The sequence below is a fragment of the Carya illinoinensis genome, chromosome 13 (assembly GCF_018687715.1).
Source record: "Carya illinoinensis cultivar Pawnee chromosome 13, C.illinoinensisPawnee_v1, whole genome shotgun sequence".
In the NCBI taxonomy this organism is placed as follows: domain Eukaryota; kingdom Viridiplantae; phylum Streptophyta; class Magnoliopsida; order Fagales; family Juglandaceae; genus Carya; species Carya illinoinensis.
Window position 1 is genome coordinate 24,047,733 of NC_056764.1, and position 72,089 is coordinate 24,119,821.

Below are 72,089 nucleotides of genomic sequence, written 5' to 3' on the forward strand. Positions count from 1 at the left end.
AATTAATATCTAGCTAGTTGATATTTATTCATAATAATAATAAATTATATGCATGCATATATTATTAATACATACACATAATATGATAATATATATCTATTTCATGTATGGTTCCTATATAATAGTATATAAAATTATTAAATCTTATCGACTAATTATTGTATAAATTATAATATGTAGTTATGAAGTATATTCAATATATAAACATAAGAAATTAGGTTCTATATTATATATTTAATTATAAAAATGTCATGCTTATATTATTAGCTAATACATATATATATGTATATATATACGTAGGTGTATGTATATATTTATTAATATATGAATGAATTTTAATTAATTCGCGCTAACAAGTTGACTCGAGCATAAATGAGAGAGTCTTTACGAGCTTTAACCAAGTCGAGTCGAGTTTTGTCGGACATATATTATTTACTAATAGAGTGGGTATCTACTTGCACGAGTAAGTTTTTTTTTTTTCACGAGTCGAGTTTGGTTCAAGTTTAACCGGAAGAGTATCGAGCAGGTTATCAAATAGACTAATTTATTTACAACCTTAGCAGGGGTCAAGTCATTGCTCTTTTTTATTTTTTTTTTGCTTTTTTCTTTTTTCTTGTGTTGTACGTACGTTAACTGGCTTGGGATGAATGTTGGGGCCTCCCTACTATTTCTTTTTTTTTTGAAATGAAAACGAAATTTCATTAATAACACTCAACAGAAACTTGCTTGTCTGAAACAATAGCAGGGAGGACCTCAGGTGGTACCTCCTCTACCCAAATACATTCAGAACTCAAAGATAAGGCTAGTTTTGCAGTATCATGCGCTGCTTTGTTGCTGCTTCTACCCGAGAACGATACTGACCACCCTGGCTGGGCTTTCAAAATAGATTTGATGTCCTCTATCACTTGTCCGTCCCATGAAGAATCCTGTGTATTTGAATTGATTGCATCCGCCACCAACTTCGCATCTCCTTCCAGTTGTACCTGCCTGAAGCCTAGTTCCCTGCACAACTGAATGGCTCGAAGCATGGCCCAGCACTCAGCTACATAAGTAGACCTTGTTATTTGGATGGGAGAGGCCAGCACCACATGTACCTCACCATTATAGTCCCTTACTACAATGCCAATCCCCGTCCTTCCCATTCTTCTATCCATGGCTGCATCAACATTCACTTTCATGTAGTCCATTCTAGGGGGTCTCCATAAGGTTCTCATCACTGCTGTTATACTGGCTTGACTCTCATTCAGCTTTTCTTGGGTCAGCTTGGTTGCTTCTACTTCCTGCAATGCCAACTGAAAGGTGACAGAAGGACTTTTGAACCTTCCTTCAAAAACAGCTTCATTTCTCCTTTTCCACAGGCCATAGAGCACCTCAGTTACTATGTGAAGCTTTCCTTCTTCAAGCTTGGATTGAAAATCAGACCATAGTGTTCTGAAGTCAGCATAGTTCCTTCCCCATTTTTTAACTGGACTGCAGTCCTCTCCCCATACATCTACTGAAGCAGGACAGTCCCATAGCACGTGTAATACTGTTTCCTCTCCCCTGCTGCAAGTTGGACAAGTGGCGTTATCAACTATCATTCTCTTGAAAAGGTTACTCCTTGTTGGTAGAATTTCATTGAGGGCTTTCCATATGAATTGTTTCACCTTACCCGGGCTTGCTAGTTTCCATATTTTCCCCCACCACCTATCATTTTGTTCTCCATTCGATGTCTCTCCTATTTTCTGTCTCATTCTCTCCAGGTCTGTATAATATGCACTCTTGACTGAAAATATCCCTTTGTCTGATAGCCCCCAAATTACTTTGTCATCCATTCCTCTTGTGCTTATTGGTATGCTGCAAATACACTGGGCTTCCTCATGCTTGAAAATGGTTTGTACAAGCACCTTCTTCCAAGATTTGCTTTCTTCTTCAATTAGCTCATCGACAGTTGCATCAGGGTCCAAAATCTTGATAGGGGTCTGAATCTGAAAGGTAGAGGGTATAGGCACCCACTTGTCTTTCCATATTCTTATGCTTTTCCCATTTCCTACCCTCCAAACACTTCCAGCCCTTATCAGGTCCATCACTGACATTAAACTCCTCCAAATTTGGGAAGGACAGTAACCTGCTTGTGCCTCCACCAGTTTGCATGTCTTGAAGTACTTTTCCTTGAAAATTTGAGCCATTAAAGAGGAGGGTTCCTGTAAAATCCTCCACCTTTGCTTGGCAAGAAGGGCTCTATTGAAACAGTTAAGGTCTCGGAACCCCATGCCCCCCCTGCCTTTTGCTGCACCCAGTTTGCTCCAACTCTTCCAATGGATGCCCTTGCCTTCCTTTTTGTGAGTCCACCAGAACTTTGCTGTCATGGCTTCCATTTCTCTGAGGAGCCTTTTTGGCAGTTTAAACACGCTCATTGTGTAGGTGGGTATGGCTTGAAGAACACTCTTAATCATGACTTCCTTCCCTGCAGAAGATAGGAAAGAGGTCTTCCAACTGTTAATCCTTCTCCATAGCTTTTCTTTTAGTCCTCTGAAAGTATTATACTTGGATTTTCCTACCGTAGTGGGCAAACCCAAGTATTTGTTATAGCTATCACAAATAACTCCTTCAGCTTGTTGGGAGATGCTCTCTTTCACTGCTGTATTAGTATTTGAGCTGAAAAGGATGGATGTTTTCTGTCTGTTCAGGGTCTGTCCCGATGCTTCTTCATAGATTTTTAACAGATGAACAGTGATGGACCATTCCTCTATCTTTGACCTGCAAAACATAACACAATCATCAGCAAACAGAAGGTGGCTGATCCTTCTTCCTCCCCTTGTGACTGCAACACCCTTGATGAGGCCTCTAGCTTCAGCTTGATGCAGTAGTGTACTTAGGCCTTCTGCACATAGGAGGAAAAGGTAAGGGGATAGAGGATCCCCTTGTCTTAATCCTCTTGTTGGCCTAATAATGTCCCCCGGTACCCCATTCACCACTGCTGAGTAGGTGACAGAATTCACACACGTCATTATAAGCCTTCTCCATTTGTCACTGAAGCCTAGCTTGGTGAGCATTGTCTGCAAGAAACCCCACTCCACTCTATCATATGCCTTGGACATATCTAGCTTAATTGCCATGCTGCCTTCTCTTCCCTTTTGCCTAGTTTGCATAGTGTGAAGAAGCTCATACGCCACCATGATGTTGTCTGTGATTAGCCTGCCAGGTAGGAAAGCACTTTGGTTCCAGGATATGACCTCTTGCAGCACTGGTTTCAGTCTGTTAGCCAAGACCTTCGAGATTATTTTATACCACACATTACATAGGCTGATTGGCCTATAATCATTAACTGACTTGGGGGAGTTTGTCTTAGGTATAAGGGCTATGAGAGTGTGATTCAATCCTGCTGGCATCTCGCCAGTTCTGAGAAAATCAAGGACTGCCTTGCCCACATCAGGGCCAACTATGTCCCAATGGTCTTGGAAGAAGCCAGCACTGAATCCATCTGGCCCGGGTGACTTGAATGGTGACATTTGTTTGAGAGCAATAGCTACCTCATCAGGAGAAAACTCTTTGTCCAAAAGTTCACTCATGCCCCTTGAGATTCTGTGACCTACACCATTCAGGCAGAGTTGGATGGATCTTTCAGAGGGATTAGAGGAATGATAAACCTTAGTGAAGTGAAGTCTGAACCCCAATGCCAATTCCTCCTTTGAACTTAACACCTTCCCGTCTCCATCTACTATCTTCTTTATAAGGTTCTTTTTTCTTCTTTGATTAACACAGGCGTGATAGAATTTGGTATTCCTATCACCATGTGTTAACCAATGAACTTTGGCCCTTTGTTTCCATCTTGCATCTTCCTGGTCCAGTAGAAAGCCAACCTCATTTTGCAGTCTTTTGAGAGCACCCATATTATCTGCTCTCTCATCCTCTTGCAGCTGTTTGATTTCTTCTGTTTTCTGTTTTATGGCTGCCAATCTGTTTCTTCTCATGTCCCTGCTCCAAGACTGGAGCCTTTTGCTACATCTTTCTAACTTGCTTTGTAACCAGCTGTTTTGCCTTGAAGTGTGAACTCCTCTTTGCCAAACTTCTGCTACTAAATCTTTACATCCTTCCTCCTTATTCCAGTTCATCTCATACTTGAAATGGTGATAGAAAGGTGTCCTCTCCCCTCTTCCTCTTGAACATTCCAGTAGGATAGGCCTATGGTCTGAGCATAAGGCCATCATAGTGCTGACTTTAGCATCTGGAAATGCCTCCAACCATCTTCTATTGGCCAACCCCCTATCCAATCTCTCCTTGGTGAAGGTTTCATTCTCGTGTCTGTTACACCATGTGTATTTGTAACCCTCCCATCCTAGATCAAAAAGATTGCAATTTTCAACCACCTCTCTAAATAACCCCATCTGGTTCTCTGATCTAACCCTTCCTCCCACCTTCTCATCATGAGATAGAACCTCATTGAAATCACCTATTATCCCCCACCCCATGTTACTAGGATTAAATGATTGTAAAAGTTGTCATGCTTCCCTCCTTTTATTTGTTTCGGGATGACCATAAAAACAGGTAAGAACCCAGTTCACACCACTTTCATCAGTCTTAATTAGCACATTAATGTGTCGTTGAGAATAGTTAATCAAATCAAGCTAAACTTCTTGCTTCCACATAAGCATCAATCCACCACTCCTCCCTACTGCATCTACTGCCACGCAACACTCAAACCCGGCCCTCCTTGCTACCTTGATAGCTTTTGCTTGGGACAGCTTGGTTTCCATCAGGAAAACCAAGTCAGGATCTTTCTCCTTTGTTTGGAAACAAAGGCTATGAACTGTCCGGGGGTTCCCAAGCCCCCGGCAGTTCCAACTGAGGATTTTCATGGCCTTCGGTGGGGCTGGTCACCAGCCTCCACCGCTTTAGAAGTGACATTTCCATCACTTTTGTAACAAACATTTTTACCTCGTCTTTTCCTTGCTGGTGCAACTTGGTTCTCTTCATTAGTTTCTGCTGGTCTCTTGGTCCCCGGTCGCAGGCCTCCCTCCATAGGAAATGATCCCTGTCCTCTAGCATGGCGTTTCCACCTGCGATTCCCTTGGTTAAAAGTTGTTACTCCTTCTGTTTGATCCGTTGCTAATAACTGGCTTTTGAACATGTCCATTTCCTTCGTCGGCCCTTCCCCATCATCTTGTTTCCTCTCTTGAGTCTGTTTGGTGGGCCCGTTCTTAGCTTTGGGCTTATCCATGGCCACTTTTGCCAAACCCTTTGCATTTAGGCCCGTCAGTGCATCACTTGTTTCCCGCCCTGCACGATCCTCGTCCCCATGCATGTTTCCTCCACAGTGTAGACTCATGCCTATGCTCTGCATTGCCCCATATTGTGTCCCATCAGTCTCATCCTCTGTGGAAGTCTTCCCTCCTTCTCCCGCCAAAATCTTTCGCCTCTTGTCCACTGTTACTGTTCCTCCTCCGAGACCATGGTTCTCACTGCCACCAGACCACACTCTGTTTTGGTTCAAGACTAAATTTTCGGCTTGTCTCCTACTCGCAGTGCTTCCCATAGAGCCTTCTGCTTCGATGCCTCCGGCTTCCTTTACAGGATCCTGTTTTCCTTTCTCTCGGCCATTTGAGTTATCATTTGAGGGGATAAAGACTGGCCGTCGTTTATAGCTGTCCTCTGCCCTTAACCACGAACCAAACTGAGAGCTGGAACCCTGGTTTCCTTCTTCTTCATTCATGCAACCATTTTCACCGTGTAGGATCCACCCGCAGCTGAAGCATATCTTTGGAAGTTTCTCGTACTTAAAGCTTAGCCATACCTTTTTCCCATTTACCATTACAGTTCTGCCTCTAGCTAAGGCCTTCTGTAGTTTTATTTCAACTCTCACCCTCAGACATTTGCCCCAACCTATCCCGTCCTCATCAACATCGACATCCAACACCTCTCCTACCGATGCTCTGACTCGATGACCCCACTCTTCTGACATTAAGCCTAATGGGAGGTTGTGAACTTGTAACCAGAATGATTCTTTATCAACTTGCATGTTCCTGGGTTGTAAGTCTCCATCATAAGGTAGAATCATAAATAGCATACTTGCAAATAACCAGGGTTTACCATCTGGGATCCTCTGTCTATCAGCATGGTTAGCGAAAGTAATAACAAAGACGTTTTTTTCCACCTCCTGAAACACCGCACGTTTGCTGATTCTCCAAATCTTCCCCATTGCATTAGCTATGACTTCCTTGCTAATAACTCGATCTGAACATATCTTCCCGATAAGGCTTCGGTCACCCTTACGCTGTATCTCCTCTTCTCCTCCACTTGGGAGCTCAATGACCTCTTCCTCTTCCTCTGTAAGCCTCAGATTATTCCACTTGTCTTCGATTTCATCCATCACCTTTCACTTGGGACTCTCCTTGCCGAGGACTGGAAAGTTCCAACAGGGATATCATTCTAATATGCGTGCTGAGAAAAAAGAAAGTTCCAACAGGGATATCATTCTTCATTAATATTATAATCTTATAATTATACAAAACCACTCATTATTATTTTTCTTAATGACATGGTCATTAATTGAAAATCGTATTTATTATTGTTGTGGTCATGGTATATTGTTTTGAATAAATAAATTCTAACACTAGTGTTTCTTCTATGAGGAAATTGCTTTTTCTCATATTGTTCTGAATGATGGAAAACCATGCACACTGTCAAAAATATTTCTAGCACCCACATATTGACTAATAATGAGGAGCAAACATCATAACACAATTTTCTGGTCTTGCCCAACTGGTGTGGGGAAGAATCACATGTTTAAATCTTTTTCAAAATATTCACTGTTTTGTCAATTAAATTGGTATTGATTTTCATTTTAAGAAAAATGACAGCTTTTGTTCTTCTTCTGCCTATATATAATATTATTTCCATATAAATTATATATATATAGGCGGCCTTCACGAGGTCACTACATGAAATTCTAGAAATTCATTTGATCTGAGACCAACGTATTTGAAACCCGACTATTAAACTTTAGACTGAAGGCAGTTGGGACGTACGCCAGATACAGATACATAGTTTCTCCTTTCGAATACAAAGGGCATGGAGTACGTACGTAAGTTCATTTTTCAATAACGTACTATATACTCTTAACACAAGAAACGGAGAAAATGATGATCAACGTACGTATGCATGCAGGCGGAAAACTATCACTAGATCTCATATTAATTCTCATAAAAAGACAAATGCCGTTACTCAAAACGTATGTGTCTGTCAAATTCAGCTGCAATGCAACAGGTCTCACGTAATCTAGTCCCCACTAAATGGTGAGCATCCACATTATGTTTATAATTAAATACCATCGCATGTACTGTTAAACAACGTGTTTCACCCCGTCAATAGTACGGATAATCTACAACGAAATGAGAAGGCGGCATGGGATATCCAGTGGAACTTTGATACCTAAATTAGAGGGAAGTTGTCTCAATATTAGTACGTATATGAATGAACGTATCAAATGTGTTAACTATAGGTATTATTTATCGGAGCGTGATAAGGGTGATAAGGACTTAATCCAGGAGGAAACGAGTCAGATGATATTGAGTTGTCAGATGACACGTTAATCGCATTGAAATACCTTTAGTTAGCATATCAGTGCAAAAGTGACAGGAAACCTTGATTTTTTTCCTTATTGGGACAGTTTTAGATGCTCTTAAGTATTTTGGCCATAACTTTAGCTACGGGTATCAAAACTGCATATATGACCCCAATTTGAAAAGCTCTTTTTGACACACAGGATGTGGTTATCGAGCTATTCTCAATGTGCATGTTTTTAAAGGCCTAAATCCAGTTTTCCCTTCCAAAATCTCATTTTAAGTTTTTTTTTTTTTTTTGTACCTTTTATGGTAATATTTCATTTATCATTTAGAAAATGATTCTGAACTCGATTTGGGTTATATTTTTATCAGATTACTTTTCTTATTACATAATTAATTTTGACATGATTATTAAGATTTTACTATTTTTAGTAAAATTTTGGGATGGACAATTTTCAGCTATTACAGCTTAGCTTGTGTGTCGATTTTGGACACACAATTTTATTAGAGTTGTTTTGTCTGTGTTTTTTGAGAAAATCTCTTGCCTTTCTTCCTTATGAATTATCTGTTGAAACTATCTTACAGAATAATCACAATTTTATTTGGAGTCAAGACTAATCTCCAAAGATTATCTTGAAGACCCTAAGTATTAAGTGAAGTGGTCACCTCCCTGATCAGTCGTAGATGTTATCTATAACACGTATCAAAAAGACCAATCCCTGGCTCGCAATTCAACCCTCGGCATCTCAGATTGCTTGGGCCCTTTCATATATATGGGTCTATTCCTCCAAGCCCCTAAATATCCCTTCCAACATGCATCTAAGAAAAAGTGAGAAGATTGCGCACCTTCAATTATGTTTGTTGAAGTATAACCATAAATCTCGAGCAAAAAAACTCAGTTACAATATAAGTGCTTGTTTTAGCCTATCTATCTACATAAACACTAATATATTGATGGAATATACAGCTAGCTAGGTTTAAAATAATGCATGTGAGGCCAAAGACCCTCTCTATCTCAATCGATTGATGCAACACTTGGTGTATTATAATGAGATACAAACCCTTTAATTATGCAATCATATGGGTCACATTTGACATTAGATCTGTTAAAATAGATGGGTCAACCTCAGAAAATGTTAGGCTGTTTTGTTAATTAAAAGCAAATTAATGACATCTTTTAATTCGAGTTTTCAGTTAGAGCAACCATCTTACGTACATCTTGAATTTTTGAGATTAAAAATGATTGCGGAGACTCTAATAATCTCGTAAGCTCCTAAGCAATGAAAAGAGAAATTCATGTACATTCGAAGTGGGGCGCTCGAATTTGATAAACAAAAGATGCTGACTTACAAAATTTCCGTTTCTCGTGATGTAGATCGATCGAATTCTTAACTTCATATTAAATATATCCAAATTGCACCTCGTTTTCATTTCTTCGTCCTAAAGTACCTGCCAATAAATCGAAGCACAAAGTCAAAAATGGTCAATTGACCTGCCTGCTCTATGTCCAATAATTCTACTTATGTCTCCCTGAAAAGGAAGAAAACTCACGCCACCTTTGTAATCTTCGTACACATTTACCATCCCATCATGCGAGATTGCGGGCTCAGTAGGACCGTACGTCCATATGTGCTTATCATTTGAAGTACTTGACCAACAAATAGATCAAAATATTATCATATTTAGGAAGTCGGTTCTCAGGAAGTGGAAGTAGCTATCAAAGGCATGAACCCCCTCGGATCACCTGGCCCAGATGGCTTCCCAGCAGTTTTTTATCACCAACACTGGACCAGCATTGGAAAGGAAGTTACAGCAGCAGTTCTTGAAGCACTTAACACCAGAAAGGGTTTTAATGAGATCAACCAAACTTTCATTTCTCTGATTCCAAAGAAGAAGTGTCCTCAGATGGTAACAGATTTCAGACCAATTAGTCTCTGCAACGTTTTCTATAAAATCATTTCTAAAGTGATAGCCAATCGACTCAAACTCATACTGCCTAAGCTCATCTCCCCCACTCAGAGTGCATTTGTCCCTGGCAGGCTGATTTCAGACAATGTGATTGTTGCCTATGAGCTATTGCACTCTATGCAAAACAGATTGAAAGGAAAGCATAATGGCTACATGGCTTTAAAGCTTGATATGAGCAAAGCCTATGATCGAGTCGAGTGGGAGTTTCTGCATAAAGTGATGCTTAAAATGGGGTTTGATAGCATATGGGTGGACTTGGTAATGCAGTGTGTTACCACTGTTAGCTATTCCCTTCTAGTCAATGGTGCCCCCCAAGCTTTCTTCTCCCCTTCTAGAGGAATCAGACAGGGGGATCCCCTATCCCCCTACTTGTTCATTATTTGCTCTGAATTCCTTAGTCATAGCCTCAACCAAGCTGAAATGCAGAGTCTAATATCAGGGATCCCAGCTGCTCGAGGGGCTATCCATGTAAACCATCTCTTTTTTGCAGATGACAGCTTAGTCTTTTGCAAATCCAATCCAACAGAATGGAGTATAGTGCAACAAGTCCTAAGCAACTATGAACAAGCATCGGGACAGAGACTTAATCTTGATAAATCATCTATCCTCCTCAGCAGTAACACCAAGGTAGAAACCCAACGTGCCATCTTGCAGCTTGCAGGGATTAAAGCTTCAAGCACCTTTGAGAAATATCTGGGCCTGCCATCTTATGTGGGAAGAAGTAAAGTCAAAGCTTTCAACTCAGTACTGGACAGAATCAAAGCAAAAATGGCCAATTGGAAAATCAATGTACTGTCTCAGGCTGGGAAAGAAACTTTATTAAAAGCAGTCTTGCAGTCCATCCCTTCCTATAGTATGGGTATTTTCAAATTCCCAAAAACCATCCTTATGAAGGTTAACCAGCTTTTACAATCCTTCTGGTGGGGCAGAAAGGGTAATAGATCCAAAACTCACTGGTTGAACTGGCAAACACTGGGGAAATCCAAACAATGTGGAGGTCTAGGATTCAGGGATTTTGAATTCTTCAACTTAGCACTCCTAGCTAAACAGGGTTGGAGGGTGATCCAAAGTCCCTTATCCGTTGCTGCTCAGGTCCTCAAAGCTAAATATTTTCCTAACTCAGATTTCCTATCAGCAAAGTGTAGACCCAGTGACTCCTATCTATGGAAAAGCTTCATTTCTGCTAGACCAGTTCTTGAAGAAGGTCTTTTTTGGAAAGTTGGAGATGGTAGCAAGATTAAAGTTTGGAAGGACAAATGGATTCCATTTCCCTCGTCCTATCAGGTGCAGTCACCAGTCAACATCCTGAGAGCAGAAGCTGTGGTCTCTGAACTTATTAGCCCCGACTCTATGCAGTGGGATCTTCCTCTTATTAATGCAATCTTCTCGAAGTCTGAGGCAGCTCTCATTAGCAAAATCCCCATTAGTCCTTGCAGAAGCAGTGACCTGTTGACCTGGAGATGCTCAGCCAATGGTAAATTTACTGTGAGGAGTGCCTATCACCTACAAGGCTCAATTAGAGAGAATAGAATGGGACAATCCTCAGACCAAACCTCACTTTCAAGCTTTTGGAACAGGCTGTGGGGAATCAAGGCACCTCAAGCTACAAGAAACTTTCTCTGGAGAGCAGCAACCGAGTCCCTTGCCACAAACCTCAACTTGTTTACAAGGAAAATGATTGAGTCCCCCCTCTGCCCAATATGTTCCCTCGAGCCTGAGTCAATCTCCCATGCAATATGGTCCTGTAGTGCAGCTCAAGATGTGTGGTCGATGAGGTCTAAAAGAATTCAAAAACTGAGTATTCATGCAGGTCCAGTCAAGGAAATACTAGGGCCTATCCTAGCCCAGTTTCTTCCATTGGAGATCAGTGAAGTGGCTACTACAGCAAAAGCTATCTGGCAGAGAAGAAATGCTTGGCTATTTGAACAGCAGTTCCACTCCCCTTCCCAGGTCTCTAAGCAGATTGATCACCAGATGTACTCTATAAGGACATGGTTGGAGGCTGAACCTAAACAGTCAAAGACCTCCAGTCGACTCAGCAGCAAGTGGAGTGCACCTCCACCAAATGTGTTCAAGGTCAATTGGGATGCAGCCATTGATAGAGTTAACTCAAAGCTGGGTATTGGAGTGGCTGTTAGGGACTCAGAGGGCTTGTTTGTGGCGACCCTTTGCTCCTCCATGGATCTGGTCCCTGATCCACTCTTGGGTGAGGCAGTAGCAGCCCGGAGAGCTACCTCCTTTTGTATTGAACTGGGACTGACTGACTTCATCCTTGAAGGGGATTCCCAAGCAGTGGTTCAAGCAGTCCAACATAGTGAAGACAGTTGGAGCTCTAGTGGAGTTGTCATCCGAGATGTCAAGCTCATGCTCACCAGGTCTAGCCGCTGGTCAATCCAGTTTATCCCTAGGGAAGCCAATGTTTTAGCTCATCACTTGGCTAAGTATGGCCTGTCTTGCTCAAAAGAATGTATTCTTATTGAGGATTATCCTCCTTGTATTCAGCATTTGCTCTAATGAATGAATACCTTCCTTTCAAAAAAAAAAAAAAAAGGAAGTCGGTTTGTCCTTAACACTTTTACAATTTTTCTACAACCTTCTAATAAAATAATATTTTTTAATTAATAAAATATAATTGAGTTGTAAGGCTATAATTGCTCTTGGCCTTAATTTAAAGCATGAAGTACGTACCATTTAGTACTAGCTAGCTAATTAATACAACATTATGATATATATATATATATAATTAACAAATCTGCATGCATATATGGTTGATAGTCTTACAGTACTAGAAAGTTAATTAATATTTAAGTACTCATGAAGAGAAAATTATCCAAAAAATAAAAAAAAAAACTACAAAAAAATAAAGAATAGAAAAAAAAAAAGGAATGAGAATAATTAAATTCTAATGAACGAGATGGTGGTCGCAAAGTTCAACATTCGACCACTAGTATAACAAGACAAAAATTGTGATAAGTGAAATAAGCATCAAATGTTGAAGCATAGAACAGAGTCATCAAGTACCACGGGAGAAAGAGACGAGACAGATTGTTGGGATCAATAATTCTAACGGCATGCTGTAATGACCTCCATGTCTCGGGATTATTTCACTACAACAAACTTAGCTTTTTGCTGCGATTTTTAATTCTTGCAGGTCTTTTTGGTCGCAACTAGGCAACCATTACCTTTCATGTATCTCTTTTCCGTCCAGTTAGTGTCTCGCCGTCAAACATCCATTTTTTGAGGCGTAATTCATGCGCCGCACAAGTACTCGTAGCTAAAACACTAGTAAAGTGCGTCACTTTGTGGAGATGCCGATAGATCAAATATTTGCCGCGATAACATTTTGCCGCAAAATACGAATTCATTATAACTCAGGATTAAGTTATTCTAGTCGTGGCAAAAAAGGAAGTACCGGATTCAGAGTACACACATCTTTCAATGCATGACGTGTACTCCTTCACAAAAAGCACATGTGAAGACAGCAAGGCTCTGACATTATAATAAAAAATTAATATAATGGTGAAATGATGGCTACTGATAGCTGTCAACTGGATTCAGAGTACATGCTTTCAAACATAGAAGGCGAGGGAGAAGGCTAAATTTAAGCGGGATAGATGTTTGAATGTTTCTAATTACCAAGGCATGAAAAATCTATCAAATGGCGAATTGCTGAAGCTAACCACAGGTCTTGCTCAACCTTTTCTGTTGGCCGGCGTACTTCTCCTTGACAAATTATCCCGGGGTGTTATACTTGAGAAATTAGCACCCAACTGTTGTATCCGAGAAGGTTAACCATTCTGTCCGGCCTCCCAACTTGGTTTTTTCATCCTTCATGGTTTTTAGCTTTTGCACAACTTCAGTAAATATTGCAGAAGACAGTTTAAACTATTGTTCAACCTCCATATGCAGTAGTAGTTTACTGCTTCATTTAACTTGCTTTCTAATGGAAAGTATTATTTTGGTTTGACCATTGTGCAGCAGAAAGGATTCAGTCGAAGAGAGAGGGAGAGGCAGAGGAGCTTTTGGACCAGGTCGAGCTTGCATCCTATGGAACGACACCCGTAGCCAGAAGAAGCAGGTTGGACTTTGAGAGATGAAGCTGCCGTGGACTCCGATGACTCCACTCAAGCCCCAGATGATGTACATTCACCAATATGCATGCGCAGTCTCAATTAGGAGGACCATTTCCTCATATGTACAGATCATAAAGCTTGGAAATTAATTTAGGTCCATTTGACAGTGCCTAAATTACCGGCTGCCCCAGATAATTTTACACCCAAATTTGAGTAATGACTGCAACAATGGATAGATGTTTCTACTACTTAACGAGAAACGAGAAGTACTTCCTTTTTGTTTTGTTTTTCTTTTTCTTTTTCTAAGTCTCATACAGTATAAGTTTAATGAACCCTTTTTTTTTTTATTTTCTTTTTCTTTAAAGGAACGTTGTGGACTAGGCTGGGTTGACGCATGCATGGAAGTCATGGATTGGCTGTATGTTTTTATTGCAGGGTTTCCCACCTAAACATTATTTAAACGTCTGACTTTTAGAAACCAATTGTTGCCTCTCACAAATATACCAGCTGATGATAAGGTAAGATGATTCATAAATAATAATAAAATAATTTATAAATATATAATAGTAAAATATTTGAGTTAATATATTTTATGAAATTTTAAGAATGGAGAGAGAAAAAGTAATATTATAAAGTTAAAATATTATTAAAATATAATTTTTTAATATAATCTTTGTTTTGAAATTTAAAAAAGTTGAATTATTTTTTATATTGTTTAGAAGTTTAGAAAAATTGTAATGATTAAGTAATAATTATATGAAAAAGTTAAAAATTTAAAATTGAAATGAGATGAGATGAAATATGAGGACTTTACTATCCAAACCAGGATTGACTCTTTCTAAAACACACAGTTCACAAATTTGTATTTGATAGCATATTCCTCGAATACACAAATAACCTTCACATTTGGAAACCCAAAGAAACTAATAGTTGGCATGTTTGATCATGTCATTGGTTGGACCTATTTCAAACAAAATGGCTCACTCAGAATCAACAGCCACCCGATTCATGACCTCCACCCTCCTTTGTTTTTTTTGGGCCGTCATGTACATGAAATTTGTGACCTGTTGTATAGTCACAAACAATGTTTCTCACTTATAAATTGGATGTTGCGCCTCTGGCCTGTCCAAAAATTACACAAAACGATAGAGACAATAGTTAAGTGGTTCGACAACTTACCTACGTCCACTGAAGTGGAAACTCAGTATTTTTAATTTGTTCGTACAAAATTACAAACACTCATAAATAACTCTCTATCTCTCAAAATGGCCCCCTGTTTTGGTTTTCTCAGAACCTAAATTTTGCCCTCAACCCTCTGCTTGATCTTTCACCATAGTGAGGATGATTTTAATCTTCAGCAAATGACCTCCTTTTATAAGAGAAGCCATGGGGGACAAAACTCCCACACTTCTTGACCAAGAGGAATCCTTCTTTCGATGCAGCCACTTTGATCAATATTTGCTGCTAGAGACTTTCGGTGGATGGGTGGGTGGCTGCAAATTCAAATAGTATTTCACACTTGGGGGGTTTCCAACAATCACCCCCTCCACCCAAGTGTGTCATACTAGGATGCTACAAACGGTTGCATCCTTCAAATGATTGCACTCCTTCATTGGAATGCTTGTTAGCCATGAGAGATTTACGCTATCAAATGCATCTGCAGGTACATCTTCAAATGGATGTCCAGATGCCTCTCCAAATGCATCTTCAAATGCATTAGTATCGTCTACATCCACAGAGCTTGTAAGGGATTTTCTTCAGAGGAGATTTACAAGTGCTCAACTGCACAATCTCGACTCCCTAGGATTCTTCTTTCGCTCGAGTCCATAAGTCCGCACTCATGTACACCTTGAGCAAACTAAGTTTCGCTCGAGCCACAGCCAAGCAAACAATCTGCCTGGTGCCTTTACAGCTTTCAAAACCAAGCTCCACAATTATACAATCACACCAATCTCCAACTTGGAGACTGTTTCTCAACATGCTAGCCTCTATCTCCAGCATGATCCCTTATCATCTCTACGATTTTACAGCTCATGTCTTTAAGTTAGAAGACTAACTAAAGTGATGCATAACTTTAGCTCATCACATACAGTGCCCTTAATCAACACATCTATATATAGGGCAACACATCTCCCATTACACTGGGAATCAATGGTCTTGCACAGACCTTGATACATATCAGAGAGAACTTGTTGCTGAGGTCTTCATCTCTAATTTGGGTGACTGACTCCTCATCTTGCTGCTAACATATCCTATCTTCAGTCGATGTGCCCATCTTGTGTGCAGTCTCTGCTAACTTCGACCTGCATAATCTCCATTCTTGCAAGATTTTTTTTTCATACTGTAGTTCACTACCTTCATTTAGCAGGATGTAGTTTAAGGTAGTAACCATCATGGAGGTCTGATCGTCTTGGCAATCATGCAATCATCAACTTTAGGTGTAGATATCCCTAGAACATCTGACGTTCTGTTCCCATCTCTCACACATTTGCTTCATGTCGTGGTCTAGAGAGATTTCATTAGGTTTAGATGAGGAAAAGTAAAACTGAGTTCCTTTTACTTCATCATCTAATTCACACGACCATTACCACGAGCCAAGACCAATGAATCATTCGTGACCTTCCATGCCTTTTTGAGAAAACACTACTAAATGACTATTGTCTTCAAACTATCTTTAACAGCATTGTGCATTGCAAGAAATGCAACACCATGTATTTCTTCAGTCACCATATTCACAACATCATTCTTAGTTTTCTCTTGATTTTAGCAGTCTCTCATAGCCTGTCTTGCAATAATTTCTAGTAAGTTATCTGTTGTCCAGATCTTGACTTGCCTCTGCCCTTGCTACCAACATTCAAGACCAACAAACTCGAGATCTTGCCAGAATCTCTTCTACGCACCTCTTCATCTAGGATAAGATCTTTTCCATTAAGAAACTTCAACTTTGTCTTCTTTGCAGAATAATTCATAGCCATTCTCATAACCTGCATTTTTGACCATAACGCCAAATACTATTAGGCAACAATAGTACCTTCTGCATTTTCTGAAGTTGAACTGTTTCTTCATCTGCATTTTGTTATTTGCTACTGGCTTTTCAAAGAAAGCCACAATGAGATCCGTTGCAGTTCTCCTTTTAATAACATTATGCTTCATGAGTTGTATGACTGCCAAAACCTACTGATATAACAAATTAATCAGCATCGTCCAATGATCTGAAGTTTGCTCCTCAAACTTCACGATCCCAACTGGCTTAAATCAAGCCCAAACGAACTGAGTCCGACAATATTGGACTCTAACTGTCTGACATGAAGACCAAAACCAATGAGTCTGGCACGACTCCAACTGGCTGGCTGAGATCAAGTCCAAAACAAATGAGTCCGTCATGACTCCAACTGGTTGAGATCAATCCCAAAACAAATGAGTCCGTCATGACTCAAACTGACTGAGATCAAGCAAAAAAAAAAATGAGTCCGTCATGACTCCAACTGGCTGAGATCAAGCCTAAAACAAATTAGTCCATCATGACACTAACTGGCTAAGATCAAGCCCAAAACAAATGAGTCTGTCATGACTCCAACTGGCTGCGATCAAGCCAAAAACAAATGAGTCCGTCTGGATGCCAACTGGCTAAGATTAAGCCCACAACTGATCTGAAGTATGAACGATGTAGATCATTAGCACCGATGGCGAATCTCAACATTTCCACCATACGGGATGAGTCCGGAATGATCCAAATAGTTTGTCAGTACTATTCGATCATCGCAATTGAACTCCAAATGGCATAGATCAAGCCCAAAATGATCTGCAATTCTGAACAGTTCAGATCGAAGGTACTGATGGTGAATCTCAACATTCTCACCGTATGGATGAGTCCGGAATTATCCAAGCATGTCACCACTATTTGATCATCGCAATTAGACTCCAAATGGCATAGATCAAGCCCAAAATGATCTACAACTCACGGACAATTCAGATCGACAGTACCGATGGCGAGTCTCAACATTCCCATCATACAGATGAGTCTGGAATGATCCAAATAGTTTGACATCACTATTTTATGATCGCAATTGGACTCCAACTGGCGTAGATCAAGCCCAAAATGATCTGCAACTCATGAACGGTTCAGGTCAAAAGTACCAATGGTGAATCTCAACATTTCCACATTACGAATGAGTCTGAAATGATCCAAATAGTTTACCAGCACTATTTGATCATCGCAATTGAACTCCAATTGGCGTAGATCTAGCTCAAAATCATCTGCAACTCTCAACAGTTCAGATCGAAAGTACCGATGGTGAATCTCAACATTCCCACCATACGGATGAGTCTGGAATGATCCAAATATTTTGTCAGCACTATTTGATCACCGCAATTGAACTCCAATTGGCGTAGATCTAGCCCAAAATGATATGTAACTCATGCATGGTTCAGATCAAAAGTACTGATGGTGAATCTTAATATTCCCACCGTATGGATGAGTCCATAACGATCCAAATAGTTAAAAAGCACCATTTGATTGTTGAAATCGGACTCCGAATGACTTAGATCTAGCCTAAAATCGATCTGCGACTTTTGTACGGTTCAGATCAATCTTATGGTATAGTAGCGAGTGGGAGAGTGTGCAGGTGCGTGTGGAAGCGTGGGAGAGTGTCCTCCACATCTCTTCTTCCTCCAACCGCGTGTGGGGGTGCGTGGAAGCGTGTTACCCACTCGTCTTCTTCCTCTGATGCGAGTGAGGCGCGTCTGTGCGGTCTCCGACTTCTAGGGGTGCATATGGGCTCCTCTAGCATCCGTTTTTTATGTCGTTTATAGCAACGGATTCGTCTTGATGCTACGAACATCATTGTGTGGTAAAAATTTGATTTTGATCAACTGGATTTTTTTGGACAGCGCGAACCAAAGCTCTGATACCAATTGTTGCACCTCTGGCCTATCCAAAAATCACACAAGATGATAGAGAAAATATTTAAGTGGTTCGGCAACTTGCCTACATCCTTTGAAGTGGAAACTTAGTATTTTCAATATGTATGTACAAAATTACAAACACTCATAAACAACTCTCTATCTCTCAAAATGGCCCTCTGTTCTGGGTTTCCCCAGAACCTAAATTTCGCCCTCAACCCTCTGTTTGATCTCTCATCGCAGTGAGGATGGTTTTAATCTTTGGCAAATAACCTCCTTTTATATGAGAAGCCATGGGAGACAAAACGTCCACACTTCTTGATCAAGAGGAAGCCTTCTTTCGGTGTAGCCACTTTGGTCAATATTTGCTGCCAGAGAATTTCGGTGGATGGGTGGGTGGCTGGAAGTTCAAATGGCATTTCACACTTGGGGGCTTTCCAACATTAGAGAAGTCCCTCCCTCCCCAAGCACAGTCAGAACCACTTGCCAGCTCTAGGTTCACCTCCGAACCTCTGTCTGTCTCTGTCTCTATCTTTGTCTGTCTGTCTGTCTCTCCCTCTCTCCCTCTCTATATCTTCGTCACCCTCTTTCGTTCAATTACTTAGACAGTTTATAAAAATTGTCATATGCAGTATTGTTCCAAACAAGGTTTCTACATATATACTAGAGAGTTATGGGTTTGGCTTTCAATAAAACACTTGCCACACATCAGATATATAGCTTTTGTTACTCTTGTAGGGATCTTCTTGTTTTGTATAATCTCTCCACTTCTGTAATCTTTCCTTTCAACCCAGAGCAATGGATATTGCTTCTCCAAATTTTGAAAATGTTGGACCTTTCACTCGTGCAAGGGAATGGCTCAAGGCCTTGCCTGTAAAGTTATGGGCTATGCCAGTCGAGTTTGCAAATAAGATGAAGAACCTTGGACAAGATGATCCTCGAAGAATAGTCCATTTGCTCAAAGTAGGAGTGGCTATCACGTTGGTTTCATTGTTCTATTATGTCCGACAGCTCTTCAACCGTTTTGGTGAAAATGGAATATGGGCAGTTTTAACCGTCGTTCTAGTCTTCGAGTTTTCAGTTGGTAAGCATGAGAGTTATATATCTACCAGAATTCTTGTCGCATTTATATGAATTTAAAAACTAAGAGAAACTAATTATTGCACAAAAAATTTCGAATTGGAGGCATGAAATTCTGATGCTGAACTCTTCCTTCCCATCATTTATAGGAGCAACATTGGGAAAAGGCCTAAACAGGATGCTGGCAACGTTGTCCGCTAGTGCGCTTGCTGTCGGAGTTGGAATCTTCGATGGGACGGGACAACCCATAGTACTTGGAATCTTAGTCTTTATAATATGTAAATACATAGTCCATTGCTGTGTTAAAATTATTATTAATATTTCCTTCACAATCATCCAAACTGGTTAATTTCATGTTTGAGACATGTGATGTGCATGCAGCTACAACGATAACATTTATGCGATTCTTTCCTGCACTGAAGGCAAGATATGATTATGGACTGATGATATTCATATTGACTTTCTGCTTGGTATCTGTATCGAGTTACCAAGATGATGATGTTCTAGGGATAGCCTATGAGAGGCTATACACAATCATCATTGGTTGCTATCATTGTATGCATCTGTGTATGCCCTGTTTGGATTGGAGAGACTCTGCAGAACCAAATGGCTAACAATTTGGAAAAGCTTGGGAATTTCTTAGAAGGTATTCTTCCAAAGCACAACTAAACAAAATTTACAGCATGTCATATATATAATACTTATAATTTTTTGTTTTCTTCGTGCTATGAATAGGCTTGGTGCCTTGTTTTACTGTTAGCATCAATTCCTGACCTATTCAAAGTTACAGGATTTGGTAGGAATACTTCAGATTGTCAGAGGAAGGGCATTCCACGGATGACAAATCATTTCTTCACGGGCATAAAAGTGTTCTGACTTCTAAAGACAAGGAAGAAACTATGGTAAGTGTGGGTACAACGTTGTCAACCTAATGTTCTTAAATATTTCACCAGCAAAGAAAAAGAAAAAAGAAAGGAGGTGTTACTTGAATTAATTTCTACCAAATGATTCAATCTTTCTGAGTTTGTATCATTCTTATTTTTTGGATTTTCAGGCCAATTTAGCGAGATGGGAACTTTGGCACTATCGTTTTGGGTTCCATCTGTTGAGTACTATGGAGTCTGGTCCACACTGCTTGAGCAGAGGCATTGGCCGCTCGAGCGAATTCAGACAGATTCGAATGCTCGATATTAGCTCGACAGTGAGCTCGACCAGGAAGCTTTCACTCGAGCGGAGGCATTGGCCGCTCGAGCGAAGTCGGACAGAGTTGAACGCTCGATGTCAGCTCGACAGTGAGCTCGAGCAGATGCGGGAAGGAAGTTTGCTCGACGCGCGCTCGACACGCCGCTCAAGCGAACATGTATTTTTAGGATTTTTCTACCATTTGAGTATATATATGATTATTATATCATATGGCCGTACTGTTGAAACACTGTGGATGTACAGTGAGAGATCCATCATTGTAGTGTGATATTCCTTAATAATAAAATCCTCTGCAACTCCCGTGGATGTAGGCAATTTGCCGAACCACGTAAATCTTGTGTCGTGTGTGATTGTCTATTGTTTTCTCGTTCCATATTTTCTTTTTCAATTCATTGTCATCATTTTTCACAACAATTGGTATCAAGAGCCAAGGTTCGGGTCTGAGAAACAACGATGGCTGGAGATGAATTTAAGTATTTTAGGTCTTTAATTACAAAGTATGTGCTTAATTAGAGATTTACATACAACTAGAAATTTAGTTAAGTTTACGTGCCTTCTTTATAGGTGATGATTGATATACGCTTGGCATTATTGTGAGAAAATTCAAAGAATGTTAAAATGTTCAGGTAAGTGGTGCTCCTATACTAGACTTTTTCTAAAACTGACTGAGATTGATTTTGTGAGAAACTTGCATATTTTGTTATGAAAACAACTTTACTTATTTTTGACACAAGTCATTGTATCTGAACTTTAAAAGCTAATATTTTATCGTAACTAGTGTAGACATGAACAATTTTTTTACACTATTTCTCTAATTCATAAAATGTGAATAGGAAATCTGAAACTTTTATCTAGATTTTTATGATATTAGATGTTGGGAACACTATTCTTTGCATTGTATTTGAAAACCTTGAAATAAGATTTTGTTTTCTATGGTTACAGGGCCTATCAAGGGTTGCTAATGCTAGGATCCTCCTAAGGCAAACTCGAAGGAAGAAAGGGTTGGGTTGCAAGTTGCCTCAATACAGACTTTAAGGGGATTTGGGGTTGCTAAGCTGAGATCGTCCTAAGACGACTCAAGAGAGGATATGGCAAGTCCCACTCTTCCTGAGGTAAACTCAAGGGGGGACTAGGGTTGCTAAGGTTGACATCATCTCGAGGTAGAATCAAGAGAGGATAGGGATGGTTGCAAGTTATCCCAAGGAAAACTTGAGTGAGGATTGGGCTGAGTTGCAAGTCATCCCAAGGCAGCCTTGAGGGAGGATCGAGGTGAGACAGGCGATCATGCTTAGAGTGGCACCTCCTTGAATCAAACATTTGCCAGTATAAATAAGCAAAGCACAAGTGTATGTACCTTGATCTTCAAGTGTTGTTCGCTATATTCTAGTGTCCTATTACTTTGGTAGCATCTTGCCTAGGTCGACTGGTCAGCTCTTAGCCTTCATCTTGACAATCCATCCATGTGTTGCCTGTACCTTAGCAAATAACTGCAACTTATAGGATTGTAAGCAGACACATTTTGTTCTTTAAACTTATCAGCCATCTAGCCAGTCTAGCCTATTGTGGATAAGTGATCTTTAAGGATGTGGGCTTCATGCCCAACAATTGCTCTTCCGTTTGTGTGCCTGATGATATAGGACAGGGCCTCCTCCCTGTCGAATCACTTTATTGCCTTGGATATATGGACTTTGTGTGGGCTAGCATCATGCTCACCTCAATCTTGCTGTGAAACCATGATCCTCATGGTTGCCCACCCTTCTCGTCAAGTAAGATGGGCTAGCTTCCTTTGTGATAGGGTATGGTGCCGGCTGATGGAACCTCAAGGGTGAGTACAAAGTTCACTCCAAGTTCTTCCTCGTTTTAGGATATAAAGTGTGCTGGTATAACATTGGGGGTGTGCATCAAGCTTACATTGAGCTTATCTTTGATAGGGGTATGAGGATTCCCACTAGTGGAACCTCGAGGGAACGCACGATGCTTGCCCTAAGTTGCTCCTAGTTTTGGGCAAGGTAGCTCACTTGAATAGCCTCAAGGGAAGTAATCATCAATCTTGCCAAAGCTTCTCTTCTATGGGGGCAAAAATTCCCTATGGTAAAAGCTCAAGGGCGAGCACAATGTTCACTCAAGCTGTTCCTCGATTTTAGGTGTGGTAGCCTAATTGTATAACCATGGAAGGTAGGGGGCTCTTCATTGATGGGAGAGTTTCTTGCTGATGGAACCTTAGGGAGAGCAAATTGAGCTACTCTTCATTGGGGGACAAACATAGTTCTCGCTCCCAAGTTGTTCCTCACTTTTCAGTGAGGTGGCCCAATGGTGGAACCTTGGGGGCAAGCACGGAATTCACCTTGAACTTCTCCATTGTGGCTAGCGAGGATGCAAGCCCATGTGCTCTTCCATGTGGTGGCCGAGATGGCAAGTATTGTTGATTCCACGATGCTCGTCCCAGCACTTAGTTCTTTGTGTTGCTGGTTGCCATGCCTGGAAACACCCTTTCTAGAGAGGGACCTCAAGAGGTGTGCTCTAAACCTCTGCCCATATATGAGTGGATATGTGGTGGGAAAACATACCCACTAAAGGAACCTCTGGGGCTAGGATGCCTGCGACTGAAACTTCTATGTGATCATGAAGCTTGTCCCATGCTCTTCCTTGTTGTGGGCAAGGATTCCATCCAGGCTATAGAAGAAACTTGTTGAGATGGTGATGTTTTAGGCATGCATGTAAAATGAAAGGGTCCCTGTATGCATATAAGATGGGTCCCTTCCCAACTTGTGTGTGATGTGCAAGGCTTGTGCACGAAAGTACAATGGTGAGCTCCTTGCCTACCCATTACGTTTCCAATATCAGACGATGCTCATCTAATGTGCTCGTCAATTCCAACATTAAATTATGAAATAAATGTGATGAGGAACTTATATTTGTAGTTGGTGGCTTTATTGGAGAGTTTCGTTCGTTGGTCAGAGTCAATTTCTTTCTCTCCCATTGTCATTCTTCTTGTAGGATTACAGTATTGATTCCGAAGGTCCCAAAAATCTAGTTGAGAAATTTCCAGAAAGGAGCTCTACCTACGTGATAATTCATCATTCTAAATTTAATTTATGATTAGTCCAATTTTATTCTGGAATATAAGGGGGCTGGGTACTTCTCATATGCGATTGAAAAAGCTTATTAACAAGTATAAACCTAATATTTTAGCCCTGGCTACGGCTTTTTTGTTGGAGGGTAGAATTCCAAGTTTTTTCAGTAAATTTAAATGTGATATGTTTATTACGAATAAAACTAATGGAGATAAGATTTGGTTGTTGTGGAACTTGGGAGTTACAATGTCTTGGCTGGCTAGTTCTAATCAATTTGTGACTTTGAAAGTGGAGGAGAATGGTCAGGTTTTTGTTCTCACTATTGTGTATGCCAAGTGTAGTCCGCTTGAGATGGAATCCCTCTTGCATGATTTGGAGGCTATTGTAACAGGTAATCTGCCATGGGTCCTTTGTGGTGACTTCAATATTGTCAAAGATGATTCGGAAAGAAGAGGTGGGCATCCTTGTCTATTTGCTGCAATGTTCGACTTTAATTTGTGTACTCAGAATTGCAACTTGCTAGAAATGAGTTTTAAAGGACCAAGAATGACTTGGTGCAATGGACAAGGCAGATTGGCAAGGAGCTCGGCAAGGTTAGATCACTGCTTTCTTGATTCTAACTTTCTTAACTGTTTTCCAAATGTTTTTTTACCAAGTTCTAGCTCACACTATATCGGATCACTCCACTTTGGTTATTTAGATGGGAGAGGACTTGTACAAGTATGATCCTAGTCCTTTTTGTTTTCAGTTTATCTGAACTGATCAAGCTGATTTTCTTAACATTGTGGAGAGAGTATGGAAGCATTGGAACTTCAAACTGAAAAGGGTTAAGGTGGGCATTAAAACAGTGAAACGAGTGGGTTTTTGGGAGAACTAATGTCATCATCCAAGAATTAGAAAAACGTATGAAACTAGTCTTCAAAACTGTTTTAATGTTGAGGGTGACAATGATCTGATGGTCTCTAGATTGGAACTTCATACTTGGTTGGGTAGAGAGGACATGGATTTATCTCATTTGGCTAAGAAGAATTGGTTGAAAGATGGGACCAGAATTCTAAATTCTTCCACGCTATTCTAAATGCTAAAAAGCATAATAGGGTTAGTGAGATGTGTTTGGTCAATGGTACTACTTTAAATGCTTCTGTTGACATTCATAAAGTTGCAGTTGATGTTTTTCAAATCTTTTTGGGGCAGAGTGGTAATCGGGATTTGCCTAACTTAAGTACCTCAATCTCCTATATTATCTCTATGGAAGAGAATTCTTTGATCTATAAAACCCCTACTATTGAGGAAATTAAGGATGCTTTATTCAGTATTCCCATCGATAGTAGTCCTAGTCTGAATGGTTTTGGCTCGTTTTTTTTTTTCGTGTTTGTTGGGATTTTGTTAAGGAATAACTTCTGGATGCTATTTCTGAGTTTTTTCAAATGAAATCCCTTCTTTGATTTTTTACAGCCTGTTATATTGTTATATTCCTAAGCTGGATAAGCATACAAGATTTGATAAATTAAGACCTATCAGTCTATGTTCAGTAGTTTACAAGATTTGTGCAAAGATTATTATTTTTCGTATGACTGGTATGTTATCTAAGATGATTTCTCAAGAGGAGGGGGCCTTTCTTCCTGGTTGTAGCATCTTTGAAAATATTAGTCCTACCCAGGAAATGACTCACTCTACTAATAAAAAGTCTATAGGGGGTAATGTGTTAATTAAACTTGATATGTTGAAGGTCTATGATAGAATTGATTGGAATTTTCTTCTTCATGTCTTGGGTGCTTTTAGTTTTTTGGATCATGTCTGTGCCTTGATGAGGTCTTGCATCTGTATGCCCTAGTACTCTATCATGATGAATGACACTCCAATGGGTTTCTTTAAAGGTGAACATGGGCTGAGGCAAGGTGACCCGCTTTTAAAGCATTATCATGCAATAGGTCCTATCTCATCGCTTAAAGCACTTCTTTCACATTGGAAAAATTGGACCTTTGTTTCCCATCTTATGTATGCTGATGACATTGTTATTTTTGCTAATGGTGGGAAAAGGTCACTGAGAGGTTTGATGCAAGTGTTGAATCTTTATGAAGAATGGTCGGGTCAAGTTCTTAGCAAAGAAAAAAGTGCCATTTATTTTTCTAAACATATTTCAGTTGCAAGAAAGAGATCACTTATTCGAGTTACTGGTTTCTCTCAAGGCTCATTTTCATTTAAGTATTAGGGTGTGCCCATTATGATTGATAGATTGAAGGCTTCAGATTTTGGTAATTTGCTTGGAAAAGTCAAAAAGAAAATTGCCGGATGGAAGATGAAAATGCTTTCTGTAGGTGGTAGAACTATTCCTCTCTGCCATGTTCTTTTGAGTATGGAAACTCATCTCCTCACGGTCTTACATGTCCCCAAATTAGTGCTTAAAGAGTTGAACAAACTCCTTAGCTCTTTCTTTTGGGGTGATTTTGAGGGGAAAGGCAAAAGCAAATGGGTGGGTTGGAATAAGATTTGCAAATTGAAGAAGATGGATTAGGTATCTGGGTTTTGAAGGCACTTAAAGGGCTTTACATTTAAAACTTGCTTGGCGATTGAGTTCGAGTAACTCTTTGTTGGCGAACTTCTTCAGAAGTAAGTATGTGTGGGATAATCATTTATCTTTATTGGAACTGAATAAGGGTACCCGGTTTTGGAAGATGATTGTCCAAAGTATTCCAGATGTTTTAAATAATTCTAAATAGATTGTTTGTGAGGTTAACCTCTCTTTTTGGTATGATAAGTGGGAGGATGGGGGTCCTCTTAATATGTAATTCCCAATGATTCACCAACCTTTGCTTAAAATTAAAGAGTTACGCATGGATAATGGTTGGAATACTTGTTGTTTAGAATGGCTTGTTGGACTTGATAAAGCTATTGAGTTTTATCAGTTTTTGGCAAGGCCTAAAGAGGGGCAGGATGTGTTAATTTGAATGAAAGAGAATGTTGGAAAGTTTACCACAAAAAGTTCTTGGGAGTGTAATAGAGTTCGGGAGTTTCCTTTAACCTGGGCTCACTGGATTTGGCATAATCTTATCCCTAAGCAAATTTTTGTTATGATGTGGAAGGCCACTAACTGTGTTGTTCTGGACATACTAAAGATCTCAATCATATTTTTTGTAATGGCGACTTTGTTAGGCAAGTTTGGAGGATGGCCTCGGTTCAATTTGGTGTTTATATGGGTGTTTTCCATACTTGGCAGGAGCAAGTTAATATCTGGTTTTGTCGTGAGTAAGCCATCTTAGGCTTGGACTATTTTTGGACTTACACGTCCATTGTCTCTTGGAAACTATTGGAACAGAGGTGTAGAGCTAGGTATGATGGCAAGATGGACTCGGTTCAGTCGATTTGGCATGCTATCAAGTTATGGATCCATAGACTCATGTAATTGGGTTTAAAGTCTTTAAAAATCCCAGAAAGGATATTTGTTATATTGAACAGGCTAGATATTCCGGTGTTAGTTCCTAAAGCTAAGAAGGTCTCAGTGGTTAAGTGGATTCCTCCCACTCAGAATTGGGTCAAGCTTAATACGGACAACAGTAGCTTGGGTAAGCCTGGGCCTGCCAGTGCTGTAATGCTGGTTGTCAAATGTGTGTCACTTACTATATTTTTTTTAGGTCAGAGATCTAATAACTTTGCTGAATTGAGGGGTTTGTTGGAAGGGGTTAGAAGGTGTTGTCAACTTGGTTTTTATTAGTGGAAATTGAAACTGATTCTCAAATTCTCTACAATTGCTCCAATGGGGTTTCTTTGGTCTTCACATTATTTGAAGCTCTTTGGTCTTTGCAACATGGAAAACGCATTAATAGTTTGGTCAGATGATCCTCTTCTCTCATCGGATGGTTCACGGTGGTGATCTAGTTGGAAGCCGATTCTCTTTCTAGCCTATCTCAAGGGGATTGAAGAGAAGATCATTACGGTAAAAAGATTACTAAATTTGAAATTTTCATGTACGAGGTATGTTCTAGTCTCTATAATTTATGACCTTGTTCAAAGAATTACGTAAACTTGAACTTTTTGATCCTATAATTTCGCTACACATATGGTCTGGTAGATACGATATTTTGTTGGTCATCCATACTTAAAATCATAATAAACAAACAGGAATACCATCACGAACCAACAAAAATAGATAACCACACCATCCTACAGAAACAACTCCAACCTACCACAAAACTATCGTAGGATACCTTTCAATGACACATTCATATCTCTATAAATCAAATTATGAAGGTCCGAAAGAAAATGCACCAGTAAAACCAAAATACACGAACTAAACAAATTTGAACTCAAGATACATAATTCAAAAATTCTGCTTATTTCATGGTACAATAGAGGACAACAATAGCAGTTAGTTAATCCACCACAAAGTAAACAAAAAGAATTGCAAATGTTGACAACAAAGTAAAGTTTTGAATACCGTTCCAGTAGCCGTTTCGGTTAAGACACTAGAACAAAATATTTCAATACCGGTAACGTTTTAGGATTAATTTTTTTTTTTTTGAGAAAATGGGAACTTCATATTAGGACTATGAGTGAAGAAGGTTACAAACACACTGAGGATAATCCTCTAACAAAACAGACTCCACACCAAGCTCCAAAGAGCTTTTAGCTAGGGAGTGAGCCATCACATTGGCCTGCCTTGGTACATGTCTAAAAGACCAAGATTGGTAGGAAAGCAAAAATTTCTTAATATCAAGGAAGATCATGCCTGCAGAGCTCCAATCCTCAGCACCACTGTTAATCCCACTGACCACTAGCTTAGAGTCCCCCTCAAAAATGACATTATGAAGGCCAATCTCTAGACCCAACTGCACAGCTCGCAGTGCAGCCAAAGCCTCTCCCAGCAGAGGATCAGGGAAGGAGTTTTTAGGACTTCTAAGTGTTGCTGTGACTAGGCCATTCCAGTCTCTGACTACCACACCAATTCCCACCATGCATTTCACCCTGTCAATGGCTGCATCCCAGTTTACTTTGTAGGAACCTGTAGGAGGCCTGCACCACCCGACTGGTCCCCGAGTTGGGAAAGGCAATTGCTCCTTTGTTTGACTGTTGAACTCTTCCAGTTCACTCCTTCTTGAGGTGACAGACTTGGAGACTTGCAGAGGGGAGCTGAAGCTAGATTCAAAAACAAACTTATTTCTCCTGTACCACAATTCCAATGCTGTAAGAGCCAGCTCCATATGTTCCTCAGCAGGGAGAATAGAGAGCTGGCCTGCAAGTAGTTCATGGTATGGTAGTTCCTCTGATCTGCACTTTTGGAGTCTTCTTGAGCCATAGCTCCAAACATCCTGGGCTGTCGTGCATGACCATAGAGCATGAGCTGTGGTCTCTGGAAAGGAGTGACATATGGGACATAAAGGAGATTCAACAATCCTCCTTCTAAACAAGTTTGCTTTGGTGGGAAGGATGTCCTTTGCTGCTCTTCACAAAAACACTTTGACTTTATTTGGCACTTTAAGCTTCCACAATTGCTTCCATAGGGCCCCCTGGTTAGATGGTTGTGAGCCCTGCCCAAGCCTACTTTCATTCATGGAAACCTGGAGGTGGTATGCTGATTTTACTAAGAACAAGCCATTTGTGGTGCATCTCCAGGTTAGTTTATCACTGCTACTGCACGGGCTGACATGTAGCTTGGATATGACTGCTGCTTCCTCAAGAGTGAAGACCTCTTGTATGAGAGCCAGATTCCAGGAGTGAGTATCTTGATCTATTAGAGAGTTTACAGTAGCTCCTGAACTGAGGATCTTGAGAGGAGATTGGACCTTGAAAGAGGTAGGGGTAGGCAGCCATCGGTCTGACCAGATCTTCACTGAATTACCATTTCCAATCTTCCAGATGAGACCTTCATCCAACAAAGCCCTGGCTGCTGCTATGCTCTTCCATACAAAGGAATCACTCCCTCTGACTTTAGCCGATAGAAAGTCACCAGAGTGAAAGTATTTGGCTTTGAGAACCTTAGAGGCAAGGGATTGGGTGTTGGTGAGAAGCCTCCACCCTTGCTTGGCTAGCATGGCTTTATCGAAGTCTTCAAAATCTCTAAAACCCAGGCCTCCAACTTGCTTGCCCTTACCAATTCCTTTCCAACTAATCCAGTGCATTTTGGACTTTTGGTTGTTAATCCCCCACCAGAAGGATTGCATCAGCTTATTTATGTTTCTTAGGATTCCTTTGGGAATTAGGAAGATTCCCATGCAATATGTGGGAATGGATTGAATGACTGACTTTAGCAAGACTTCTTTCCTTGTTGAGGACAAGAGATTTGTTTTCCAATTGCTCATCTGATTTCTGATTCTGTCCAATATAGGATTAAAAGCTCTGCTCTTGTTTTTTCCAATAGAAGAGGTAGGCCTAAGTACTTCTCAAAGGGACCCGATGCCTTCATACCAGCCATGTTTAGAATAGAAGATTGGGCCTCTTGGCTTGTGTTCTTGCTGAAGTAGATTGAAGACTTCTCCAGGTTGAGCCTCTGACCAGAGCTTGCTTCATAAGAATTGAGTATGAGCTGAAGTTGGGTCCATTCCTGTTGATGTGCCTTGCAGAAGACCATACTATCGTCTGCAAAAAATAAGTGGTTGACTGTTATAGAGCCTCTTGAAAGAGGGAAACTCGAGATACAGCCTTGCTGTTCAGCCAAATTCAGAGCCAATGAGAGAACTTCTGAGCACAGAATAAACAAATATGGGGAAAGGGGGTCTCCTTGTCGTATTCCTCTTGATGGTTTGAAAGAGGGTTGAGGGATGCCATTAAGCAGGATTGAGTAAGACACTGTTCCTATACATTGCATGATCAGATCAATCCACTCTCTATCAAAACCCATATGCTGGAGCACTTTGTGAATGAAAGGCCACTCTAGTCTATCATAGGCCTTGCTCATATCAAGCTTGAGGGCCATGTAAGCTTCCCTACCATTCTTTCTTCTGTTTTGCATTGAGTGTAGGAGTTTATAAGCAACTATAGTATTGTCTGAAATCATTCTTCCTGGCACAAATGCACTTTGTGTGTCAGATATTATCTTTGGCAAGATGGTCTTCAACTTGTTTGCAAGAACCTTTGCTATGATCTTGTAATACACATTACAGAGGCTAATTGGCCTGTAGTCACTGACCTTCATAGGGGAATTCTTCTTTGGAATGAGGGTTATAAAGGTGTGATTGATAGCTTGAAAGCCAGCCTTTGTGTTAAGGTGCTCTAATACTGCATCTGTTACATCTTTGCCTACCGTGATCCAGTGGCTTCGAAAGAAAATTGCTGGAAATCCATCTGGACCAGGTGAGCCCAGTGGATTCATATTATGTATAGCCAGCTCGATCTCCTCCCTGGTGTATGCCTTAGTGAGAGACAGGTTCATTTCAGAGGTGACCGTGGGATTGAGGACATCCAAAATGGAGTTGGAAACATTGAGGTTGGAGGATGTGAAAAGGTCCATAAATACAGCTTGGAATTCAGACCCTATGTCCTCAGGGGATGTCAAAACCTGGCCCTCCTCTGTGTGAAGTTTCTGAATTATATTCTCTGTTTTCTAACCGAGGCACACTTGTGAAAGTATTTGGTATTCCTGTCACCATCTTGGAGCCACCTTTGTTTGGCTCTTTGCCTCCATTTCAGGTCAGTCTGCTCTAGTGAGGAGTTCAACTCCTTTTGTAAGGATTTGATTTGATCATTATCCAGGCCAGTATTGGCAGCTTGCAGGGATCTCAAAAGTTCATTCTTATGGGTCCTTTCCTGCTAGTGAGCATTTCTGCTGATGTTACTCCACTCTCTTAATTGGAATCTGCATCTCTCAAGACTTCTTCTAGTGACATCTACCCTTGAACCTGTTTGTAGGGATCCCTGCCAGGCCCTCTTAATCACTGCCAGGCACTCATCTTGCTTAGCCCAAGAGGCCTCATACCTGAAGACTTTCCTATGGGTGCGAGGGATAGGGTCTGTAACCCTGCTTGAGATGTGGAGAGGGTTGTGATTAGAGCATATTGAAGGTAGAATGGTGACTAGGTTTAAATCAAAATAATCATGCCATGCACAGTTTACTAGTTCCTTGTCCAATCTTTCCTTGGTAAAGCTGGTCCCCTCTCGGTTGTTGCTCCAAGTATAATGAGAGCCCACATAACCAATGTCACCAAGATTGCAAAAAGCAAGGGACTGTCTGAATTTTTCCATCTGTCTAAAAGATCTGGGCAGGCCACCCCACTTATCACCATGGGAAGTAATCTCATTAAAGTCTCCCATACACATCCAGGGGGTGAATATGTCAGGTTTAAGATGTCTAAGAAGGGCCCAACTTTCCTTTCTCTTTGCTGCTATAGGGTGACCATAAAAACCAGTAACCATGAAGAGAATTGGGAAGTTAGAGAATTGAACTTGCAGGGATATATGCCTGAGGGAGTATGAGACCAGATTGGCTTGTGTTTGATGTTTCCAAAAGAATGCTAATCCTCCACTTCGACCAATGCAGTCCACAACAAAACTACAGTCAAAGCCTAGCTTATTTTTGATGGTTTCTACTTTCTCTCTCCTGCATTTGGTTTCCATAAGGAACACCAAAGATGGGGACTTATCTCTCACTAAACTGTGGAGCTCCCTAACTGTCTGAGGGTTCCCAAGCCCTCGGCAGTTCCAGCACAGGGCATTCATGGGGATGGGCAGGGCTGTCTAACAGCCTCTGCCTTGTTACTATGTTTGAGTCTTTTTGAGGATCTCGTGGGCTTTGAAAACAGGAAAAAATGTGAGAGATAAGTCGGACAAACAAAAATTTGTACAAGACGGACAAACAAACAAACAAAAGTAGGTACCATTACTTTAGCCAGAAGGGCGACTGCTGTAGCACATTATAAGTCATAGGTGCTAAGAGTCCCACTAGTCAAACTCTTAGGGGTTCTTTAATTTAAGGTATTGGAATGTTGCAAAGACAGCAGTACACGAAAACTTGTTCTCCTAAAACAGTAATATATTAGTTTCCATGCAAAAGTTTTTGATCTATATATACAGTGATGGCTTTGCCTCTCTGATCTAGTTCCATCTCCGCAACTCATCTTCTTCACAACACAATAAACATAAGTTGTTGTCTTTACTCTGTTGTTTAAAAGACCTCTCCCTCGGACCCTCTCTATCAGACGAGTACAACCAGTCGTGTAAATGAGTTCTGAAATTCAACAAAATGAATTAGTTTCCGTTAGTGGGTGAGGGAGGTTGAAGGCCTTTCCTGGAAGGTTAGGCAGCAAGGTAGTCGAAGCTGCGAGGAAGATAAAAAAAACAATGGACAAGATGAGCCGAGAAGGATTATTCATTCCCTGAAAGCTGGACTAGATATCACGTTGGTCTCGTTGATCTACTACGTTGAATCTCTTTATGAAGGTTTTGGCGGCTCTGCAATGTGGGCAATTTTGACCGTTATTGTCGTGTTGGAATTCTCCGCCGGTTCATTTTGTTTTGTTTTTTTTTAACCTTTTCAGCTAACTAACGACTGCCTATCTGAATTGCTGGAAAGTTTGATGGATATCGACAATGTTTTTTTGATGTTCCGTAACACAGGAGCAACACTTGGAAGAGGTTTAAACAGAGGATTGGCGACATTCATAGTTGGGGCTCTTGGATTCGGTGCCCATTACCTTGCAAGTCGTTCTGGGGACAAAGTTGAGTCCATACTCCTTGGGCTCTGTCTTCCTTATTGGTTAGAAACTCACAACAGGAAACTCAAACCTCCTACTTTCTAACAAGCTAATAGCGTATCAAATTTTAAACTTTTGTTGGAATTATACCTGAATTTGGTGTAATTGGTGATGATTTTCAGCTGGGGTGGTGACATTCATATGGTTTTTCCCTCAAATGAAGGCGAGATATGACTATGGGCTCCTTATATTTATGCTGACAGTTTGTTTGGTATCAATATCCGGCTATCAAGAAGAAGACCTGTTAGATGTGGCACATAGAAGAGTGTCTGCAATCTTATTGGTAGCTTCACATCAGTATTTGTTTGCATTTGCATTTGCCCTGTTTGGGCTGGTGATGATCTTCACAATCTGGTTGCCTCTAACATTGAAAATCTCGGGAGCTTCTTGCAAGGTAGGTTTTTGCCAAATTTGTGACAAGAAATGAAAAACTGTAACCATTTTCCATCTTGTGAATGTAACTGGCAACAGCAAATTGCAGGTTTTGGGATCGAGTACTTCAAAATATCAGGGGAGGTTGGAGATGTTAAATATTTTAACATGAACTTTTAATAATTAGATCTTTGATTTTCTATGATCCACAATAATAAAGCAATAATAAATTAACACGTACATTTCTCCATCCGTTCGATAAAGAATTAGATCTGGTTATGAGAGAAAGATCACCTTAGCAACTTTGCCTCTTAAGTGTCTCACGATGGCTAAAGACACTCTGATATTGTAGGTGAAAACCCTTGAACCCCTCAATCCTATTTATAGAGTTATGACCATGAAGAAATCTCAGACTTTGTATCTGACTATAATTAGAGATATAGAGTTTTAGGGTCTGTTTGGGGTTGCGTTAGAAGTCTTAACAAGTGATTAAATATTCTTAAAAGCTCTTTAATGAAAAAATTATGTCGTTTGGGTATTACATATCAAAACACTTTTAATTTCAAATAAACTAAAAGGTACGTTTAAGGAAAAATATCATTTTGATGTTTTTTCTCAAACGTGCTTTTTCGGATAATGCAGAACGCAATTCAAATTTTAAAAAGATTCTCAATGGACGAAAATATCCATATAACTTTAAAATAATTACAAATTTTAAACTTTCAAGGATATGATCACAATCTTTAAAAATTTAAATAATCGTCATTTCTACCTAAGAAATTATTTTTTTAATTTGTTTCCAAACAAACATAACATATTTGAAAGTGCTTTAAACATATGGTTACCAAACACTAAATAACTTTTTAATAGTAGAACTTATTACTTAAGTTATAAGTTATAAATTCTAAAGTTATAAGCTATATTTCCCACCGCAATCTCAAACATGCACTTAATCTTATCTCTTATGAATTTTTCTTATCCCATTATAACTCATCCATTAACTGATAAGTTTTGATTTATTTTAAACTCTATTAGGATGGGTGCGTGGGACAAAGAGTTTAAATAAAACTCTTATATTCTCCCACTTGGCTCATACGCCCATAGAATAAGATTTTTCGTTCATGGGTTTATCACATGAAATTAACCATACTACGCGAATTCATTTCCTGAAACTTTCATAGCTCAAAATACATTACATGAGTTCCATAATATCAATGTCAAATCAACTACTAATGTGAGTCGTGCCGGTCCTCAATTATATAACCAACAAATTCCCTTCCATGTACCACAACACTAGTAACTAATTTAACATGATCTTTAATTGGGATAATTAAGACTAATACCGTGATGCATTGGATTCCAATTCATGTCTGTTGCAGACATTATCATGCCATCATTCTTCCAAACCATTCAATGTACAAATAAGTGGAATGACAAGAAAACAGAAACAAAACAACCATAATATATATCATTAAGTGTCCAAAATAAAATAAAAACATCTACGAGCTCAATAACATGTTTACATCATAAGACCTATTATGTTAACATGCTCTTTAAACTGCTTCGCTACTAGAACCTTAGTTAATGGGTCTGCTATCATAAGCGTAGTACTAATATATTCTATGGACACTATTTGTTTCTGTACTTCTTCATTAACACTTAGGTATTTGAGCTCCATGTGTTTAGCACCTTTAGAATATCTATCATTTTTGGAGAAAAATACTACAGATGAATTATAACAAATAAATTCTCAGTGGCCTGGCTATAGAGTTGACAACTCCAAGCCCTGAGATAAAGTTCCTCAGCCATAAACCATGCCACTATGGCCTCAGAGCATGCCACAAACTTAGCCTCCCTTGTCGATGAAGCAATGATGGTTTGCTTTATACTTTGCCATCTCTTTATGCTCCTACTCAGTTTTAGGACATTGTGATAGGCTAAACTTATCACCTTTTGATATCAGAGTATTAAGTGATGAGCAACTTTTCATGCAAAATTTCTTAAGAACTCTCTCTATATAAGTTTTCTGAGACAATCCCAACAGTCCTTGTTTTTGATCTCGAAGGATTTCAATTCTGATTACAAAAGATGCCTCACTCATATCTTGCATTTCAAAGTTCTTAGATAGAAAACCCTTGGTTTCATAAAGTATGCCAAGATCACTACTAGCTAACAAGATATCATCAACATACAAGATCAAAAATATGAACTTACTCCAATTGACCTTTAGATATATACATCGATCAAAAATATTTTCTTTAAATCCAAAGGCAGTAATGGTATCATTGAACTTCAAGTACCATTGTCGGGAAGCTTGCTTAATCCTGTATATTGATTTCTTAAGTATCATTGATCTTTGCCCTTTTTTGAGTAGCCCTTTGGCTGCTCCATGTAGACCACTTCATCCAAACTTCTATTTAAAAAAACTATTTTCACATCCATTTGATGTAACTCCAAATCGTAATGAGCCACCAATGTCATAATGATCCTGAAAGAGTCATTTTTAGATACTGGAGAAAAAGTCTTGTTGTAGTCAATGCCTTCTTTCTGAGTGAAATCCTTAGCAACAAGTTTGGCCTTATGTTGTTTGACATTGCCTTTTGAGTCACGTTTGGTCTTAAAGACCCATTTACACCCGACTCTTTTACACCCTTCAGGCAACTCAATGAGATCCCAGACTCTTCTTTCATGGCATCGATCTATTTACTAGAATCACTTCTCTCTATGGCTTGTGAAAACGTTAGTGGATCTTGACTTGTCCCAATGTCAAATTCAGATTCCTGGAGATATACCACATAGTCTGCTAAAATAGCAGATCTCCAATCTCTCTAAGATCTACGTAAGACTACCTGTTCTGGTGACTCCGAACTTGGTTCATCAGTAGTATTATCATTCTGAGGTGATCAATTGGAGGAACCATTATCTTTTATGAGGGTGTAGGTATAGGGACATCTACTCGTACTTCCTCAATGATCACATCTCTAGCTTCCATTCTCCCACTAATTTCCCCAAGTTCAATGAATTTGGCATTCCTTGTTTCCACTATTCTCGGACTATGATTATGACAGTAAAACCTATACCCTTTGAATCTCTCTGGGTAGCCAATAAAGTACCTGCTTACTATTCTAGGATCCAATTTACGTTCATATGGATTGTAAAGTCTTGCTTCTGCTGGGCAACCCCAAACATGCATGTGTCTTAAACTTGGTGTCCTACCAGTCCATAGCTCGAATTGAGTTTTTGGAATTGATTTACTAGGAACTTGGTTTAAGATATATGTTTTCGTCTTAATAGCTTCACCCCACAATGACTTGGTTAAGGTAGAATTGTTTACCATACTTCTGACCATATCCAATAAAATCCGATTATGCCTTTTGGCAACACCGTTCTGTTGTGGCTTCCCTGGCATTGTGTACTTTGCAACAATGCCATGCTGTTCAAGAAGTTTGGTGAATGGGCTAGGTTTACGACCTGATTCATCATACTTTCTATAATATTCTCCACCTTGATCCAACCTGATGATTTTCACCGTTCGATCTAACTACCTTTCCACCTCCATGAGAAATACCTCAAGTACTGAAACAACTTGATATTTCTCATGTAGTAGATAAATATATCCAAACAGTGAAAAATTATCTATAAAGGTGATAAAATACTTTTCTCCACCAAAACATTCAGTCGATAATGGTCTACATATATCTATGTGAATTATTTCAAGAAGCTCCTTACTTCTTGTGACACCTTTCTTAGTATGTTTGGTTTGCTTTCCTTTAATGCAATCCACACATACTTCAAGATTAGTAAAATCTAAATGCAGAAATATCCCTTCTTTTACTAATGTCTGTAACTTTTTTTTGGAGATGTGCCCCAATCTTTTATGCCACAAGTTATAAGAATGTTCATTCATCATGTTTCTTTTAGTTCCACTACATGCTTCATCGTTATGGGTATAACTATTTTGAACAAATGTATTATCGAGGCAAAGTCGATAAAGACCATCAGAAAGAAAACAAAACCAATAGATAAATAGTCTCTAAACAAATCGAAACTACTATTATAAAATGAAAAAAAATAACCATTAGTGTCTAGTCTAGACAAGGAAATTAAATTACAACTCACAAAAGGCACAAAAATTGTGTTATGAAGGTCTAAACAATGACCAATACTCAAAAATAAACAAAAAGTTCCTATGTCTAAAACTTTAGCCTTATTCTCATTTCCCATAAAGATAAATCACTCACTGGGGCTTAGTGTTTGGCTTGTAAGGTATAGGCCTGGGCTCCGAGTCCGACGGAGTCGGAATCGCCAATTCCGACCTCCAACTCCAACTGGAGTTGGAACCAAAAGTTCACTCCGACTCCGACTCCGATTGGAGTTCGGAGTTCGGAACTCCGATCAGAATTCCGATAGCTTCCGATTGGAATCGGGCTCCGACCTCCACCCGATTCCGATTCCGAGTTTTAAGAAAAGAAGAAGTGATATATATATATATAATACATATTACATCTTTAAGAAACTCTTATACAATTGTCCAAAACAATGATAATAGTTTAAATGCTATTCCGAACATCTTCCCATACCAAAATAAAAACATCTTCCAATACAGAGGTGCTCCAAAACATCTTTCAATACATCGTGGTTTGTCGTTAGTGATACCTGAAATTAAAATAAAAAGTCACAATCAATAAAAAGAAAAAAATGATTCAGAAAAAAAATGATTCATAAAAAAATGATTATCATTTCTCACCAATACTTTTTAATTGCGAGTTTATCAACTTAGCCACACTCCAAGTATCAGTCATCAGCAAGTATGCTAGGGTTCACAATTATATCTATGAAATCATAAAAAGTATAAGGTTAATAGATTTATGAAATCATAAAAAGAATTAAATAAATCAATTGAAATACTCAAACAAAGTTACCCGGTTCAAGCTTATAGCTATCAGCATCAAAGCCAATGGTATCTAGTCCAATGGGCGTATCGCTTAACCAATTCTGTGTGCAAACGATGGCCTCCACAGTTGACGGTGATAATGAACTCCAGAAAGAATCCAATACTCGACCTCCAATGCTAAATGCTGACTCAGAGGCAACCGTAGTGATTGGAATGGCCATCACATCTCGGGCAATACGAGAAAGGATCTGATACTTGGTGGAATTAACCTTCGACCAAGTTAAAAGTTGAAATGAATCGCTAGGTGCCTCGACCTCTTCCATAAAATACCGTTCAATCTCAGAAGTACACTGCATAATATTCCTCATTGCAACGAGCTGATGATACTGATTCACAATATTATAACCTCGACGAGGTGGATTTAATGAGTCATCTAAGTTACGGTCATCGAATAGAGGTGTCGGCCTCGAGTGTGAGGTGCCCGCTGCGGATGACGGCTGACCACTATTGTTGTAGTGAGAATATAAGTCATCAAGATCCCTTTTAAGCACTGTAATAAACCGTGCAGCCTTCACTACCCCCATTGTGGAATTTGCCCAAAATTTTATCAAGGCCAACTTATATCGGGGGTCAAGGATCACAACCACAAAAAGTAATCTATTTATTTTCTCAACATCCCCCCAATATTTATCACATTTGGCCTGCATCCTCATAGCCATACCAGATAATAATCCACATGAATCCGTACAACCTTCTTGCAAGTGGTAGTTAAGCTCTGAGAGCTCGCTGAAGAATAAGTTTGCAGTTGTATATGCGGATCTAGATATTCGCATAGTCATATCATAAAAAACTTGTAAAAATCTCACAAAGTGCCACACACTAGTCTAATCATGTGTGTCTGGCGCACCAAGCCCCTTTCCTATAGGCTCCAGTAAAGCATACTTAAGTGTCCTATCCTCGACCTCCATCCGCTCGAATGCTCTTTGGTACTTTTGTGCCACATCCAACATAAGGTATGTTGAGTTTCATCGAGTCGGAACATCCAAACACAATGTCTTAGGACATGAAATTCCAAGCTGGCTTGCTATTGCCTTGAACTTTGACAGTCTTTGAGGGGAAGCCCCTACATACCGTACAATGTTGCGGACTCTGATAATGGAATCATCAACCTCTTTTAACCCCTCGCTGACAATCAGGTTGAGGATATGAGCACAACATCGAACATGAATAAATTTTTGTGGTTGCGGATGACATCAGCTTTCATACTCGTATTCCTCTTGAACCATTCAATTGCGGTGTCATTGGTACTGGCATTGTCAAATGCAATACATAAGACCTTTTGAATTCCCCAATCCTTTAAACAATCATCCATCATGCCCCAATTGATGCTCCCTTATGATCAACAATTTCTTTGAACCCAATAATCCATTTTCTCAAATTCCATTCACTATCAATGTAGTGTGCTATGATACACATGTAGGAAATGTTTTGTTTGGAAGTCCATGTGTCAGTCATAAATAACACTCTCTAGCTAGTGGTAGTGAACATCTTCTTCATCTCCGCCTTCTCTTTTGCATGCTTTTTCATACAATCCCGCATCACCGTATACCGTGATGGCAATGGAAATCGTCGCTCAATAGTCTTGACAAACTTTCGGAAGCCTCTTTTATCGTCTGTGGTAAAAGGCATCTCAAGTTCAATTATCATCTCTGCGAGCATATCCCTCACCAATTTCTCACTGTATTGAGAGATGACCATTTTCTTAATCTGTGTACCATCAGTGGCCATAGAAGTTTCGTAACTGAGCTTGGTCTGATCAGTGATTGCCTCTCCCTTCGACATTTTATATCGTTGGCAACCCCCAAGATGGGCTATTAAGACAACAGTGCCTTGCTTCTTTGAATAACATCCACAAAGTGCCCCACAGTGGTGGCATCTCGCCTGTGGGTTCTCACGATTACCAGGGATCTTGGTGAAATGATCCCAGGTCCAAGACCTTTTGTTCCTATTTCGTCGCTAAGATGAAGTTGCAGATGGAGGTGGTAGATCCCCAATACCCATCTCCTCATGCTCATTAAACTCATCCTCATCTTCTATGTCTACTGGCACGGGGAATCGGCTACTTGCACAAGATGTAGCTGCTTTAGAAGTGGGTCTAGATCTCGGTGTCGGTGACGGGATTGTGGCATTTGGATTCCCCTCTGACCTTCCATTAGGTGAAGCTTCCATATCTATCAAAAATAAAATAAAATAAACAGTTAATATAAATAGAAAAATAAAAAACTTAAAGGCACAAGCATAGAACAAAAACTAAAGGTATTTCAAATTTTCAATGCAAAAGCTTGACTTAAAAAGAAATTCTGCTAGTACAAAACAGAGTCGTTCTTGAGAAACAAGAGAAGTTAGGATGGCCATTTCTCACATATTTTCTCTACACATTCACCATATTTGAATGCAGGAAGTAAACATATTTTCTGCAATCACCTTGTTTTAAGGCATGTGTTCTTTCTTCCATTTCCTTTTTACAAGATTGAATAATATCCTAAGATTACCTAAACCAGTACCACTTGAATATTCAGATCATACATCTCTATCCCTCACCAAGTTGTAGTACTAGTACTCGTGCCTGCGTACATACAATATGATGTGAACCCCAATCGACTGGCTTTGAGACCCAACAACAATATTGGAAAAACAAACCCAAGAACGCCAAACTCAAGTCTATGGATGGAGAATTTAGACCCGTTGAGAACTCGTTTCAAGAACCTAGATTATATCAAAATCTAGACCCGTTGAAATCCCATCTCAAGAACCCAAATTACGAGGAGGAACGCCACAAAGGTTGTGATTTACCTTTGATAAGTTCAAGAGTTCAATTAAGAACAAGAGGAGAAAACTCACTCACAATTAAAATTCGAAATAAAATAATGTCTGCCTTGAAATGGCTGATTACATCCTTTAAATACCCTTCGCAAAACATGATAAAACCCTAGACTAAAATTTGAGACCCTTTCTCTCAAAAATGCCCTTTGTGAACAGTAGCCGCGTGTACTGTAGCGTAAACAGTGTCATGCTACAGTACTTCTAAACCCTAGTTCAACTAAGTAAGACATATGTGGGTTAAGCATCCTCAAGCCCACTTATTCAAAACTAATAATAAAAATCCTTTAAACAAATTGAAAGCCTTAATATCTAAAGGCCATATTTCTAAATCAAGTCTTCCACAGCTTGGATCAAGTGGATCAAAGCTGGTTCTTCTTCTTTCAAGTCCATCTTGAGTGTTGGGCTCTTGCTAGCTTCTTCCCAAGTGGTTTGTACTAATCCTTGCATTGCTTCCTTGATCTTCTTGGCTCTGGATCTTGTAATTGGCCCATCTGGAACTTGCAAAGGATCTTTAAGAGTAGGCCTGCCTTGGTTCCCATCACAATAGATCTAAAGCACTCAGTCGATTTTGTGGAGGTTACATGACGAAATCTCAGATCATTTTGTGGCAGCCTTGCCTAGATTTATATGTACCATCTGTGATCCTCCCAGTCGATTCCCATTCATATTTCAAGATGTGGAAAATATACTAAATATGTTCATCAACCTAGGGATGCATAATTTAGATCTGTAGTAATAAATGATTGTTAATAACATGCAGTGGTTTTTCCTTTTTTGAAATTATGGTGGTAAAAAAAAAAAAAAAATACTAGAGACTTTTTTTTTTTTTTACAAGCGCCTCCTAAAGCTTAAAAGGTATTTGGGGTAGAACGGAAGGGGAGGCAGAAATCAAGAGAATGAGGGAGACGTGAAGTAAACGAAAGAAAACTACAGAGACTTAGCAAGGATTAAAGGGGCTCGGGGAGGATGAAGAAAAGTTGCACATTATTAGCATTAGAAAAATATTTTTTGGATTTTAGAAACTTTTTGGATCAAAGTTCGAATTTTAAGAAATATATAGATTTTTTTAGATTATTCAGTTAGGTAATTTATATTCCTAGATTTAGGACACAAATTTTTAATCTTCCCAAAAATATGAGTGCATATAATTTTAGGGCCCTAGCCTCCACCCTTCCTAGTATTGTGAACTAAGAGCATTCACATCCCATTCCCCATCCCCATCGCTATAATTTAACTTAAAATCACCTTTCCTCAAATTTTTTCCTAAATTTTATTCATCTTCTAAAAACCTCCCACATCCCATTCCCCATCCCTATCTCTATTCTATTAAATAATATTTCTCTATTATTTTTTATTACTTTTTTCTCTCTCTTCCATTTACAATCTTAACTACTAACTCTTTTGTCTTATTATCTTTTTTTTCAAATATCAATTTCTATTAAATTTTTTTATGATTTTGACTATCAAATACAATATTTTTTAACCGAAATTCGTATTATAAAAATAGTAATTTTTTTATTTAATTAGTGTATTTTCTAACGTGATGGCCATATTTTATTATTTAGTATTCTTTATCCGTTTTTTTAATGGTCTTGAACCTAGTCACGTATTGAATATAAAATTTCCACTCATTTTTTTCTCGGTAACAGTGGCCTCGTATTTCTTTCATGTAATAGTGGATTAAATTTGGCATAATTTATAATTGTTTCTGAAATTATGGCATCCAATTTACTTGCACAAAAGGATAACAGGAAACTATCATCAAAAGTACAATAAAAAAATTACATTACAATCAATCCAAATCTCGGGCATTACTGCGTCCCATCATGATTTCCGTCTGGAGTTGCTGGAAATATATCCGCTGCATTTCTGGCATGACACTCACATCCATCATCATAATGCGTTGATCTGATTCCTTTTTCGCAAGCTCCACTTTCTCAGCCTCCAACCTCAGTCTTTCATCCTCTTGACGGATTTTACTTTGCTCTTTTTCAGCTTCAATCCTCATCTTCTCTGCCTCAATCCTCATCTTCTCTACCTCCAACCTCAGTCTTTCATCTTCAAGACGTAATTTTTTTTCCTCTTTCTCCTTGTCATACTCCATCTTTTCGGCCTTAAGGCAATAAAACTCTTTCTCCTGAGCACGTGACTCCTCTAAAAGAGTATACTTCATCTTTCTAAGTTGTAAATTTTCCTCTGCTTGCTTGCCTTGGGCCTTTCGTTTCCCTTTTTCAGCTTTCTTGCCCATTGGTCAGTCCAATTCAGCAACTTCATTTTCTATCACATTCTCCGTCTCGAGATCAAAAACCGAATCCTCCGTAGCGGCGGAACATCGAGTTGAGGTCGGGGTCAAGGATGGGGACATCGTCTTCCTTCGCGGTGGAACATCCTTTGTGGCACGCCAAATCCACTTAGGTTGGTCCTTCAATAGATGCCAACAATGCTCAAACTGGAAACTGCATTTTTCTAGCGATTGGTACATAATCTTCGCCTTCTCAAACTTGTATTTAAACAAATAAAACCCATGTTAAACCACTGAAAATGAAAAAATCTTTTACTTGTAAAATAAGTAAGCGTATGGTATTTTTACCTTATCTTGCTCGGTCATGCCACTTTGATTTAACCCTTCAACTTGAGCTAGTTTCGCACAAAATTTATTTGTGGCCTTTTGAATAACCGACCACCGATGTATTAAAGACTTTATTGTCCGCTCATTTGTGGTTTCTTTATATTGCTGAAAGTACTCAAAGATTTTTTCCCAAAGTTGGGAGTGTTTCTGATCTGTTCCCTGAACGGCATCAAGGCTACAATTTAGCCATGCGGAGACAAGTAACTTGTCTTCTTCAGGGGTGAAGTTTGCACCCCTTACTGATTTTCTAACGCCGTTAGGCTCGTTAGGGGGTAAGGGTAAAGAGGCATCGATGGTCATAGGAGAGTTCCCACTTTGCCCACCGTAAGTGGGATCGAGTTGAGGATCTTGGCTAAGAAGGTTGGTGAAGTACATATGTCCAGAGTCTTGAGAATCCATCTCTAAAAAAATAGTGAAAAGGTGGATCAAATTCATCTCACTTTGAAGTTTGGGTTTCAGTTGGGGCTCAGGAACCGAATGGTGACATTATGGAAATTTGGCCACCCACTCATGGCTGCAACGACCGGTTGCCGGGACTTGTTGGCCATTCGGGTTACCTAACCATTGAGGAGATGGCCATAAATCTCCCTAATCCTAAGATGCGGTTGTCATCATCACAACCGAGGGGGTTTAATTTACACATTACACATCTATCGAAACAGAATACAAACAACAACAAACAGCATGCAAATCACAAAACACAAAATAAGAGCATTCCCATCCGGTTCCCCATATTGAATAAGACAATAAATGTGGCTCAGAATGGTGTAAATATGGACAACATGCGTAATCTAGGAGTCGAACATCGAATGGCTGCAAAACCTCACCCGAATGGAAATTGCAGTTTATGGAGAGTACCACAAAATGCAACTTGGCCTATTCGAATAACGATTACCCCGCCATATCCGATGGGACCCCAATTACACTTCTGAATTAACCCCATCATCAGAGCCTAATTATATTCCCCCCTCCTCCGAATGAAACGAAACACTGCAAATGACCAAACAACAATGAAGAAATTACTCAATGACCAACAAATAGTAATATTGATAGTCTGTGTTCCACATGAAAGAGATAAAACAAAAAAAAAAAAATACATATAAAAATAAAATAAAAAATTAAATAACAACCACTAATAAACAAATGTAAAAAATTTTAGACCATACTATTTGTTAATATTTGAGGGAGAAAAATGAAGAACCAAAACATATTTGGAAAAGAATTATGCAACAGGTTCAAATCAAACTAGTTATTAAAAAGATCCTGAAATTATGATGGAATCTATTAACCATAATAAACTTGGTGCATCCGGTTCAGATTTTAATTGTCACTGATATGGCTGTCATCTCACTTCTCCAAATATTAAACTGTAACAAAAGGTGAAACTCATCTTCATAAACTTAAAAGCCTCAAAGTAGGTATCTACCAACAAATTGGGTTCCTGATTCCAAAAAATGCAATAAAACACACACCTCCAGCCAGGATGACAAAATAAAAAACACGAAGACCAGTGTTTTTCAACCACTAGTTAATAAAAAACAATACCTTGTGTTCTTCCCAAACAATCCTACCTCTAACCAAAAAAAAATACCATAGCTCTAACAGAACAAGCTACAAAGCTTGCCTGTCATACGCAATGAATTGTATATTAAGAAATAGGTCAGGCCATACCATAAAGAAAAAGATATTATATATAGATAGATGTTATATATAGATCTGTGTTCAAACAAGGTAACTGTATAGAAAAACTTCAAACATCACCGTGATATTCAACAATTATATGGTCATCAATGACATCAACTATAATAGAAGAGGATTTAAAAAGTAAGAGCAGAATTTGTCGTGGGATCCCCATCTGTAAGAGCAGAATTTTTCATATCAATTTAAACATGCAATGAAACGACCAATTCAATTCAAAGAAATAAGGAAAAAAGTAATAAACCAAATGTATACAGGCAAACTAGGATATTTGAGACTTTGAATGGAAAGCGTCAGCCTCTCGAGCATCCATAGCAAAAACCATTAAATATGGTAGCATTCACAAATAATTACTCCTTAATATTCCATGGAAATATCGTAGAATGGTGCTCTCCCATGTCCATATCACAATGCATACAAGCAAATAAAGAAGGGAAGCAATTCATAACCCAGGAAAAACCAGGAAAATAAATCAATGAAACAGGATTAAGAAAAAATTGACAAAGCCACAAAGCAGAGTCTTTCGTAAGCTAGTAAGCTCCGAGCTCGAAAATTCAGCCACCGAGAGAGAGAATGGAATTCACAGAATCGGAATAATGATTTTGATCATTTTATGGGGTATTTTTTGCCCCATTAAAATTTCTTCATGGAACCTAGCTGATAATCATTTACACATAAGATGTGATATAAAGTTCTATTTTCAAGGCAATAACCATTAAAAGGTTGTGAGCCGTATAGATAGAGCAAATAAGATCAGAAAGGGTCAGATCTTAATGATTCTCCTATGGTTATGATGGCATATAGATGAGACAAAGATGAAATTCGGAACAAACAACAGAACAGATCTCTTAAACACAAACTGAGTCCGATCCAATTTACACATAAAGGACCAGAAAGTGAAGTAGGTTACCTTTCCCTTCAACAAGCTTATGATACCCAGAATGGAAAAAATACAATCGCAGACAAGAATCCAAAATTTGAACTTACAATAAATGAAAATCACAAAAGGGAAATATTAGGTTCCTAGTTAATTGCGATTAAAATGCACCAAAATTACACCTTTGAACCTGTACTTGTATTCATACTTCGAAAACTTTTCTAAAAAGAAAGCCCAGAATCCAAAATTATCAATAGACCTCAAATCAACGAATTGGCAGCACCCCTCGATCACAAATGTTTCAGCACATGATGTAACAGAAGAAGAAAACAAAACCAAATCTGGATTGGGTTTAACTTTCTCAACCGAATCGAATACCGAAAAAAGAGAGAGCTCCAAAACTAAAATCAGCACTGACAATAGAAGCAATACATGGGTACTGCTTAATTTTCATTTCAAACAATATATAGTCAATCAAAAACAAATTTATACAGCATCCCACGGGGAAAAATACCATAATTTCATTCCAATCAATATACAGTCAATCCCACAGATACTCCTTGCTTCCTCCAACAAAAAGCGATTCGGACAAAACAGGGAAACCCAGAAGAAAAATAAAGCCAAATCAGAGAATAAAATAGCACTTACAGTCGAGGAGGGCAGAATCAGGCCGTGCTGCGTTGCGAGGGAGAGGGGGAGAAGAAGACGCGGGCTGGAAGGGGCAACCGTTGGGGCGAGAGAGCGATGCGGATGTACAGTGGGTCCTCAAATATGGGGACCTCCTGTAGCACGCCTAATTTTCATCCCCATTTTGGGGAACGGGATGGAGAGGGTTTTTGAGCCAAACCGCATAATTTTTCCCCAAATTATAAGGATAGGGGTGAGATGCAGAACGGGATGGGAATGCTCTAAGAGCATTGTTTTGTAATTGCCTATTACAAATATATTTAACTCATTTTTAGCCTAAATTTTGAAAAAGCAAGATAAACTTTCAAGCACATTTCGGATACTCCTCGCTGCCAAAACTACCACCAATTGAGTGGGTGAATATTATTGATTATTCAGTGATTAATTATTATTAAAATGGCTATTTTCCCACAATTATTTTTCTCCTATATTGGAATGCATCAAATAGATGATTTCAAACCTGTAATAATAGCTGAAATAACAGTATCTACTAACATATAGACATGAAGACACCAAAAAATAAATCAACTTTAGAATAATAAACCCAAGTGCAGTGACTTCTAAAGCTATCAAAATTCTGGTCCAAAGGGAATGGAAAATAAATAAATAAAGCAACAAATGGCATTCAAAATCGATGAAATGATGAGAGAAATTTTGGGAAATTCCATGAACTTCGACATTGTTTAATTCATCTTTAGAAAATACCCTTTTTCTTTTGTGGGGGAGTGGTGGCCATTCAATGCTAGGATATAGTACTATAACTGGCCGGTGATGTAAAGTAATTGCATTTCATTTGATGTAAAATTATAAAGAAACCAACCATAAGAGATAAAACTGCATGCGTAATCAGTGCTCTTTAAAAAAAAAAAAAAAAGGTGTGGCAGGCTTTAGATATCGTGGAAGAAAACCTTGTGAAATAACGAGGAAGTAGCATAGATAAATAATTGGCAAAGACTAGGAATTTTGTTGAGTAAACGATCACCACCAATGGAAAAGGCAGTACTGATGGGTTAGTGGAGAAATATCTAAAGAGCCCAGAGGCCATATCTAACGAGAGAGCCTTTCCTGTCTCTGTCTCAATTAATCCCCCTTCCATGTTTTTTCTAAGCTTGGTTGACTAGATGCAGTAGTAATGTTGTTGGTTAGTGTTTAAAGTCATCATGTTGAGAGGAAGATAAAATAAAAAGGAGCCAAATGCATTGAAAGTAATTAATACATGATATCCGTTTGATGGCGGTCTGGCCTGTTCTCACAATCAATGCAATTTTATGATTGGGTGTATAAGCTTTACATAGTCAGCATAGGTTGGCAAGTCTATTCTCAAGTTCCTCAATATTTTTAGTACCTATGAACCATCATTTTCTTTCTTCTTCTTCGTGAAAATTAAGAAGAGGCCATTTCAACTTATCAGTATCTACTAACATATAGACATGAATAAATTTCAACGTATACCATTCTGCAACCTATTATATGTATGATTACAATACAAATTGGGCACCACTGATAAATGAGAAAACAGCATGTCGAGCTGTGACAAAATACTATTGCTTGTAACAAATCCTTAGATCCCACATGCTATTTGACAGAAAGCTTATGCACATAACAACAGGCAAGATTTACAAGCAATCTATTGGCTAATTCATGGCGATGCAAATAAGATTAAAAGCCAAACCACCTGTAAGCACTCTTAACCAAGAACTTCCCATCTATAGTTCATCTTCAAGCCAATCTATCTTCACTATCAAATATGCTTACTGGTATTTTGTACTGAGGAGTGACTCGAGTGAGGCGTGGCGCCATGGGGCGTGGGCAGCAGCACAGTGATTCTATGAAGACGGCACCGTGGGCAGTGGCAGCGGCACAGATTCGATTCTTTCGAAGGCAGCACGAAGAACAAATGAAGGGAAATTAGGAATTGGAAGATGAAATGAAGAAGAATGGAGAAGAAGAAAGGGGCGGCCGGCGGTTGAGTCGCTGAGCAAGGGATCAGGGATTCGGGATAGACGAAATAAAGAAGAAAGGGGGATGGCCGCAGCATAGGTTTAAAATTACGAACCAAACAACGTCGTTCCTATTTCAAGGAATGTCGTCGTTTAAGTTAAGGGGGGGGGGGGGGAACAAAGATTCAAAATGACACCTTGTTTTTTAATTTTTTTAAAGTCGGAGTTCAGAGTAAACATGGGCTCTGACCTCCGACCCCATTTTCGGAGTGCCTCCGATTCCGACTCCGTTTTTTGAAAATTCCAACTCCATCAGAGTCGGAGTCTGAATGGAATTCGGTCGGAGTCAGAATTTTCAGAAATTTGCACACCCCCAGTAAGGTATCCTTGCATGGTTATTGAGACATGAACATTAGCACCTGAATTTAGCCACCAAGAGTTAGTAGGAACATTTAAAATGTTTGATTCAAAACATACAAGGGTAAAAGGCTTACCCTTCTTTTCAAACTAAGGATTACATTTCGGACACTCAAATTTCATGTGTCCATCTTTCCCACACCAATAGCATTTGTTACTGTTATGTTGAACCTGATTAACTTTTCCGGGCTCCTTTCCTTTTAGCGGTTCAATTCATTTCTTTTTGCCATAATAGTGCTTTTTCTTTCCAGCTTCTTTGGTCACAAAATTAGCAGAGTAATGTTCTTGTTGTTTTAGTCTTGCTTCCTCCTGAACTACCATACTTGCCAACTCATTCACAATCCATTTATCCTTAATAGAATTATAATGCATCTGGAATGGACCATACTTAGGTGGCAATGAGTTCAGAATAAATTGAACAATAAAGGACTCCTCTACTTTCATTCCTAGGGTTTGTAATTTGGCAGCAATATTTTTCATTTCAAGGATATGCTCTTGCATTCCTTTGGCTCCATCATATTTCATGGTGGTGAGTCTAGCCATCAGTGTTCCTGCTAAAAACTTATCTACAAACTTAAATCTCTCTGTAACATTTTTTAAAAAAGTTTGAGTATTCTCATCACTAGGGAGTGAATTTTTAATATTTTCAGCTATGGTCATTTCATGAACATTAGACTCAGCTTGTTTGATCTCTCTCACTGTTTAAATGACTCTTTCTCATCCTTGTTACTATTCTCAGTGAGGGGTGGTGGTTTTGGACTCGTAAGAGATGAGTCCAAGTCAAGGACCCCTAAGGTGAATCTGACTCACTCAACCCACTTAGAAAAATAAGAGCCATTCAAAATAGGAACTCATGATGTTTGTGAATGTAATAGTGTTGGTACATTTACTGCAAGAAAACTTTTGTCACATAATGCTTTGAGTTAGACACTTATAAAAAATAATTAGAATTTAAATAATTATGGATGGACTAGTAGTGTTAGTAAAACCCTTCTTTGGGAGTAGATCTCAATACACAAAGTGTTCTCTCTAATATTAAATTATGTGGATGAACTAGCTGTATCATCAGAATTCTCCTTTGGGAGTAAATTTTGATATACAAATTGTTCTCCAACTTTTTCTTTGATGGATAAACTAGTAGTGTCATCAAAATTCTCCTTTGGGAGTAGATCTTGACACACAAAGTGTTAACTCCAACCTTAATTTAATGGATGAACTAGTAGTGTCATCAAGATTTCCCTTTGGGAGTAGATCTTGACACACAAAATTGCCTACTCCATCATATCCACCTTACTATGGAATTTAATGATTGTTTTCCCAAAATTTAAGAAAATCTTGTACCTTTAGGCAAGAATGTGTTTCTTTAATTTTGATGTAAATTACTTGTCCATGTTGGATAAACAATTATATATAGCATGATAATAAGAGCCAATTCAAACATGTATTTAAAATAATAACATATATATAAGATTTAATGTATGTATTTAATAATAACATGCATATGAAATTTAAAAAATTTTTCATACATGTAGATAACAATAATAACATGTATATAAGAGAAAATAAAATTTCAAGAAATTTTTTTAAATAATTAATAAATAATATTAAACTAATAATATAATATAATTTTAATATTCTGACCGATTTGGTCTGATCGGGCTGGGCCAGAGCCCACTGCATAGCCCATTTTCCTTTTAGCCTGTTAGAAGAAAACCATAGCTTTGCTCTCTGTATGGGCCAAAGCCCACGGCCTGGCCTAAAGTCCAAGAGTTTACACATCAGAAGGAACAAAATTTAGGCATAATTGTTGGACTGGGCCAAACCCACAGCCCAAGCCCAAGCCCTTTACATGTTTACAAAACCCAAGTTTTCACTCTCTTCTTCCTTCAGACTTCAGAATTGAGTAGCGCTGCACCAGAATTTCTTTTCTTCCTCTCACTACACATGGCGTCACATCTCATGATAGTTCAACCGTGGACTTGGCCAGCTGGAGAAGACGACATGGCATCCCCAGCCTCCTCCCGCTGCTGAGGTCCACCTCTTCTTTCTTCTTCTTTTTTTATTATTTTTTTTATTGTGTCCATTTTAGGGAACTACCGTGGCAGTGGGTTTTAGAGCCCTCTGCTGCCGTTATAGAGGTGTCGACAAGGATGGTTTCAGCCTCTTCGCGGCACTGACCTCCCCTTCAGCCAATGGGAACCTTGAAACGGGTAGGGGCAATGCCCATTCAGGACTTCAAAGCCTCTTTATGCCACTCCTTAAACCACCTCCTTTACCCTTGCGTGTTGAAACACCGACCACCACACACAGCACTCTGCCCCACACCCAGTGGCTGCACATTACACGGGCTACATAACCACACAGCAGTGGCTCTCATGGTTTCCACCATAACCCTTAACTTCCTCTGTTTCTTTGAAACAGTCATCCCTCAACTTTCTTTTCCTCATGTCGATATACAGTGCAAAAGGAAAACAAAATTTACAACAACTTCACAACAAAGGGAAAATAGCACAAGTAAATGCACAACATGGGAGAAATCAGTGTACTTAAAACCAAAATGCGTTATTGAGTGTCAATGTATCTTTCTCTAAAACATAGATTTGATGTTTAAAACATCGCCATAATTTTATGTGTTAGATCAAAAGCATAGTATATTCAATCTACCCAATATGATAAAATTATGTATGCATCCAAACATATATTCATTGTATATTTTATCGAAATCATAAAAAATCTATAACATGGCTCTGATACCACATGTTAAATATTTTAACATGAGCTTTTAATAATTAGATCTTTGATTTTCTATGATCCACAATAATAATAAAATAATAAATCAACACGTACCTTTCTCCATCAGTTTAATGAAGAATTAGATCTGGCTATGAGGAAGGATCAGCCTAGCAACTTTGCCTCTTAAGTGTCTCACGATGGCTAAAGGCACTCTAATGTTGTAGGTGAGGTGAGAACCCTTGAATCCCTCAGTCCTATTTATAGATTTCTGACCATCAAGAAATCTCAGAGTTTGTATCTGACTATAATTACAGATATAGAGTTTTAATCTTATTTCTTAGGAGTTTTCCTTATTCCATTATAACTTATCTATTAACTGATAAGTTTTGAGCTATTCTAAACTCTATTAAGATGGGTGTGTGGCACAAAGAGTTTAAATAAAACTCTTACAAGAGAGTCTTATGCAAAGATATAAGACTGTTCTTAACTCAAAACAAAGCGAAGAAAGCTTGGTGAGTTAGATGAAATTATAAAGCGAGTCCCTTTCTTCCTAAATATAGAACCTTGACATAGGAAAATGTTTGTTTATATGCCTGTAGGCTAATTTTACTAGATGAGAACTTGGCCATGGTCAGTTTAGGTTCTCTCATCCATGGAAACAATACCTGAAGATAGGAAGCCTAACTTGCCAATGTGCTTATCGGATTGATGCACTTAATGCATGGTTATCTAAACTCTGAGATACAGGTACTATACATAATAAGCCATTATACCCAGTTCCAATTATTTGATTTTAGTAAGAAATCCAATTACCATATACAAAGAAAAAGAAAAGGAAATCAAGAAAGATGATGATGTGAACCCCAATCAACTCACTTTGAGACCCAACAACAATATTGGAAAAACAAACCCAAGAACGCCAAACTTAAGTCTATGGATGGAGAATTTAGACCCATTGAGATCTCATTTCAAGAACCTAGATTATATTAAAATCTAGACCCATTGAAATCCCGTCTCAAGAACTCAAATTACAAGGAGGAACGCCACAAAGGTTGTGATTTACCTTTGATAAATTCAAGAGTTCAATCAAGAACAAGAGGACAAAACTCACTCACAATAAAAATTCAATAAAAAAATGTCTCCTCCTCCAATGAGGCTACTATTGGTTTAAATAAACAATTCTCCAAAACCCTAAGTGAGTCGCAATACTGTAGTATAAATAGTGCTGCGTTATAGTAACTTATAAAACCCTAGTTCAATTAATATAATACTTTCCAAATAAGCCCTTGGCCAAAATACAAAGCCTTCCCAAAAATCCTAGTTCAGAGGAAATAAGACATGTGGGCTGGACGTTCCCCAGACCTAATTATTCTAGATTAATTTCTATGGCTAATAAAATAAGCCATTTTAATGAAATAAATAAGTCCATGGCATTCAATAACAACAGGCCCAAGTCGTGTCTTCCATAGCGTCGATCAAAACTGGTTCTCCTTCTTTCAAATCCATCATGAGTGTTGGGCTCTTGCTAGCTTCCTCCCAATTGGATTGTACCAATTCTTACATTGCTCCCTTGATCTTCATGGCTCTTAATCTTGTAATTGATCCTTAAGACTTGGTCCGTCTTGGAGCCCATCATTCCCCCTCTCCTCAAAAGGATTCGACCTCGAATCTCCATCTAGATCAAAGGGAAAAATATCAGTAACATTGAAAATAGCAAACACATGATACTTACCTGGAAGATCCACTAGATATGAAGGATAATTAATTTTATCAAGAATTTGGAAATGTCCATCCAAGCTACTTCTGTCATCAACAAGTAAATGCATTAAATCAAAAGAAATAAATTGATTATGGGAAACAATACTCCCACCAATGGTCATGCAACACTCCTAAGGTCCTCTTTACACCAAAATGTCCCATCAAAGCACCTTCATGTGCTCCAAGCACAAGCAACTCACGCATAAAACTATTAGGAACAAAATGTTTGTTATCTCTAAATAAGTACCAATCTAGTTTATATAACTTACCAAACTATGCTTTCTCACATACTCTATATACACTAGCCAAGCCATCATCATTAATATACAATTTCTTATCATATTCAAGTCTCAATAATTTTATATATAAAATGATGACAAGGACATACCTTCTTACTAAAGCATCAAACACAAAATTTTTCTTACCATATGTGTATTGAATTACATGAGGAAATGTCTTAATGAATTGAACCCACATGGCATGCATTCTATCTAACTTAAAGGTCGGCTAGGGATTTTTGCACCTGCACAAGATCAATGTGTTGCTCTATCTCTCTAATAGGTGGCAATTCACTAAACATACCACTATGAATCATTACCTCATATCCCTGCAACAAAGAGATAACAACACTAGGCAAAGATTTGTTAAGTCTCTTAGTATTAAAATTTGTCTTAGCATAAAAACTCATTTCTCTCTTTGTTTTTCTCTCACTTTCTTCACTCTCATCTTTCTTTTCACTCTCTTTTTTTTACTGTGGTTTCAACCTCGCCCTCATTTCTTTCACTCTCTTTTTCCTTTACACTCTCTTTTCTTTCAATCCCTTTTTCAACATCTTTTTTTGAACTCTCAGCCTCACAATTGTTTTTCAACTCATTTTTTTTTTTGAGGTTTCACTATTTTTTTCTTCCTCAACCTCACTTTTACTCTCTCTTTTTTAATCAATCTCAGTTTCTCTCTTTCTTTGTTGATCAACCTCAGTTTCACTCTTTCTTTTTTTATCAATCTCACTTTTCAACTTCAGTTGGTCCGCATGGACCTGTGGTGCAGTTAAAGGAGCAAGTTTGATTGTTTTTCCATTCTTCTCAAAACTATACATATTCTTGACCCCATTATGGATCACCCTCCTATCATACTGTCATGGCTTCCCCAACAAAATATGGCCAGCATGAATAGGTACTACCTCACAAAGCACCTCATCCTTGTACTTCCTAATTGAAAAAGATACTAGTACTTGCTTATTTACCCTAACCTCCCCACAATCATTCAACCATTGCAACTTGTATGGTCTAGAGTGTTTTAAAGTAGGTAAATTCAATTTCTCAACTAAGGTAGTGCTAGCAACATTAGTACAACTTCCTCCATCAATGATCATACTACATACCTTGCTATTGATGTGGCATCTAGTATGGAAAATGTTCTCTATTTGCTGCTCTATATCATCCATCTTAAATTATGTATTGGGAGCATGCCTAACAACAAGAGACTTGCCATACTCTTCATTCTTATCGTACCTATTCTCAATACTAGGCTCACGTCTCCTCCTATCTCTCTCACTTTGCAAATTTCTAATCAATGCACCTTATTGTTCCATCTTATCTCTCACTTCCCCCAACTTCAAATTTAGCCTTTCAATCTTTTGTTGCAAGGAATGCAACACAAAGAATGAATTGTCTGCCACCCCATTCGGTGTTGAGTCACTATTATGAGATATAGTATGTGCTACACAAGAAAGAATGTTAGTGGAAAAAGACCTCACATGCTCTCCCTTATGTGTTAACACTCAAATAATAGCACTCCACTCGTATTTCCCTCTTAATTGGTTTTTTCCAAATAATAATCTCACACTTTCTTGCCTTTTACCTCAAGAGTTTTCCCACTCAAATTCTTTAAGAACTAATTGAACTTAATCAAGACAATACAGCCTTGTTTTGTTCAAACTAGTAATTAGGTCCAAGAAACAAAGAACAAAAGAAAACACAGAAGGAATAAAATGACATGAGACTCAAGGAATTTATATGAGAGAAAGAGTAATTACAAAACAAGACACCAACTAGAAAGATGTATTCAGCCCCTTCAAAGAAAAGGCTCAATCAATGCCAAATAGATTTCATATGGCAAAGTATTTCAAACAACTATACCCCAAATCATTTTCTTTCTCTTTTTTTTTTTTTTGATTTTTTTTTCAAATTTTCTTTTCCTTTCTTTTCTTTTCCTTTCTTTTCCTTTCCTTTCCTTTCTTTTATTTTATTTTTCTTTTCTCTTCTCAGCAATTCAACCACAAACAGAAATATTCAATTGTGATAATCAAACAATTGAATTCAAACACATAAAAATTCACAAAGAAATAGAAGGGAATCAATGAAACCCTAGAAATTTCAAACCCTAGATCGTACAAATTTAGGCAGCCCTTAAATAAGGAATTTAGCCAACCTATGATGATGAAAATGAAACCAAAATGATAGAGTAATTTGGCAGCCCTAGGAAAAAAGAATTTCAGCACTCTCTCTTTTTTTTTTCTTGTGCAACCCTAGAACAAAGAAGCCCTAGAATTAGCAATACGATAAATAAAAGATAGAATCAGACCTGATTGGAAACCTAGCTCTGATACCAAATGATGTGAACCCCAATCGACTCGCTTTGAGACCCAATAACAATATTGGAAAACCAACCCAAGAAAGCCAAACTCAAGTCTATGGATGGAGAATCTAGATCCGTTGAGATCTCGTTTCAAGAACCTAGATTATATTAAAATCTGGACCCATTGAAGAACCCGTCTCAAGAACCTAGATTACAAAGGAGGAACATCACAATGGTTGTGATTTACCTTTGATAAGTTCAGAAGTTCAATCAAGAACAAGAGGAGTAAACTCAACTCACCAATAAAAATTCAATATTGTCTACCTTCTCAAATGAGGCTACAAGTGGCTTAAATAACAATTCCCAAAACCCTAAGCGAGTCGCGGGTACTGTAGCGTGAACAGTGCCGACCTACAATACTTCTAAAACCCTAGTTCACTTTAAATAATAACTTTTCAAATATGCCATTGGCCAAAATACAAGGCCTTCCAAAAACCCTAGTTCATTAGAAATAAGACATTTGTGTGGGTTGACATTCTCAAGCCCACTTATTCTAAACTAATAAAATAAGCTCTTTTAATGAAATAAATAAGTCCAAGGCCTTCAATAACAATAAGCCCAAATCGTGTCTTCCCTAACGTATCACATAGATGAAAATTGGATCTCCTTCTCTCAAGCCCATCTTGAATGTTGGGCTCTTGCTAAACACATCTCAAGTGGATTTCACCCATCCTTTCATAGCTTTCTTGATCTTTTTAACTCTTGATCTTGTAATTGCCCATTCTGAAACTTGCAAAGGATGTTTACGACTTGGCCCACCTTGGGGCCCATCAGCTGACAAACATAATGGAATTATTCTTACAGACACCACCATAATTCCTCAGCAAAATTCAAGGGACATGCATGATGATGAGCATGGAATTAGGCAAGGCATTCATGGAGTTAGCATCAGCAATCAAGTCAATGGAACCACCATCGTTTGCCAAACCCCACATTGTAAAATCAGAAAATGCAGCCAAAGGCCTTAAATCCTTGCTGCAAGCATGCTTGTGCAAAGATATCTACCTCCTGGAGGTTTTGCCAGCAGCAACCATGACATCACTGCTAGTTGATGTGGTTTATTCCATGGAGAAAATTATGGAGTCGATTAATGAGCTTGCCGCTCTTGCACGTTACGAAAGTATCGAGCATATTATTGTGGAAGAAAAGGAGGCAACGGAGTCACTTCACCAACAACCAATCCCCCTATTTTCGAACACTAGTAGATAACAACATGTTATTACAATCGGTCAGCAATCTAGACATCTACCATAAAGCCTGTCAATATGCGTTGCTAACAATCGCTTTAAATGTGAGACCCACTACAGTGTGTACGTATTAGCTGATTTTAAGGAAACAATGCAGGCCTCTTGCAGTCTTGTATAAAGAATCGTCATCAAAACTTTCTCAATGCTCACTCTTTTGTTTTTTTTTTGTCTTCCTTAGTTATTAGTTTTCTTTTTTTAAAAAGAAAAAATAAAAATTATACTGTTAATTACTTCTGAAATTGAAATATTCTCGTTGTTACTCCTAGTTTTGAAGACATTATAGTTGTGACTTTCATAAAGATTTTTTTCGCCATGGTTAATTTGTAATAGACATGCATTTTGATGTTTGAACGTGATTAAGTTTTTGGCGCTCTATTGCTAAAAGTCACTTTAAGATATTTTTATTTATTTATATTATTTTGTGTGGAGTTAAGTAAAGATTGAATGTTGGGCCTCCCACCCTGTTGACTACTATTGTGATATCCCATATAATAAAGATAAAGATAAAGAGGATCTATTGGGTGAATTGGAGTAGCATGTGTCAGAGGAAATTAGAAAGGGGAATGGGTTTTAAGGACATTAGGACTTTCAATCTTGCTCTCCTTGCTAAGCAAGGATGGAGATTGCTTTCAAGATGACACTTCTCTATTTCATAAAATGTTGAAGGCAAGATACTTCTCAAATTCTGATTTCTTTGAGGCAAGTTTGGGTCATTGTCCTTCCTACACTTGGAGAGATATATGGGGAGCTAGGAGATGGTTGAAAGAAGGATGCAGAAGGAGGATTGGAGATGGAAAAACAGCACAACTATAGACTAAAAAATGGATACCTAGACATAAGGCTCTGATTCAAGAAGGTTATGAAATACTTGAGGATAACATAAAGGACCTGGTAGAGAGTTTGTCTGCTGAAAATCAATAATTTGGGATATGGGGTTTCTTAGATCTCTATTCAATCCAAATGTGGTCACAGAAGTAAGTAAGTTGATGATAGGTCTAGAAAATTCTGTTGATAAATGGATGTGGGAGCATGAAAGGAATGGTAAGTTTTCAGTCAGAAGTTGCTATCGTTTTATTTCAAGTCAGATAAGGGTTGCTGCAGCAGAGACTTTAAAGATGGGTAGACAACAAGTGGTTTGGAAGGATTTGTGGAAAATACTAATGCCAAGTAACATTAAAATTTTTGTTTGGCGAGCATGTAGAGATGGACTTCCAACAATGGATAATCTCTTGAAGAAAAAAGTAATTACTGAAGGCAAGTGCAGTTTCTGTGAGTATTCTGTCGAGGACTTGAATCATGTAGTGTTCAATTGTCATGCCCTTTGAGATACTTGGAAAAAACATTTTCCTAGCTTGGCTATGAACTAGAATGCTAAACTGGTTGAGCTTGTCTCTCAGATTTGTCAATTGAAGGACTATGATAGCTTGGTTGTTTTTGGCTCTTTGGCAACTGAAGGAAGAAGTTGGCTTTTGAGAATGTGGTATTGCCTATAAGATAGGTGTCTGGACATGCATTAAGCCTTCTGAGAAGCTACAAATATATTAAGGGTCAGTCTCATACACAGATGAAGAAACATCTAAGATGGTGTCCACCTCCATCTCAGATGTGACCTTAAGAAGGCTGGAATTGGGGTGATACATAGGGATGACAAGGGTGAAATGCTTATGGCAACAAGCATAGCTGAAAATGAAGTGGAAAACCCATAAACCATTGAACTATTGGCTATCTTTCGTGGGTTGTAGCTATGTGCAGGTAGGGGTTGTTAAAACTCTGTCTGTCAAAACTCAGGCTTTCATTTATTTTTTCGCATAGCTTTACATTAAGAGATTACAACATTATATAGAAACATGCAATTCTATTTTTGGCTATATAGATATCTAGGCAAGGAGTATGTCATAGCTTGTCTAGGATGCTTTTATATTTACTCCTACAGCATGCCTACATCTATACCTTTCCTCAGTTGGTTTCTACAGCTACTCTATATTTACCTCAGCAGCTGTATATTTCCTAAGTTAGTTTCCAACAACTCATGCCAACACTCCCCCTCAAGTTGATGCATACAAGTCTCTGATGCACAACTTGTTGAGTGAGTTGTGAAACTCTTTGCTTGATATCGCCTTTGTGAGTATGTCTGCTAGTTGGTCTTCGGACTTCACAAATGGAAATCGAATTATTTTTGCTTCCAAGTTTTCTTGGTAAAATGTCGATCCACTTCCACATGTTTTGTACGGTCATGTTGGACTGGGCCATGAGATATTGCAATAGAAGCTTTGTTGTCACAAAAGAGATCCATTTCTGAAGTAGTGGCGAAGCCTAGTTCAGTAAGTAGTCTCTTAATCCAGAGTAGCTCACAAAGTCCTTTTGCCATTCCACGGAATTCTACTTCGGCACTAGAGAGTGCTACTACCTTTTGCTTCTTGCTTCTCCATGTAACAAGATTCCCACCAACAAACATAAAATAACCAGAGATAGATCTTCTGTCTAAGATATTTCCAGCCCAGTCTGCATCTGTATGGCCATTAATTCTTAAATGACTATTCTTTGAAAACATAAGTCCTTTCCATGGCGAGGACTTCAAGTATCTTAATATCTGGGTTACAGCATCCATGTGATCTTCACTAGGATTATGCATGAATTGACTAACTACGCTTACAGCATATGTAATGTTTGGACGAGTATGTGAGAGGTATGTAAGTTTGCCAACTAACCTTTGGTACCTCCCTTTATCCATTGGTGCTTGATCTGAGTATTCTCCTAGTCTGTGGTTTTGAACAATTGGAGTATCCACTAGTTTGCACTCCAATATTCCTACCTCAGTTAATACATCCAACATATACTTTCTTTGGGAATGAAATATTCCTTGTCTAGACCTAGCAACTTCAATTCCCAAAAAGTATTTGAGTCCTCCCAAGTTCTTCATCTCAAATTTGATGGCCAACTCCTTTTGTAGTCTGGATATTTCTTCTTCATCATCTCCTATGATAATCATGTCATCCACATAGACTATCAACATAGTTACCTTGCCCAATTTGTGCTTCACGAATAGTGTATGGTTTGAGTTGCTTTGCTTGAACCCGTATTTCCTCATTGCCAGACTAAACCGCCCAAACCACGCTCGAGGTGATTGTTCCAATCCATATAGTGCTCGTTGTTGTTTGCCCACAGCCTTCATTTCAGTGGATGTTGTGTTGCCCGGAGGAAGGTTCATGTACACTTCTTCTTCAAGCTTTCCATGTAGGAAGGCATTTTTTACATCAAATTGATGTAATGGCCAGTCAAGGTTAGCTACAAGAGATAACAATATCCTTACAATGCTCAGTTTCGCAACTAGTGAAAAAGTTTCTTGATAGTCTACCCCAAAGATCTGTGTATAGCCTTTTGCCACCAGTCTTGCTTTGTATCTCTCGATCGATCCATCTGCCTTGTGTTTGATTGAAAATACCCATTTGCCTCCTACTGCTTTCTTCCCTTCAGGTAGAGGAACTATGGTCCATGTGTCATTCTTTAGTAGTGCCTCCATTTCTTCCTTTATTGCCTGAGTCCATTTTGGATTAGATAAGGCTTCCTGAACTTTGGCTAGAACTTAACTTTAGGAAAGTACATGTGCAAATTCTTTGAGGGTTTCAGATAATCTCCTAGTAGACACATAGTTGGCAGTTGGATACTTTGATCTTCGTTCTTCAATGCCAAGAGAGTATCTATTCGGTGGCTTGCCAAGATTTTCCTTGAAAGGCAATGTATATCCAGTAGGAGTATTCAAGTCATTTATATTTGAGAGTGTGTCCAGAGTGCTTACCTCAGGGATATTCTCAGGAGATGGATGTACAGGTACTGAGGAAGGGGGGAGCTTGGTTCAGTTTCCGAAGGTGTGTCATTTCCTAAAGGTTTATTCTGCTCTGTAAGCCCATCTGGCCTTGTGGGCTCAATCGAATTTGGGCTCGTTGCTTCATCCTCAACTGTTTTACTGTTTGGCCAATCAAAGTGCAACCAATTATGCTCTTCATCTTGTGTCTCCCCCTAAAGTGAAGAATTGGGGGCTGGGAAAAAAGCGTTGGACTCCATAAAGGTGACATCCACAGTCACATAGGTGCATCAGTTAGAGGGATCATAGCATCGATAGCCCTTCTACTGCACGGCGTAGCCCAAGAAGAGGCAGCGAAGAGCGCACGAATCTAGTTTGGTTCATTGATTTTTGTGAAGATGCACATAAGCCACACATCCAAATACTCGGGAAGGGAGTATTAGGGTTGTGGGTAGGGCGACATGGGACGCTACAACTTGGAGCGGAGTCTTTAAATTTAAGACTTTGGAGGGTAGTCTGTTGAGTAAATGTACGGTGGTGGATACCGCATCAGACCAGTATTGAGTCGGGACATGAGTTCCATGTAGTAAAGCTCGTGTAGTTTCAAGACTATGGCGGTTCTTCCGCTCAGCTACGTCGTTTTGCTGAGGGGTCTGAGGACATGATGTCTCATGAACGAGTCCATGGTGTTCAAAATAGGTGCAGGCACTGATTAACGTATTCGCTGCCATTATAAGAGTGGAGGACTCGTACCTTGGCTGAAAATTGAGTTTGGATCATCGCATGGAATGATTGAAACATGTGTAATACTTCATCTTTATGTTTCATCAAGTAAAGCCAGGTCATATAAGTACAGTCGTCAACAAAAATGATAAACCAACAAACACCAGAACCAATAGAGATAGGGGAGGGACCCCACACATCAGAGTGAACTAAAGCAAAGGGAATAGTGCTTTTATTCATACTTAGCTAATAGGAAGTTCGATGAATTTTAGCTAAAATGCAGGTATTACATTTAAGGTCAGATATTATCACATTGGAAAAAATATCTAGTAGTAAATGTTTCAAATAACCAAAATTTGGATGTCCCAAGTGTCGATGCCATAGCCAGATTTGTCATTCCCTCCCATCACTCTGTGTGTGATGGGCATGACCCACACTAACGTCTTCCATGTAGTATAGGCCCCCCCTTTTAGTACCACACCCAATGATCTTCTTGGAGAGAATATCCTGAAGAAGACAAAATGTAGGATAAATTAGAACAACACAATTTAATTATGTAGAAACTTGACTAACAGACAGTAATTTATGCGAAAGTGATGGTACAAGTAACGTATTTGACAACTTTAGGGAAGGAGACAAATACACAGATCCGACCCCTGTGACAGGAGAGACAACCACATTAGCATTTTCAGCACTGGTGCATCGCGGCGGAGATGTCGTAGTAAAATCAGATGCTGCAAAAGTCATGTGGTCTGTGGCTTCGGAGTCAAGGAGCCAGGCACCATGATCAACATCACAAGAGGAGGTAACTAAACCAAAACCATAGTTACCTATATCGGAGATGGGTCCTGGGATGACTCAGCCTGGGGAATCAAGGAAAGCTGGGGTTCAGCTGCCACTATAGCCACCTTGCCTGTGTTTGCATCCGCACCAGTAGAGTCCTTCTTTTTCTTTGTCTGCAACTCATACCACCAATCAGGGTAGCCATTTTTGTTAAAAACAATTCTCACTTGTGTGGCGTTGGTTGCCACAATGGGAGCATCTTGTGCCATCAGGAAAAATTCGTGACTGAGAGGCTATAATGGATTTCTCGGTGGGCTAGTTGGAGACCACAATAGAGGTTGAGGTGGTTAAAGCTAGTTTCAACCCCTTGGTTGCTAGAATCATGCCGGAGATATTTTTGGGGTTTCTAGCACTCATAACTGTTTGCCGGAGAGCCTCCCTGCCAACATGAGCATAAGCTTGCTCAATGGAAGGAAATGGGCGCATCTGAAGCACATCGCTATGGATGTTGTCGAGGCGATCATCAAGACCATCAAGGAAGGTGTAAACGTGATCCTCTTGGAGTAGGTTGCTGTAGCGGTGGGTGTCGGTGGTGCATTCCATCGGATTCGGACTGCGAAAATCGATTTCCTGCCAAAGTCCTTTAGTTCGGTGTAGAACTTCTCAAGGGAGCTGATGGCTTGTCGCAAGCGAGCCACACGTCGCCAGAGTTCGTAGACTTGAGAAGTATCGCTGCCATCAAAATAAGTCATAGCAATGGCATCCTAGACTAATTTTGCAGTGAGAAATCGGATGAAGTTACCAATGAGTGCTAGATCCATAGAGTTTATCAACCAACCTTTGACAATGACATTATCGGTATGCCATTTTCGAATGGATGGGTCTGCAAGCGGCGGTGGTGGATAGTCGCCGTTGATAAATCCCAATTTTTCTTTGCCAGAGATATACATCTCGACAACCTGGGACCAAAGGGCGTAGTTGGAACCATCCAACTTGATGCTGATTGGAACGGTTGAGTTTTTGGTGGTTGAAGTAGGGACTTGCACTTTGGATAAAGCTTCGGTCATTTGGTTGGTAAGGGTGGTGAGGATGGAGTTGGTATGTGGTGGAGGGTCACCGAAGTTGGTGGTAACATCAGTGTCATCCATAGTTGGAAAGCACAGATCAAACAAGGAACTCTGGAGTTTTTCCAGTGGAGGGAGCTGAGGATTGAATTCCTAGCTCTGATACCATGTTAAAACTCTGTCAATCAAAACTCAGACTTTCATTTCTTTTTCCGCATAGCTTTACATTGAGAGACTACAACATTATATAGAAACCTGCAATTCTATTTTTGGCTATACAAATATCTAGGCAAGGAGTATGTTATAGCTTGTCTAGGATGCTTTTATATTTACTCCTACAGCACACCTACAGCTATACCTTTCCTCAATTGGTTTCTATAGCTACTCTATATTTACCTCTGCAGCTGCATATTTCCTAAGTTAGTTTCCAACAGCTCACGCCAACAAGGGTGTCATGAATGTAATTGTAGAATCTAACAACCTGTTGCTTGTGGATTCTTTGAACTAGAATGATATGCTTGATTTTGACCTTGGGGCTCTTTATGGTGAAGTAATGAGATTAAAACCTGTTTTTTTTTTTTTTTTGAGGGAAAACGTCGAGTTTTCATTCATAACAATAAGTGTCGAATACAAAAGGGGATAACATCTACCGTAGTAATGCTATCACTGATGCTTAATGCATCTTGACCCAAAGCGTGAGCCACTAAATTACAAGTCCTCTTTACATGGCTCGCAGTCCACACGGTAAAGGAGTCCAAGGTTACTCTTGTAGCTTTGATTAGCACACCTGCATAAGAGTCTGTTGCTTCTTTGGAATTCAGATAGTTGACTACTTGCAGGGAGTCACCCTCCATGATCACATCCCGCCAACCCATAGACTTGAGGAAGAGAGCTGCTTGGTGAGCAGCATAAGCCTCAGCTAGGAAGGGGTTGGGGTAGAGAGAATGGTTCATTCTCATTGTGGCTAGAACCTTTCCCTCCCAGTTCCTGACAACCGCCCCCACACCAACCTTACAACCTGCTTTATCTAAGCCTGCGTCCCAGTTAATTTTCAGCTTCCCCTGTGGTGGAGCCTCCCACGCCAGGAGAACACTAGATGGGGAGGAGCACTGTCTGGCAGGTTGGTGTGCTTGATCAAGGTCTGTCATGAGAAGCTTGACACTTTGGTTGACTGAGCTTGGGTGGGAGAGAGTATTGCTAAAGACAACTTCATTCCTTCTTTTCCAAATCTTCCAAGCCGTGAGCCCAAACTCCACCAACTCTTCCTCATCAAAGGTTTTAAGGCACGCTTCTAGCAGAAACTTGAATGAGTGGTGGGGGAAACTAGCCTTTTGGATCCTCCTATTGCATTGGCTCCACACATCCTGGGCAGAGGGACATTCCCATAGGGCATGTAATGCTGTCTCGGGGTGGATCCTGCAAATGGGACAGGAATCCTCATCAACAACTCCCTTTTGTAGAAGTCTGGCCCTGGTGGGGATGGCTTCCATGCAGGCCCTCCAGAGGAAGTTCTTGGTTGCCATTGGGACACCGAGTTGCCAAATGGATGACCAAACCGTGTCCTCTTCCACAGCCACAGAGGACTGGCCTTGCTTCTGCTTCTCCAGCTCCAACAGCAAAAAATATGCTGACTTGACATATGTGTTTAGAGAGGGTAACTCAGAAACACATTGTCTTGCAAGACATGCTTGGAATGTTGAGAGTATTAAGGTGTTGGAAGATTGTATTCCAAATTTTCTTTGTCAAGTTATTTGGCTTGATAAAAGTCTATAATCTTTGTTTATCTTCAATGAAGTTGGTTTTTCTATCAATATATATATATATATATGCCTGCTTTAAAAATAAAAAAGCACAAAAAGGTTAAAGATTAGACGTAATCATTATTAACTTTTAATCAAGACTCATTGTTGAATTTTACATTTTTATTCTTTAAAAAAAAAAAAAAATCTTACTTTTAGACTATAACTGATCTCAGGCCCAATATCTTATTTGAAGCCCAATTGAGATTATTGGACAATATTGGAAATCCATGTGCCCATAAATTTATTTTGGATGACTACAGGTTTTATTGGACATAAATGAGTCGTTAAAGCTTCATTAATTTATATCGGCTAGACGGGCTACTTTTCGGATAATGGGCAGAATAAGTAATTTAAAGACATAAATAATTATTAGACGAGTTGGACTTATATTGGGTTCAAGACCCCGGCCATGAAAATATAAGCAAGCCCAATAGTTTAATCAAATCCTTAAAATGGTCCAAGTGACGTGATAAAACCAACCAAGAAGCCAATGAGCCTAGGCTCAAGCATAAGAGAATCCTAAACCTATGAATGACATGTTGTCTAGATGACTAATATAAGAGGGGGGTGAATTGAGTTGTATTTAAAAAAATAACAATTATAAATTAAATATACAATATAAAATATAAACAAAATACAAAACAACAATAAATATAAAGAGTAAGGGTAAGAAAGAAGCAAACTCAGTATGCTAACGAGATTCGACCCCACTGCCTACGTCCTCGCCTTAAGCTACCCCTTGAGGATCCCCAAATTCACTATTCAACCTCATTCAGGTGGAGATAGAAACCTATTACACCTTTGAACAACATCACTACAAAGGATCCGTGTAGAACACCCTCTACACTTGCAATCACCTTACACGTGGTGATTCAATTATTCCCCGTGTAGAATACTTTCTACACGCACAAGGGTTACACACACCCTTTTACTGATACAAGAGCTGATAGTGGGTAGGTTATCAGAAAACACTTCTCAATGAGTGAAATAAGAACAATACAGTGCAAAATATATCTCTCTAAAAATGAACAAGGATTAAGGCTCAATGCTTAGAGAAGAGTGAATAAAAGTTTTGAATGGATATTGTATGCTCTTGGTGTTGTGAATGTGAAACTCTCAAATGATCTATTTATAGATATATGAGACTTCATATTCAAATTTAAAAAGATTCACATGTCAAAGACAACATCATTCACTTTTTAAAAAAATTCAAATAAAAGGTTCTTCTTTTTCAATTGTCAAAAACAACATCATTCATTTTTCAAAAATTTCAAACCTAATATTTTTCTTTTGGCATATGACAAAAGGAACACACTTTACTTTTCAAAAAATTCAAACCTAATCTTTTTACTTTTTGCATATGACAAAAGGAGCATACTTTACTTTTAAAAAAATTCAAACATAATCTTTTTATTTTTTGCATATGACAAAAGGAGCACACTTTACTTTTCAAATATTTCAAACAAAAACATCTACATTTTGCATAAGTAAAAAAAAAGCATCAATCACTTTTGAAAATATTCAAATAAAATATGCACATGTGAAACATGACAATCAATCATATTTCAAAATTTTCAAAATATTCATGCACGTGTGGAAAATGTATTTTAATTCTTTATGTTAAAATATTAATTTTGAGCCTTAATCATAATTTCAAATTTTTAAGAGATTTATAACATTACTCTATGACTTTAATGTGAACTTGTTTCCTTCTTGCTCATTCTTGGTTCCTTGATGTGCTTGACTCCATTATGTGGATAACTTGAGTTTGAGACTCCTTTATTCTTTGAATTCATTTGCTATCATCAAACTCTATGTGTAGATATATAATTACATGAAACTTGAAACCTTGGGTTCAACATGACCCGTGACCTGTGAGACCTCTAAGACCCAACTACCTATAAAGATATCAGACCGACACGTTAGACCCTGTGCACACGCCTTCTTCAACCTCTAGGGCTACCAGAAGTGTACATATGTATAGCCACCCCTACCCAAGGCCTAAACCAACAGCAACTGGATTACCAAATAAATCAGAGCCACACTAAGACAGCTCTATCTCCTCCTTGCACACCACCCCCATGAACAAGACCAAACCATAAATCCCTCCAACACAAGACACCACCATCATTGTAGGTCCTCACCAAGCATTGCCTATGTCCAAACCTCCACACCATGAGACTCCTCTGATCATCAAAGCCATCCTCAAACTACCATGAACCTCTATTTTAACTTAACGTTTACACCATCAAGCTCTCATTTGTCAGTCTCTCCCTCTCTTGCTTGTGGGTTGAAGCCCAAGCTACACTCATAGTAATATGGACAGATAACCTCCAACAAGCTTAGTTGTTGGGTATACATATATGTGTGGCAGGTGAGGGGAGTAAAGGTAGTTTCACATGGGACTCACGTGATAAAGGGAAATTAAAGGATGAAAATGCTTGAAATGCATTAGAATGGCTCAAATATAAACCCTTAAATATGAAAATCTAGCTAATCATATCCAAACGACATACGAGCCTACAAATATAAATCTGTGAAAGACACTCGCGTTGGATGGACGTTATCAAGGGCCTAATCGTGCTCCAGATGGTAACATGCCCAATTGGGAGCCAAGAGTCGTGCCTCCAAATGGGTCTTGCCAAAGTAAGAATCCTTATAAATAGCATACTAGATACATACTAGGGATTCATCCATTACTCATTAAGAAATGTTAACTCGTTTCAGACTTAAGCATCGGAGGAATCCCCAACTCTATTACCCAAACTTTCCCTTTTGGGTGAAGGTCACTTGAGCACTTTGCCTATATCATTGGAAATTGCATCAACAATTTGGTGCAGTCTTGCGAATAAAGATATGTTTTTTTGAAGTGAGCAACCATGCACTCTCACTTAATTCACATCAATACCCATTTGGAATGCAACAAATGAGCCAGGGAGTCACGATGGCCCCACAGAATGGAAAAACAGTCTTTTGTAACAAGGTTGTTAAGGACTGTCCGCTAGAGATGGAGGAAGTTCCTTTGGAGGCCGATCAAATCATATTTGAAATTCAAGGATTCGATGTCATCTAGGGAATAGATTGGTTATTTAGGCATTTCACAAATATAGATTATTTTTTGAGGACGGTAATGTTTTAGGTACTAGGAATGTAGGTTAGGATCTTTAGAGGAAGTAAATTATGCCTTATACTAGAAGTTATTACATCACTTCAGGCTATGTAAAAGTTGATAAGAGGAACTAAGGATTACCTAGTATACATGGCCTCAAGGAAAGGGATGCATAAGGAAGTGGAAGGCATAACAATAGCAAGAGAGTTCCCATAAGTTTTTGAGGAATTGCCAGAAATGCCCCCTACTAGGGAGATCAAGTTTGCAATTGATTTAGAATCAGTGACTGTTCCAATCCATAGAGTAACCTATAGGATGGCCCCAAAGGAGTTAAAGGAACTAAAGTATAATACCCCCTAGGCCAAGCCCAGACCCAAGCCCAGGACCACGAGGAGTCCAGTAGGGGAATAGTTAAAACAACACCATTTTAGTATAGTTTCTTCTCTCTGTCTCTCCCTTCCATCTGGACAATTTTCCCTCTTCCACCTATATTTGCTCGCCATTTTCCTCTCACCTTCCCCATGCATTTCAATTGGTTCCTCACCCTCTTAAGTCTCCCTCATTATATTCTTTCTCTCTCTTTCTCTCTCTCTTCTGTGCATCGATTAGGGATCTTGGTGCTGCAAGCTACCATTTCTTGCTTCTCGGGTCTTTGCCACTGACGATTTCCATGCCCTGAGCAATGCCAATAAGCGACTCTATTGTTTCTTTCACCCCTCTGTTATATTTTTCCCACTGCCTCACAGTATTTATTCACAAGATCTTCTCTCTTCATCATAAAAATTATCCCTCCACCCTATCGTGCACCTTCACAATCAAGGGTTGTTGTCGGTCGATTCTCCTCACTCTAGTGAGGCTCTCTCTCTCTCTCTCTCTCTCTCTCTCTCTCTCTCTCTCTCTCTCTCTCTCTCCCTCTCTAGTTGAGATGTGAAAAAATTATTTTATGGCTAAACACAGAGTGTTGAACCCACAATCGGTGGATCCATTGTCGACTCCACTATTTGCGATTTGTAACTCCAAGACTGGTGAGCCCCTTTAATTTGTTTCTTTGAGTTCTCTGTCTCTCAGTAGTTTTTGTCTCTCATTCATTCTCACGTACTCTAAATTGCAGATTCATCAATGAAGGTGGTATTGCACAATCTCTGTTTAAAGCACTGCAAGGTAATGCCCTTGTCCAATATTAGCCACTTTCAAGCATTAACCGGTGTTTAAATTTGAGTTTAACATCACTACCTTATATCGCAAGACGTCTCCAACGCCCTAGACAATGGTTTTTCACTCTTTCATTCCACGAGGTTTTTACATAATTAGGTAAGATATTCAAAATATTAGGTGCATTTTTTGAATGTTTGGAAGTTGCAAGAGTTTCAAATGAGTGATGATTGAATGATAAAATCTATAAATCATGATGTTTCTTATTTGTTTGTTGTTTGATATGTCAGATGTCTCAAATTTATGGAGTTGTGGGCGGAGGAGATTGATATGTGTTGTTGTTTGGGATTGTTGTGATTGTTTGGTTGTTTTGGAATTACGTTGGCTAATTGTGGATTGATATGCAGCTTTTCAAACTTGGTTTTATGGTTGTTTGTGGGAGGATGTGCATTGGGACTGGCTGTGTTGGATGTGTTGTGAGTTGTGTGGATGCTCAGGTTTGACATGTAGGTTGTTTCAGGTTTATATTTTGGGTTATATGGCTATCTGGGGGTTGACTTATTGCTATTTGATCATTGGACATGTCAGTTTGACATGTCAAGGCAAATGTAAATTGAATTTTGGTGGGGTAGCGAGGGGTAAGTGTTTTGAACATGTAGTTTGTATAGTTGACATATGTATTGTGAACAATGGAGTAAATTTGAGGAGATCGAATGGGCTAAACTATTGTGTATTGTTTATTGGGGGTTGTGTCATGTATTTAAGAACTTAGCTATTATGATGAAATTGTACATGCTGAAATTGTTGTTCGGGCTATGGATTTTCGTTAGTAAAAGTTAGACTTGTTCTTATTTGGGATTAGTTGGCAGAGTTAGTTTGGCATGTGGTTTGTTATTTAACACTTAGTGAATACTTTCTAATTTACGTGGTGTGACTATTTAGAGTTTGGATTCAAGACTTTTATAATTCGATGCAAGGGTTGCTTAAGCAGAGTTCATAAACTAGACTTTGCAAAAAAGGAAATGGATTGAAGTTGATTTTTGAAAAAATATGCATGTTTTCTTATGAAAAGAAAACTGAAACAACCTCAGTTATTTATTCTGCATTACTCATGAAATCTGTATAAAAGATAAAAGTATATTCTATCATGATTGGTATAGATCTCTGGTACAAATAAATTTAGTCTTCAACTAAACCTTTAGTTATTCTGTTTCGATATACATTTACATGCATATTTTTTGAACACTTGCACTTCCTTGCAAAAATTGCACACCTGTCCCTTACCTAAATTCGAGTTGTTGCCAGCCTTGGCACTACGAATCCTCAACAACTAGTTTACTGAGGAACGAGGCTCC

General features: G+C 38.9%; 1 pseudogene; it reads left to right on the forward strand.

Annotated features, from left to right (window-relative positions):
- Positions 1–19,285: 19,285 nt before the first annotated feature.
- Positions 19,286–58,261, forward strand: LOC122291057 (annotated as a pseudogene).
- The last annotated feature ends 13,828 nt before the right edge of the window (positions 58,262–72,089 follow it).